Raw genomic sequence first — 70632 nt, 5'->3', positions numbered from 1 at the left:
GAATCCCGTATAGAGTTGTTGGAATCCACATTCCCATGCTATTGGAATGCTTTTTTTTTTTTTTTAATTTCAAATTGATGAAAATATATTTGGTAATTTCTTTTATTACATCTATTATATTTATGTAAAAAAATTAGAATTGTTTTACCTATATTTTTATTGTCACTATTTAACTACCCCATATATTTCAAATAAATGTCGGTTTATGCTAATGTGTTTTTTTAATTTGTTGGTTGCTGTTAACGGTGTACAAGAAAAGTTGTTTCTTTACGTTGAATTTTGTTATGATTATTTTTTTATGCTATGTATAAAAGTGAGTAATTATATATTCCATAGAGAATATAAACGAGCATGTTTTATTTGGTACTAAATACTAAACAAATAATATATTTCTTTTTTTTCAACAAAAAATGAGATGTGAGAGCGACCAGCATAATAATCCTCTTTAGACGCGATCATAGCAGCCACTCCCGCTGTAGAATGTCCAGTTTGAGCTACTGTCCAAAGGGCGAGCCCGTCACTACAACATCCTCAAAGTATCCACCTGATCTAAACTTCATCACATGGCCCAAAGGTCAAGTTTTACTACTATAAGTGATTTCGACTTATGTTCTTACTCAAATTCTTGACCTCAAAATCATAAAATACCAGCTCGTACCAATTGAGCCACTACCTTGGTGGTAACAAATAATATATTTCGAACAAGATATACAATTTCATATTTTAAGAATAAAAAGAAAAGTCATAGTTTTTATAGTTTTATTCTCTATAAATTTTGTTTACTTTTCAGATATCTTGCATGAAAAAGTCTTGTACAATTGAAGTTAAACAAATAGGGATATTTTGGGAAATATAAATAATTTCTATAGGATGTATAGGATAAATCAAACATGAGAGTATCATATTCAATGGAATGACATTAGATTTTTTTTTTTTTTTTTGTTAATGACATGTTTCCCACAAAGGTCAACGATCTCAATGAACTTGCAACACAAAGATGTGTATGCTCGGTGGGTGGTGAAGCACCTCTGATGCCTAAGCTAGTTATTTAGGCGTTTAGAGTGAACTTTTATGTAAAAGTATGTGAGAGCGTGTTTCTAACTTGAGATTAGGCTTTTATACTTCGGGGCCAATTTCCTGTACTCAGGTGTGTTCGTTCACTATACAAGGTACCATGCCATCACATTTAATGTGGCGTGGCTTTCCCAGATTATGTCCCCTATGGTAGTTGGGTGAGTGCGGCCATTATCTGGACACTCTCTCAGGAATAAAGCCTCCCACTAAGATCTCCTACCTGTGTTCTGTATCTATCCAGTTAATACGACATAACTTCCCTGCAGATCATCTAGACAAGGTAGTAAGATTGAACATTGTTCTATCTTCAAGTATTATAAATATTTATAAAAGTTACAAGCTTATATAAAAGTTTGGTAATGTTGTACTCTTTATATACTCCAGTAATATGATTAGCTATATTAATTTTATATAGGTACATTAAATACTTTTATATAGTTATAAAGTGACCTTGTCCACCAAATAAATAACTATTAACTAAATTTTGACTCACCAACTCAACCAAATAAATTTTTTTTTACTAGGATATAAATATTTATTTGGTGGACAAGGTCTTGTCAGAAGAATCCACAATATTTATAACTATTAACTAAATTTCTCAAAGAACTTTAAATACTTCCTTGTAGGAGAATGAGATGAAATAAAAAATTTATAAATAATAATAAGATATTTTATAAATATTAGTGAGATAGTTTGAGTTAAGTATTTTCTAAATTTTAAAAAATTAGAAAGAAAAATATTTGAATAAAAAATATTATAAAATTAAAATATTATTAGAATATAGTTTTAAAATATTATTTTTATTTAAAGACTTGAAAAAGTTGATTTTTTTTTTATTTGTTTGAAAGTTTGGAAAATTTATAATAATTAGTTTGAAAATTTAATATTTGAATTATATTTAAGAATGTGATTAGGACTGTTCAAACGGGCCGGGTAAACCGAAATCCGGTTCCGGTTTTCGGACCGGATCAAATCCGGGCCGAAATCCGGATTTAGAAAACCATATCAATCCGGATCGGGTATCGGATTTTAAATCCGGATCCGGGTTTAAAACCCGCCGCCCCCCCCCCCAATTCGTCTTCCCCCCCAGACTTCACTCCTCCCTCTCTCTCTCTCTCTCTCTGTGCTTTGCGTCTCTCATCTTCTCTAGCCCTAGTTTCCTTTCTCTCATCTGCTCTCTCTCTCTCTCTCTCTCTCTCTCTCTCTCTCTCTCTCTCTCTCTCTCTCTCTCTCTCTCTCTCTCTCTCTCTCTCTGTGCTTTGCGTCTGTGTCTACGATGCCCTAGCCCCCGAAATCACTCTCATCTGCTCTATATCTCAGTATGCTATCTGTGATGCCGAATGGTGGAAGTGCTTTAGGATCCAAGAGATTAGAATGTATTTCCGTTTGGGTAAGTTTTCTTTCTCCCTCTATTGTGTTCTCTCTTTGTTGGGTTTTTTTTTTTTTTTTTTTGTTGAGAATGTTTGAATGTTTGAGGATTATTTTTATGCGTTAGATCCGTTTGAATGTTTGAGGAGTATTCTGTTTAGATCTGTATAGCTGCAAAATGGTAGAGCCGTGGGTTATTATTATTTGGAAGAATGGGTTTAGATCTGAAGAATGGGTTTCTCTGTCTGTCTTTTCGTTGGTCTCTCTGCTTCATGTTCATGGCTTCCCGACTCCCAGGATTCATTCCAGTTCCCGGTTCGCCATTCCCAGTTGAGGTATTCTTGAGACCCCCTCAACGAATTCCTTATCTTAATCTTCCACCGTCAAGTTCTTACTCCATAGTTGCTTCTTCTGAGAACATTTCGAGCTCTGGAAGAGGATCACCGGCACTTAATGCTGTCAAGGAGGAACTCGCCTATGTACTTATCTACCCATTTATATGTTTGTGTGCGTGGTTTGTGTTATACGAAATTTGTGGCCAACTTTTGGTCTGAAGGTGTTTTGTTTTTCAGTTTCCTTATTGTTTTTATTTTGCTTTGAGGAGGTTTCCAAGTTTAGTGCTTTTCTATACTTCCAGGGCAGTTGGTAGTGGCATCATTGCTCAGCCGGAATATCAAATCTCGGCTATTACTACGAGAACCTGAGAAAGCAATCACCTTGTTCATATGATTTTATACCTTACAAAGTAAGCACTAATAAGGAAAGTATTTGAATATAAATTTTATACCTTACAAATATATATTTGCCGAATGCTCATATTCACATGATTTCCAATGTCAAAGTTTTTTTAGGAATTCACATATTCTGTACACTTTCTTTGGTGGTTCTTTGAGGATTTCTATTACAAATAAGAGCAGTACATATATAACATACACCATATGTTTGGTGTAATGTGTTGGTGAAATTACTTTTTCTTGCTTGACATAACCTGCTTCTTATTTTTATGGGTAAACAATAAATCATGGATTCACAATTCTTGAGTTGGTTTCACTCTAGGCCAGAGAATTATCTTCTTCTAGGCAGTTTGAACCAATTTTTAAATCTAATCCTGTTTTAGCATGTTTGGTCCTGTTTTTTGTGCCAATATAATCTATTATCACTTCATTACCCATTTGTAATATGGGCATGATGGATTGAGGATCATGCTCATATTACAACAACCTCATCAGCTTCAAGGAGTGGTAATCTTATTAGTAGTAAATTAGCTAATTAATACTATGCAATTAGAGCCTCTAAAGACTACTGACTTTCTTTGCATACAAATTGTGCAGGATCTCTCTCAATCAGATCCCTCGGAAGTTGCTACTTGTTGGATTTATTTTGTAATTCATACCTTGTAGTTTTGTATTTTGTATTATAATGTAATGTGTAAATAATAAAATAATGTAATATGTAGTGGATTGGATGCATTTTATTTTTTCATTTTTATATATTTTTATTATTTTGGAAAATGTTAGTATTATGCTTTTTAATGAGTTAGAAAACTTTTTATATAATATGGCTTTGATAAAAATTATGATTTTCAACACTTTTTTTAATATTTTAAAATATAGGATAATCATGCTTCTCAATATTTTCATATAAATATAGGCTTTTAAAAAAAGAGTATGATTTTCAATTTTTTTTTTAATTTCTATAATAAATATAGGTTTTTACATAAAAGAGAAACATTCTTTTTAACATTGATTTTTCTTAAAAAATCCTTAATATAATATAGGTTTTTATTTAAAAAATAATTATGCTTTTAAAGCCTAAAAAAAAAAACCGGGTTCAATCCGGAACCCGGAATCCGGTTTTTGAGAGACCCGGATTCATCCGGGTTCCGGCCCGTTCCTGACCCGGGTTAACCCGGTCTGGGTTCCGGCCCGGATTTGAAATCCGGGTTCCGGTTTGGGTATATCCGGATTTCCGGGTTGGAACCCGGATGAACAGCCCTAAATGTGATAAAATGAGATAAGATAAGATGAGATAAATTTTAAGATGAGATCTATTTCCAAACAAGCCATTATGCTATGAAACCTGTGATGACCCGCTTTTGCGTGTATTTTCACTGAAGGGTTGTTTTTAATTTAATTAATATATTAGTTTATTTATTTTAAATTAATGTGTTTTAAATTAGTTTTTAATTTATTTGATGTGGTGTTTATTTTATTTAGTCGTTTTACGGTTTTTAAAATCGTTTTCGGCGGATCAGTTTTGGTTTCCGGAGTGAGGACTGGACCTCAATTCTTTTCTTTTCCCTTTTTCCTTTTTCTTTTCCTTCTTTTCTTCTTTTTCTTTCTCTTTTCCTTTCCGGTTTCCCTCTCCCCGTGCGTCCTCCCTCTTTTTCTCATTCCCGTTGCCTCCACTTTGACCGGCCGGTTCTCCGCCGTCCGACCACCGTTTGGTGCGCCGTCACCACTATTCTCTTCCCCTTCCATCATAGATCATCCCCACCAATTTTCAGAGCGATCGGACCAGCCGTTAGCTTTCGAGAGCCGCCGGAAGTTGCTGCACCTGCTCTGTTTTCACCCCTGTCGCCGGAATCTTCTTCAGCCCAGACCGCAGCCGTCCGGCCACCGTTTGGCTCGCCGCCAGTCTTGTTCGAACCCCCTCCCTCCGGCGCACCTTCCCACCAAATATCTCCCCCATCCGGCCGGCCGTTTGGCCGGAAAAGCCATTTGAAGCCCCACGGTTTTTGGCTCGATCCGCCGCCGTCGCTCCACCTCCGGCCACCATTTCTTCACCACTTCATCACCGACTCCTTGCCGTCCTAACCCACCCATTTCCGGCCTCCAACGACCACCGGAACAGCTCCTACGAGCTTGCTTTCCGATTTGAGTTTTCCGGCCTATTTCCGGCGTTTTCGCCGCCACCCACGGCCAACCACCACTTCCAATAGCTTCACAATCATCCCTAGACCATTCCCTATCAATCCTAAGCTCTAGTTTGTCCCCGTTCAAAAGTGGGTAATTTATTACCCACGGACACAGTGTAAAATACACTGTTACGTTGCTTTTCTTCCGCCGTTTGCAACGCCGCAAGCTTTCTAAAAATACCATATAGCGCTGTAAGTATTTTCCAAACCCTATTTTCAGATTTTAATATATATTGCTCATTCAATTATTTACTGTTGTTGGTTGTTGATTCCGGACTGAGTCCGAGGAGTTTCGGGGGTCGGATGGATGGAGGACGGAGTTGCCTGTTTATTTGATTTATGATTGTTGGTTTATTTTATTATGCATTGTTGTGGCATTACATGGTGCATGCACGTGTGTTGTGGAGTTATGTGAAAAGCCTGTGTATTGGCGTGAGTGGTTTTACGGGTGCGTGTGTATCACGAGCCCAAGCCGGGATGGGTTATTATCTCGGTGGAGCTCCTATGGTCACTCGGGAGCGGAATAAACTGAGTGATGTCCCCTGAGTTGTCGAGAGAGACGACGGGAGCGGGGCTTGGGATGCTTGGCTACGAACGCGCCGGGCGCGGAACCGGGCATCGCCCTACTCACCGACTCCGTGGCCCTTCGCTGGCGAGGGTTAGAGGATGCTTGGCTACGCACGCGCGGGGCGCGGAACTGGGCATCGCTCGTTAGGTGTCACATGCGTGGTGGTACTCTACGGTGTGACACTGGAGCCAGGGTGTGCGGATGACCCCTAGGGGAGGTCATGGTGCATACGGTTAAAATTGGATGATGGTTTGTGAGGCCAAATGGGACTTTTGGCGTGGGCCAGATGGACTTCTGGCGAGATATTGGGCCAAATGTGACTTTTGGCGTGTTTTTCGGAAAGGATATGTTTTTGGGCCAAATGGGATTTTTGGCGTGTGTGGAAAAAATTATGTTTTATGGGCTTTGTGCATTGGGCATGTTTCATGCATATTGTTTGAGTCCTATGTGTTTTTATCTGGTAGCATTTGGGTTTACTTACCTGCGGAACCATTTGTGGTTCCGTAGCTTTTGGTGCAGGTGATGAGGATGAGGAGGAGGAGGCTGAGCCCGAGGATGCGGCTCCGCCGGGTTGCTGATGATATGTTTTATATTTGTTTAAAACTGTATTTGTGGTTTTTGTAATATTTTATTTATGTATGTTTTAAACAGCATGTATTATATTAAGAAAAAAATTCTGGTACTTAGTTATATGACTTTCGTTATCCGCTGCATTTTTCTTGTGCACACTTGTTGCCTTTGCACACACTTGACACCCGTCGATGGGATGGTGACCCGGGTTGTCACCATCCAGACGTCTCGATTTTCCCGTGTTCGGGTGTGGGGAATTGGGGGCGTCACAGGTGGTATCAGAGCGGTTTGGCTCTGGGTAAAACCACATGTCCCGTAGGCAGTACCAGAATGCTTTTTAAAGTTTGTGTTTTAAAATTATGTTAAGTAAAGTTGTTATTTGATTTGTTTTATTTGTTTATCTGTTTGAGCTTGTTTGCTTGTTTTTATTTATTTGGTTATGTTTTTGCATGCTGGTTTCTTTTGTTTCTTGCTGTGTGATGTTGGTTTTGGTTTTTGGTTTTATGTTGGTTTTATTTGTTTTTCTTTAACTTGATTTGATTTTATTTGAATTGCAAGTATGTTGTTTATTTGTTTTGTTTATTTTGTTTTAAGTTGTTTTGTTTTGTTTTGTCCGGAGTTAAAGTGGGATTGAGGATTGTGTTATGGCAGGAGGACGGTACTATTGAGAATGTCGTTGAAAAAAAAAAAAAAAAAAAAATTCTTAGTGAAGTAGGGTTGAATTTTATAAAAGTGGGTTACTTTCATAATATTGTGGCTAGAAGGGAACGACATGGATTAGGCAATTTCTTGGGAGTAGGAATGTAAGTTGCAACTAAGGAGGGGAGTTAGCTTTAAGTCGCTTAAGATGGTTGAGGTCTTAGGTTTTGTAGAATTTATGTAATGAAGCTATAGAATAGGAGAGTGTAGGTTCAACGAACTTTGAGGATTGGTTTAAGATAATTTTATCTAAGGTTTGAGGCCTTATAGATTTTAGGAAATAAGATTTTGGTAATTAAGGTTTTAGGTTCGACAAGCTTTGGGGGAAATAATTAAATTTCAAGTTTAAAATTTCGCTGATTCGGATGAACATTTTGGTGGCAATTGGGGTTTTAAAATTTACAAGTTTTAAGGTGAATGTTTTGGATTAAAGCTATCAATCTCGAGGATTTTAGAAAATGATTTATTATCCGTTAATGTATTAGATTTTAAAAGTTTTGGGAGCCGATTGTCCTATTATGGGGTGTAAGCTCATTGATCTTAGAAATTTTAGAAATTATTCTTATTTGATTTAAGGTTTTAGAATTACAGAGTTGAAGGACCAATTTATAATAAGAGTTGACTTCTTAATTTTACAGACTTGGGGTGTTAGCTTGATCCACTCTGGAGAGTGATTAGTTTGCAACCATTAAAATGGGGTTGATCAGAGTTTAGTTAATAATATGAAATTTTTCTGGGGTACATTTCTTTGAGAATGGAAGGTAATGATATAGCTCATATACTTCTTTGAGGATTGTAGATATTGACTTAGTTCAGAAAATGACTATTGTTAACTCGAGGTTGTGGTAACCGATTTTAGGAAATGATTTTTGTCGGTTCGGAAGATATGGACCCATTGAGGTTTTGGACGCAATAGCTTAATTGTTGGTATTGAATTCGATTGAAGTTGAGACCTTATGTTCTAGAGACTTTTGGGAACGGATTATTAGCAGGTTTAAGGTCATTTTCTGTACAAAGTTTTAAGCGTTAACTATTTGCTTATATTAAGGGTATAAGTTAAGCAGATATAGGAATGATTCATGTTGATTTGCGGATATAAGTCCAGATGATAGAAATAGTAGTAATGGATTACTTGTACGTTGGAATGACTATTGGTTTCGGCTAAGGACATATGAGATTGACACATGATAGTGGTAAATCGATTGGAGCGTTCAGTCGAAGCGTGTTACTCAATGGAATGTGGGTTGGCAATAATTGTTATAGCTCGAGGTTATAGTGACAAGTTTTAGGATTGATTCATACCGAGTTGAGGATAATAGATGATGCAGGTTTTGGGAAATGAAATTTTGTTTATTTTGAGGATAAGGTACGGATGTTGGAAATGGAAGTGATGGATCACTTATACGTTAGAATGATTATTGATCTTAGCTAAGGGTACATGAGATCCATTTATAGTGGTGGTGAGAGTGTATGGATTTCGGAGAGTACAAATCCTAGTCTCTTTTTGGCTTGAGAGAAGTGGCTTTGGTGAGTACTGAAATGGATTAGATGTGATAGTATTAAATTCAATAGATTTTAACTTCGAGTTCTTAGTGAGTTGATCGGAGTGTACAGTTGAAGTGGGTTACCAATTGGAGTGATAGTTGGCATTTATTGTGGAGACTATCTTAGAGAATTAATTGTGACTTGAGGTCACACAGGAATTTAAATTTTGAGGCTATACTTTCTTTTGGAGTTTGAGTGTCCAATTGGGAGAATTATATACATTTTATTTAACTAGAAGAGAGATTGTTGAGTCGCCATGTGTAGTGGTTAATAAAATCTTGAAAGTGGAAGTTTGGGAATCAACGGTGATTAGCCTAAACAGGTACGTAAGGTAATAAGCAGTAGAAGTTAGGAGAGTAGTGCCATAGTTTTGATGGATTGGAGGTTTGAATAGCATGGCCTATCTTGAGATTTAATTTTGTATGCAATTGAAGGAAATAGTCGTGCTAATATTAGGCTTATGAGAATAGGAGTAGGTAAGTGAGTTTATAAGAAGGGTTTATTAAGGTTATCGTGAATTTAATCGTGGTTCGTAGTGAATTTAGTTATCTCTAAATTAGACGATATTCAGAATTTAGATGATGATCTTGAAAGTGTAAGTTGTTAGGTAGGAGTTATAGGTGCTTTATTAGTTGGTCGGGACGGATCCGAGCCTTTTGTTCTCAATCTTAGATGAGATTGGCGTATTGGTGATAATGTTGCTTGTTTTTAATTTGGAAGTTGCAATTGATTGATATTGTCTTTTTGTTGATGATCATGGGTGTCATTGCGGAATTTTGATTTGATTAGGGTAGCTAGAGATAATTGAAGGATAGGAGTGAAAATTCATGATTTTGGGAGACTATATTTTCTATCAAAATGTGATAAAGGATTTTCTTGCTTTCAGGTGTTAAGAGTTAGCTTGTATTCAAGGGTGTTAATTTATGAGGATATAGTCTTTTTGCATTTTGGCGGGTTATCAGAGTGCGCACGGAAACGTGATTTTTGGAGATAGTTAGGTATTTAAATTTTGCGCTGAATTTGGGTAATTAGTGACGATTCGAAATTTCGAGCAGGTACTTGTAATTGGAGAGTAATTTTTTAGTTGTGCAAATGATGATTATTGATGGTTTATTTTGGAAGTGACTATTAGATTACCAAGATATGGTGATTTCGGTTTACGTGGCCGCTTTAAGAGTTCTAGACGTGATGCATTTCTTGGAGATTAGTGCGAATATGATGGAGTTGCTTATAGGAGTATTTTTGGGAAGTGCATTCTTCATACTTGTGTGGAAATGGTTGATGGTATGATTTTCTCAAGTATAATCGGAGTTGTTTATGGTATCTTTTTGGTGCTGGTAGTTGATCTTGCAAAATTTCGAGGACGAAATTTGTTTTTAAGGAGGGGAGGATGTGATGACCCGCTTTTGCGTGTATTTTCACTGAAGGGTTGTTTTTAATTTAATTAATATATTAGTTTATTTATTTTAAATTAATGTGTTTTAAATTAGTTTTTAATTTATTTGATGTGGTGTTTATTTTATTTAGTCGTTTTACGGTTTTTAAAATCGTTTTCGGCGGATCAGTTTTGGTTTCCGGAGTGAGGACTGGACCTCATTTCTTTTCTTTTCTCTTTTTCTTTTCCCTTTTTCCTTTTTCTTTTCCTTCTTTTCTTCTTTTTCTTTCTCTTTTCCTTTCCGGTTTCCCTCTCCCCGTGCGTCCTCCCTCTTTTTCTCATTCCCGTTGCCTCCACTTTGACCGGCCGGTTCTCCGCCGTCCGGCCACCGTTTGGTGCGCCGTCACCACCATTCTCTTCCCCTTCCACCATAGATCATCCCCACCAATTTTCAGAGCCATCGGACCAACCGTTAGCTTTCGAGAGCCGTCGGAAGTTGCTGCACCTGCTCTGTTTTCACCCCTGTCGCCGGAATCTTCTTCAGCCCAGACCGCCGCCGTCCGGCCACCGTTTGGCTCGCCGCCGGTCTTGTTCGAACCCCCTCCCTCCGGCGCACCTTCCCACCAAATATCTCCCCCATCCGGCCGGCCGTTTGGCCGGAAAAGCCATTTGAAGCCCCACGGTTTTTGGCTCGATCCGCCGCCGTCGCTCCACCTCCGGCCACCATTTCTTCACCACTTCATCACCGACTCCTTTCCGTCCTAACCCACCCATTTCCGGCCTCCAACGACCACCGGAACAGCTCCTACGAGCTTGCTTTCCGATTTGAGTTTTCCGGCCTATTTCCGGCATTTTCGCCGCCACCCACGGCCAACCACCACTTCCAATAGCTTCACAATCATCCCTAGACCATTCCCTATCAATCCTAAGCTCTAGTTTGTCCCCGTTCAAAAGTGGGTAATTTATTACCCACGGACACAGTGTAAAATACACTGTTACGTTGCTTTTCTTCCGCCGTTTGCAACGCCGCAAGCTTTCTAAAAATACCATATAGCGCTGTAAGTATTTTCCAAACCCTATTTTCAGATTTTAATATATATTGCTCATTCAATTATTTACTGTTGTTGGTTGTTAATTCCGGACTGAGTCCGAGGAGTTTCGGGGGTCGGATGGATGGAGGACGGAGTTGCCTGTTTATTTGATTTATGATTGTTGGTTTATTTTATTATGCATTGTTGTGGCATTACATGGTGCATGCACGTGTGTTGTGGAGTTATGTGAAAAGCCTGTGTATTGGCGTGAGTGGTTTTACGGGTGCGTGTGTATCACGAGCCCAAGCCGGGATGGGTTATTATCTCGGTGGAGCTCCTCTGGTCACTCGGGAGCGGAATAAACTGAGTGATGTCCCCTGAGTTGTCGAGAGAGACGACGGGAGCGGGGCTAGGGGATGCTTGGCTACGAACGCGCCGGGCGCGGAACTGGGCATCGCCCTACTCACCGACTCCGTGGCCCTTCGCTGGCGAGGGCTAGAGGATGCTTGGCTACGCACGCGCGGGGCGCGGAACTGGGCATCGCTCGTTAGGTGTCACATGCGTGGTGGTACTCTACGGTGTGACACTGGAGCCAGGGTGTGCGGATGACCCCTAGGGGAGGTCATGGTGCATACGGTTAAAATTGGATGATGGTTTGTGAGGCCAAATGGGACTTTTGGCGTGGGCCAGATGAACTTCTGGCGAGATATTGGGTCAAATGTGACTTTTGGCGTGTTTTTCGAAAAGGATATGTTTTTGGGCCAAATGGGATTTTTGGCGTGTGTGGAAAAAATTATGTTTTATGGGCTTTGTGCATTGGGCATGTTTCATGCATATTGTTTGAGTCCTATGTGTTTTTATCTGGTAGCGTTTGGGTTTACTTACCTGCGGAACCATTTGTGGTTCCGTAGCTTTTGGTGCAGGTGATGAGGATGAGGAGGAGGAGGCTGAGCCCGAGGATGCGGCTCCGCCGGGTTGCTGATGATATGTTTTATATTTGTTTAAAACTGTATTTGTGGTTTTTGTAATATTTTATTTATGTATGTTTTAAACAGCATGTATTATATTAAGAAAAAAATTCTGGTACTTAGTTATATGACTTTCGTTATCCGCTGCATTTTTCTTGTGCACACTTATTACCTTTGCACACACTTGACACCCGTCGATGGGATGGTGACCCGGGTTGTCACCATCCAGACGTCTCGATTTTCCCGTGTTCGGGCGTGGGGAATTGGGGGCGTCACAAAACCTACTTGATCTATATATGTATCTCTCTCCCTGCTCTAGGTCGGATATAACTCCAAAAGAGATCAATTCAATATTTCTAATATAAAGTTCAATACTTTATGGCATGTCTGATATAGACTAGATATAAGTTCTCCAACAGCGATTTGAATCCAAATATTATATAAAAGTATAATTAGTTTAAATCATTTATTAAAAAAATGAGAAAGTCAGCTTTCACCCTTTTATTTATAAAATAAACTGCAAAGAGAAACTGCAGGAAATGCTCGACCAATAAGATAAAGGTTTGAAATTTTGAAGTATGGATACTTGATTTATGGTCGTCATGGAAACGTTCGATTATGGGAATAGAATAAATCTTCCCAACCCCCAACCCCCCAACACCCCACCTCTTTTTTATTTTTTAATTTTTTTTAATATTTTTTTTAAATTTATTTTTTTAAAATTAATTTAATTATTTTATTTATTATTTATATATTAAATAATAAATAAAAATTAAAATAATAAAAATTAAAAAATAAGTAGAGTGTTGGGGGGTTGGGGGTTGTGTAGCATAACTCATGGGAATAAATAAAGCTTTGGATCCTTGAAGGTCGCGTTACTTGTGGATAAATATTAGGCTCAATATAAAGGAGGGCCCATCATGGCTCATGACTAGTCTAGTATGGTTGTAGTATATGATATTAATTATCAATAACAACAACAACACTGTTTCAAGTATTTTATTATCATATTTAATCATTAAAAAATAAAAAAATAGAATTTTACTAATACTCACTTTATTAATTATTAAATAAAATAAAAAGTTAAAAAAATTAAATATAAAAAGAATAATATCATTTATGTAAAATAAAAATAAAAAATTATACTTACACCAAAGCCCAATAGAACGAAATAATTTACCGAGTACATGTCATTTAAGTTTGTAGTTTAGAGTTATTTTATTTATAAGTCAATGTGAAATATATTGTCAAAATTTTATTTGTAAGAGAATTAATTTTTAAACTTCTCATTATTTATAATGTCATGTCAAGTCAATTTCGTAGAGAGTGCATCTTCTATACAGATTTATAAATAAAATCTTTCTATATATTATACTTTAAAAGGATTAAACAAAATTATAAATGATTTTTTTAATTCTTAAAGGCAAAAAATTGCTCTCTCAAGTGATTTTTTAATTAGTACAGATGGGTGTATGTTAAGTGCCAAACTACCGCTGAGGTTGTACACCAAATAAATAGTCAAAAGTTTTTATAAGGATTTCCTCGTCTCGTCACAAGAAATTTTCTACAAAATCTTTATTGAAATATACATTTTTTTTACTATAAATATTAGATTTTTTGCTTCAAAGTTCAACATGCATCTGGCCCGGTCGGACCTAGCACGAAGGGGGAAAAAAGAGTCCAAAAACTCCTATCTTGAAATGTTGAAGTCCACACCATGTCTTACCAATCGATACGTAGTTCTCCCCGTAATCACAATACCAATCCTTGAAAGTCTACCATTCTTTTTTGTTTTCTTAAATGACTATAAATCAAGAGTTAATATAGAAAGTTTGCCGTTCAAGATATGATTGCACCCTCTTTTGTAAGACTTTGACTACATTTATTACAGTGACAACAAAAGTAGAAAAATTATACTCGGTAGGTATTACGTTTCGGAGAATTTTGAATTTTTAGATGAGTTATATTTTAATATTATTATTATTTTAAAATTTAAAAAATTTAAGAAAATAATTAAATTATTTATTATATTTTATATAGAGATTTAAAAAAGTTGTAATGAAGAGACTGAGAATTTTAAATTTAAAATAAAAAATTTTATGTGCTAAACCTAACCTTAAATTTTCTATTATAAAGAATATTAATGTTGTTCCTTAAAATAAAAATCCAAAAAATTTTGAAAGTTTCAAGTTGCCATTCACACGGTACTAATCGATGTTTGGAAATAATCACTCGATCGACATTGTGTTCACATTCAAAAGTCCACACACGTTCGAGCATTAAGTGGACAACTTCTTACATCTATCGAGAAGCAAATAAGGCAGCCTACCAACTAGCAAAAGCTGCCTTTGAGAAAGTTGAAGACGTCTATGACGTCGAAATATGTCTTCCTTGTATTAATACCTTTTCAGATTTGATGTAATACCAGAGTTGGAAGTTTGTTAATGGTACCTGATTAATGAGATCAGCTTTTCATTAAAAAAAAAAAAAAGTCCCCGCACGAATCTAAGAGCCACCAGAATACTCTGAATCTCCTCTACCTCGCACCAGCAACCAATATTTCACAAAGTTTCTGCTTCTCCAAAGTAATGGAGCTTCATAACATCAAGTTACGCGTATTATGCTCCACGTACTTTCTCGTGATTCTTCCCTTTTCTTTAAGCCTATTATGCTTACAATCAGACACGGCCAGTAGCGTTGTCTTTCAGACAACAAATGAGACCGATCTTTTGGCTTTGCTGAAATTCAAAGAATCTATCACCAATGATCCACGTAACATCTTGAGCTCCTGGAATGCTTCTTCTGCACTCCACTTCTGCAAATGGCAGGGAGTTTCATGCGGCCGTAAGCATCAAAGAGTCACTGCCTTGCAACTCCAAGGCTATTCTTTGCGCGGATCCATATCACCTTATGTTGGCAATCTAAGCTTTCTTTCGTCTGTCAACCTCCAACAAAACTTCTTAGGCGGAGAAATTCCGGCAGAAGTTGCTCGTTTGTTCCGACTGAAAGATCTCTACCTCAGTAACAACTCATTCACGGGGGAAATTCCACGCAACTTGACCAACTGTCCTGAACTCAGAGTCATTGATCTGGAAAGGAATGAACTTACGGGGAGAATTCCTGACGAACTTGGCTCTTTGAAGAGGCTCGAGATGCTTATGTTTAGCTCAAACAACTTGACAGGAGACATCCCCCTTCTTTGCGAAACGTTTCTTCACTCCAAGGACTGTACTTAGGGGATAATAAGTTATGGGGAAATATTCCAGAGGATATAGGGCGTTTGCAGAGGTTGTATTTCTTCAGTGTCTCGAGCAATAATCTGTCTGGTACAATCCCTTCTGCCCTTTACAATATATCAACTATGAGCATCCTCTTAACTGACGATAACCGACTTGTTGGAACTCTTCCCCCCAACATAGGCCTCACTCTCCCTAATCTGCAGTTTTTGGCAATGTCTAGGAATAAGTTCTCTGGCCCAATCCCCGTTTCTCTATCCAATTCTTCTCAGCTTGAGAAACTTCTTCTCTACCGAAACAATTTTGTAGGACAAGTTCCAAATCTGGGAAACCTACTTCATCTCCGGTGGCTAGCTTTTCATGCGAATAATCTAGGAAATAATTCATCTAAGGATTTGGATTTCCTAGATTCTTTGGGAAACTGCCCCAAACTGGAAATACTTTATTTTTCCGAGAACCATTTTGGAGGTAGTTTACCCAACTCTATAGGAAATTTGTCCATGCAGCTCACACAACTAGATGTTGCAGGTAATCAAATATCAGGAATTCTTCCTGCCGCATTAGAGAACCTCACCAACTTAACTTTCTTAAGCATGACACAAAACCTATTGACAGGCAGCATTCCTACTTATTTTGGGGAGTTTCAAAATCTGGAAGGATTGAGTTTGGATGGAAATAGATTCTTAGGGCTGATACCTTCCTCTATAGGCAACCTCACCCGATTGGTCACACTTAACTTATCACAAAACAAATTGGAAGGAAGCATTCCATCAAGTTTTGGCAACTTCAAAAGTTTGCAAGAGTTGGATATTTCAGAAAATTCCCTTATTGGAGCCATACCCATTAACATTCTTTCTTCCCAATTACTGGTACTCAACTTATCACAGAACTCACTAACTGGCACCCTACCTGTGGAAGTGGGAAATTCAAGAAATATTTATCGATTGGATGTCTCTAAAAACAACTTTTCAGGTGAGATTCCGAGAACTCTTGCAAATTGCTTGAGCTTGGAGTACCTTTACCTACAGGGTAATTCATTTCAAGGAAACTTACCTCCATCTTTGGCCTCTTTGAAAGGCCTTCAGTATTTAGATCTTTCACAAAACAATTTGTCAGGAATGATTCCTAATGATCTACAGGAACTATCTGTTTTATTATATTTGAATCTTTCCTTCAATAATTTGGCGGGTGAGGTACCGACGGAAGGGATATTCCGCGATGCAAGCAGAGTATCAGTGGCAGGAAATAAAGAGCTTTGTGGGGGTGTACCAGACCTGCAACTACAACCATGCGATATCAAAGTTGAGAAGAAACGAGGAAAATCCCATGCTTTCAAGATAGCAATCATAATTAGTAGTGGGATTTTCTCTTTGACAATAATATCGTGCTGTCTTGTTCTTTATAGGAGGAGAAAATCGGAAAAGAAATTGACTTCAACACATTCAAAATCTGACCCTCTTTCCAAGGTTTCGTACAGGGAGCTTTATCAGTTGACTGGCGGATTCTCTCAGAATAATTTAATTGGAAGTGGTGGCTTTGGCTCTGTGTATAGAGGAATTCTCCCTCACGAAGAGAGGATGGTTGCCGTCAAGATCTTGAAGCTTCAACAAAAGGGAGCTTCGAAGAGTTTCATGGCTGAATGCAATGTTTTAAGAAATATACGACATCGGAATCTTGTCAAAATCTTAACATGTTGCTCTAGCGTGGACTACAGTGGTAATGAATTCAAAGCAATTATTTACGAATACATGCCAAATGGAAGCTTAGAGAAGTGGCTGCATCCAGATATAGACAATGGAAATCTGTCAAGAAATCTCAACCTTCTTCAGAGACTGAATGCTGCTATTGATGTCGCATCCGCACTGCATTATCTTCACGACCACTGCGAAACACCCATCGTTCATTGTGATCTAAAGCCAAGCAATGTTCTTCTTGATGATGACATGATTGCTCATGTAAGTGATTTTGGTTTGGCAAGGCTCCTCTCTCCAACCAATCATCTTTCTCACCATCAAACCAGCACAACCGGGATAAAGGGTTCTGTTGGCTACGCCGCTCCAGGTAAATAATCGTGACCTTTTTTTAAAATAAATAAAGTTAGCAAGCATTGCTACCTGTGATTTTTATCAAATTAATGAAAGACGAACATTGATCCCTTTTAACCATCGATTTCTCAAAAACGTTCTCTAAGTTTTGATTTTAGACTGTAAATCACATCTTATAACCATCATCATCATTTCATCTTCTTCTGAGATGGTATTTTATATTATTTCCATTATATTTTGTCATGTCAGTAGATGAAAAGAATAGGAAGATTAAAAGGGTTACAGATACCTAATTAAACATGTAACAACCTTGGATGTTAAATCCCATACCTTTTAAATCACATTTATTAAGCAGCTAGCTACAAGAAATCATCCTCACTTTCACTACGCATGTGAAATGTATGAAGTGCAGAGTACGGAATGGGTGGTGAGGCATCAACACAGGGAGATGTATATAGCTATGGGATATTTGTGCTGGAGATGTTCACAGGAAAGAAACCCACTGATGAAAATTTTGAAGACAGTTTCAACCTCCATAATTTTGTCAAAATAGCATTGCCAGAGAAACTTGTACAGATTGTGAGCCCAAAGCTTCTCACAAGAAGAGAAGTTGATGAAATAGCAGCATCAACAAAAGAAGATAACTACAAGTACAATGATCATGACAATGATATTGAGGAGGAAGAAGAAGAAGAAAAAGAAGAAGAAAAGAGCTATGTTGGGGAAGAAAGCCAGATGAACCCAAATGTTCAGAAGTGCTTACTGTCAGTTCTGCAGATCGGCCTTGCTTGTTCATTGGAACCTCCAAAAGAGAGAATGAATATGGAAGATGTGACTAGGCAACTGCATCGAATCAAAAATGCTTTTCTAGGTTTTGGGTTTTCTCGATAAGATTCCATGTAAACTATGTCAATGTTATATGCTAGTGCTAGCCTTAATTCTGAAACCTTTCAGTTTCCAAATAATTATTGATGATCAGAAATATAATAAGACTTTCTCAGATGAAGTAGCTGCCAGTAGTTATAATTTTAGAAGTTAATTAACATTATTTTCAAAGCATTAAAATTTTATTTGCCAGTGCTGTTATTACCATTAGGAACAAGACATTAAAATAAATTTTCCTTCTTATATAGCATCAGATTTTAAACTAAGGATTTCCACCATATTTTTTTAAGTCCCCTCAACTTTTATTTTGTTCCCTGATAATTAGAGCATTGGCATTGGTTTCATCAAAACATAGCTGCATTGGATTACATTTTTTTTTTCCTCTACAGATTGAAACATATTTTACACAGCTGCCAAATTTTTTTTTACAGATTGACACATTTTTTTTACACAACTACAGACTGAAATCACTAAAACAGTTTTTTTCACACAGCTGCGAAATTATTTTATTCCATCTTTTTTCTCTAGTTGAGTCTTGAAAGGGCCTAGTGAGAAGGAAAAACTTGGTTACAGGAACCGAAGGTTAGGCCGACTACTTACTTCAGTAATTTGCATTTGTTTTGTTTTCCATCTACTTGTGCAGTCTGTGTTGGGTGCAGTCTCTATAATTTTGAGTTTGAATGAAATAAAAAAATCTGCTAATCTTTGCATTTGCTTGTTTGCCCGCCAGTTGTTTGTGAATATTACCCAAACATATGTCATATGTTACGGCTAATTTCCAAAAGGTAAATATCTAGCTACACGTAGAATATATCCTTTGAAAGACTGCTATGAAGCATGCAGGGTTGCAACACCGCCAAAACTAATTAATACTTGGGGATTGAATATAGATTTTAATTGACTGCAAGTTAATTTGTTGCTAAATTGGTCCTCTTTCAATAATGACATGATATTTTCCACGCTTCTTCGATCCAGTCTTAGATTCAATAATCTGATTTCAAAGCCAATAAACCCATCTTAAATTTGGAGTGCTTATAATTCTCTACTAGCTCATCTGCAATTTATCCTTAGTGTTTAAGCTGTGGTAGCTTATATAAACTTGTTATTGTTGGTTTGATTGCATTTGGATGCTGTGTTGTTTACATTTTATTAGTGCTCTAGTTCTGCTTTTCATTTTGTCAAGCAAGAATAGATGCTCATGCATGATCTGATCTTGCTTGATTTGATCTGACAAGTAGGAATATAGAGTTGTGTAGTGAGGTTTTCTAAGCTAGTAGCAGTGTAGCTATGGCCACTTGGGTTGATCACTTCGTAATGGGTAGCGATAATCGTAGTGGTAGTTTACACTTTGACGATGGCATAATCATTTTCCTCATGAATTTGCCCTTGTGTTGTACAGGAGATATGTACGAAGTCTAAAGTGGAGTGAAGTGTCCATTCATGGTTGAACACTGTTGAAAGAGAGAGTTCTGGAGAATTGTATATTTCTGTATATCTCAAACTATACAAATGTGGCCTATATATAGTTGAATATGGCTAAAGTAAATAAGGAAATACAATTAATAGAAAAGATTCTAACCTAGCATAATTACAGTAAATTAAGGATATGACATAATATTCTAGAAATATTCTAAGATACATATACACTAATAAACACGAGCATCGTTATGGGGGCAGGGGGGAGTGTGCAGCGAGGAAGGGAATTTGAGGACTTTGTTCCGTTGAAATAACGGATTTGCCTGGGACAAGTCATTCTTCAGCCCGGTCATGCCAACATTGTCAAACATTGCAGATTCAGGCTTTTCAAGTGATAAACTTCCTAATCTTCACCCAGGTGTGGATGGACTTGAGGATTTTGTGAGGTCAACGGCACTCATAAATTCATTGTGACCTAGTTGGTTAGGATGATGCCTCTTGATAAAGAATACATCACACGATATTTGGTTTCAGATGTTCCCGAGTATCTGGGAATGTGTCTTTGTTAAAAATAGTTCATTGAAGTTTCAGAATGAAGTAAAGGAGTTCCAAAAACATTTTTGGCTAGTTGTTTCTAATACCATAGGCTAACATCTATACGAATATTATTCAATTTCGTGCATACAGTATCCCATAATAGTGTAGAAAGGGGCGCTTTTATCCAGTATCCCAAAAACAATGACCTCTTGTAACAATAATTTAAGTATTAAATTAAATTATTAATTAATATATGATTAGTATAATTGTAAAATAACTAATCTAACGTGGGATTATAGTTAAAAAAATTCTGAATTTATAAAAATATGTAATTTTTATCAAATTGTAAAAATGACTTTGATGAAGCCAATGTCAATACTCTTAAAGCAGAAGTTGTTTTTACCGCTAATCAAGCATCACATATGCATTCAGGACCAAAATCACTTGATTACCACCATCAAATCAAATATAGAGTAGAACTCAAATATGCTTTGTAAGAAGCAAAGAAAACCTATAGTTTACTTATTATTATTATTATTATTGAAAAGAATACCCAAATCGATTTCTTCAACAAATAGAAATTCTCGTCTCCATAACATATGTATTTTGAACTCCTAAATTATAATATGCGATTATTGCGTAAACTCTCTTAAAAATTAAAAGATTATAATTACTTTATGGGTTTAAATATTATAATATTTTATTTTATCAGATATTATTAAAATTATTTATATAATGTTATTTTTCAATGCTATAATATGGTGCTCGAGGGCAGTTACTAATAGTCATCCTTTTTAGATTTTTGATTCGAGCCTTATCCTAGAGAGAGAGCAAGAGGAGGAGCACGGCACGCTGGGCGCTCTGAATTCTTCTGATACTGAATAATTATTGAACAAAGCAAACAATGGTGTCGACGCTACTTTCAGTTTCCTCGCTGCTAGCTCAGTCTTCTTTCTGCTGCAGTTTTCCGGGCTCGCCGAAACCTAAAATCTTTGCCGAGCAAAGCCGTGCCCTCGCTCTCAATTTGTTCTCATCGCAACGCCAATTTAACCGGTCCATTTCCGGTAGAGCACTGCGCTCCGTTTGCTTTTTCAATGCTGGAGATAAGTCTAAAGGCGATCTTCAAGAAAAGGTACGCTTCTCCAGCTCCAAACGACCACAATCAGTCTCGGTAAAGAAAAGATAAAGAAAACGTACCGTAAAATCAGGATATATACTCCAAATTCAATTTTTAACCTTTTTAGTCTTAAAAGGATGCTTAAACAAAAATGAATACCCTATGGTAATTTTGTTCAGGAAACTGGGTTGGACTGGCCCATTTTGAAGCGATGGGATGTGCCCTGGGAATGGCAAACCGTTTCCTTGACTTCGCTTGCTTGCGGATTAAGGTTTCACTTTTTTCCCCTTTGTGTGCGTGCTGAAAGATTGTGAAACAAACTATCTATGCTTATTGTCTGAGGCGTTTCTTTGGTTTTTGACACGGGATGAAATTAATTTTGTTTCCCAGGCAGTTTTGTTTTGACAGGATTAGTAGAGGCAGCGGCTATACCATATCTAGGACTTCGCATTGAGGAGCTAAGTTTAGACGAGAAGGCAGAGATACTGTTTTTAGATCAGGGGTATTGTTCATCTTTTGTCATTGTTTGGTTCTGTTTCAGAAGCTCTTTATGCTTGGGACCTGATCTTTATTTTTGGGTCCGTGCACTTACACTTGACCATGTTTTGGAAAGCGGGATTTCCCCAACACACCTAAATTGAATTGAAAATTGTATGTTTTTTTGCTACAAAATGTAAGACACTCTACATAGGATTCATGAAATTTTAAATTATGTAAACTGTTCTCCCCCCCCCCCCCCCCCCCCCCCAAAAAAAAAAAAAAAAAAAAATCATTGCAGTGTTGCCTATCAGTGAAGCAGATGATCACCTTTGTTTGTAAAGTTCCTGATTATCCTCTTGGGATATATAATGTGGGATTTAGAAGCCTGAAATTGGTCTGACTTTTTTACTTGTTGCTTTCGCAGAATTACTACTGCAGTTGTGCTTGGAATTATGTATAGCGTTGCCAACACTTTTCAACCACTCCCTGAAGACGTTTTTCGATATGGTATTAGTCTGATCAGATTTACTGTTTCTCTAACCCAATGCAATTTTGTACTTTCTCTTTGTTGCTTACCAATCTCCTCTCCCGCGGGGTATGTTCATTGTTCTACGCTGCAAATCCATTAACTGAAGAAAAATAGCAAATGAAGTGGTTTCTATACCAAATTCAATTGAATCTCACAATGATATACTGAATTTAGATGGTAATATTCATCATTGGAAGCTATGCGATTTGTTATCAGCTAATCGGTTTATACTCATGTATCCCTGTATATTATCGCAAAGATCTACCAATTCACTCAACAAATTGGTTAGTCATCAACCATGAATTATTTAATAACCAAACAAGAACATAACGAAAATAAATTGCATAACTCTAAGATTGGTAACGAAGAGAAACTCTTTAAAGAACCATTTAAAGGTAAACTCTACGGTGCTGTTAAACCCAGAAAAGTCAATTTTATTATTTGAAAAGCAATTATAAGTACGTTTCAATTACAAAACTTTTGTCAATTGACACTCTTATTTTGACTAGACATTTGTCTCTACCATAATAGCAGCCAGAATCTCTGACGATATTCAAACATTGGCTTTTCTCCAGGAATTTCAGTGGTTAAATCACAATCACGCTATCTCAATTTTGGATCAACAATCACACTCTTTGAGCGAAACAATATGAAAATACTTCAAAATTCTCGAAGGAATAACCAAAACATGTACTAGAAAGTGCTCCAAAAATATCCAGAACTATATCTCTGCAGTTCCTAGCTAGTATGATAGTTTAAATAGATTTCTGGATGCAGTTTTGAAGTTACAGTGAAACTTTGCTGACGGCTTGCTGGCGCGGGATACTTATCTTTTTAGCATTGGCAGTTTCACATTCAAACTCGTCTCTGGATAAGATCCATCTCTTGGAACTCGACTTTTACACTTTTGACTTATCTAAAACACTTCCTAACAACCTCTAGATAAGATCAAAACAACTTTAGATAAATTCAAATTAATTTACATTCATCCAAAATATAAATCCCAACATAAGATGAAGTATATCATCTTAGTCACCTATTCATATTCAAACTTATCATCTTAGTCATGTAGTCCTTGCCAAACTCTTGTATCTACAGGACCATATGCGCAATCTATTGAAACTAATGTTAATCAATTGTTTCAGATTGGAGGGATCCTTTTAGTCTACAGAAAGGGTGGCTCTTGTGGGCAGGGTTTGGTCTTGTTGGTGCTCTAACAGCCATTGCATTGACAGGAGCTGCCATGTCCTTTTTCAGTGGTGAGAGCCCACAAAGAGAGGTTAGGCATTGATATGGAACTTAATTGTTTTTTTCTATTATTTCATTTTTGGGCACAGAGAAAATTATCCTTTGATTTTTCTTTGTTTATGTAGTGAGCTACTTATTCCAAATTTGTAGAACCAAATACTGAGGAGTAACATCTCCTCTAATCTTGTATCATTACTATCAATATGTTTGACTCATTGGGTGCAACCTAGTGGTCAAAGTGCAGGGTTGGGATGAGCTGAACTTTTATGCCCTAGGTTTAATTCTGCAGTAGGAATTCCCCTAGATTATTTGATCACGGTTTTGACAGGTGGGGTTGTATATCCAGTGGTTTACATCCTAGGGTTGGGTATGAAAGGCTGTGCCTTGGTGAAGTTTCATGCTGCTAAGAAAACAAGTTACCAACATGGGCTTTTCCTATGAGTCATTCTTTGGAAAAGATCCATTATGGAATATTGCTCTACTTTTCCAATTAAGTGTTGTCTGAATGAGCTTCCTCTTGTCATGTTCTTGAAGAGAATTATTTAAAAAAAAAAAATTCAATTCAACTACCATGTTTATTAAAAAAATTGCTTGGATGTTTCTTGGATTATTTCTGTTGGACTTAATTTTTGTAACTTGGTTTCAGACTGATGCTCTAGTTCGCTTGCTCCCACTAATCGGATCTTCAAGCATCAGGTATCTCAAGAAAAACTTCATGGTTGTGCATGTTCTGGCTGCATCCATACCAAGCTCATAAAAGACTTGCCATCATTGGGAGTCGAGAATTGACCACTTCAATTGATCATATTATTTGTAGCACTGCTTGCTTGGTGGGCATCACTGGTGTCTTTGCTCCAGTTCTTGAGGAGACTGTGTTTCGGGGGTTTTTTATGATGTCCATGACTAAGTGGTATGGTTCTTTTTTGTTTCCAGTTTATCAAATTTTCTTATAATCTTGCATGATATAAGAAAGAATATTATGTTGTTTGAGAATGTGGTGTTCATTATATGCACTATTGGTTATTTCTTTGCACATTGCTTCCAAACTCACACACAATACTTAACAACTAACTCCCAGGTCAAAGAATTTAGAAAATTTTCTTGCCTCTATATGCCAGTCATTTTTTATAACCTATGATTTGCTGGCTTAAATTGAGTTGGTGAAGTTACTCATAAAAAAAATTTTGAGTTGGTGAAGACCTATTCTATGTTGTCTGCTATAATTTAATAAATTATTCTTACAATACAAGTTACAGATCTATGATAAGTTCGTCAATAAGCTCTTGCTTAAATAGCAACTGCTCCTCCATAAGAATTGGCAAGGTTGTGGTCGGGTTCAAAACTTGAACTGGCTACATGCTTAAACATAATATCATTTAAATAGGGGGGGAAAAAAAATACCTGAGACATTAATTAAGCTGAATCTGATAAAAGATGGATGGAGAAATTGGGGAGAGTGCTTTGAAATTATGTGTTCAGGAAATGCATGAATAAAAAGGAAACATCTTTTTAAACTAATATAGGGGCATGATGTCATTTTTTATGGACAATTTCACTGTTAAGTTAGATTCTGAAAATATTGGAATTTTGATGAGATGGATAGCGGCAATACAAGACATGTAGGACTAGATATGATTGCATTTTAAAGAAACTGTATACATTGATAACAAGGCAAAAGAAGGTTGGAATGGTTGTGCTCTGTATAATGAAGACTGATTGGTGAATTAGTTTGCCATGATGGGACACCGGCTGGAGGTACTACAAGAGCATGGGAAAAGTAGTACTGATTTGGAACTAGACTGGGAAAGGTCTTGCTGCAGAAAACTACAGGAATAACTCCCATAAAGAATGATGAAATAAAATGTTCATGAGATAAAGACCACATTGTTGGGATAAGCATTAGTGGAATAGATATAGTTCTGTTATCATGCATTGTCGTCAAATCTTCCATCCCCCCTTCTCCATATAAAAACTTCATCTTTTCTGCATCCATAATTTTTCCTTTGATACCTGATCATTGTCAAATCCTCAGATCCATATGCCTTAGTAGGGGATGGGTTGAACTTCATTTCTTTTGATTAGGATCATTACTTGTGATTATTAACCAGCCACTTTTAAATGCTTTTTTTTTCTAATTTTTTTTTTTTTTTTTCATCTTCTATTATTATTTTTGGCAGGGTACCTACACCAGTAGCTGTCATAATTAGTGCAGCTGTATTTGCACTAGCACATCTCACACCAGGACAGTTCCCCCAGTTGTTTGTGCTAGGTAACATGTTTACTCTCTTAGCAGATTCGAAAGATGTGTATAGTTGCGTTCAACATCACCATGTTTTAAGATTACTCGTTTATATTGTAAAGCACAAAAGTTTGCCCAGAGCATCAAACTTATTGCTTGGGAGAGATATCAATGCGTCCATATGTTATGAAGAAACCAACACTTTTTCCTGCAGGGACTGCTTTGGGATTTTCATATGCCCAAACACATAATCTTCTAACACCCATCACAATACATGCTTTTTGGAACTCTGGAGTCATATTGCTTCTCACATTTCTCCAGGTAAGTTTATAATTTCTTTCATCGTAAAAGTTTGCTTGTTTACACGATCATGGACAACCATGCAGAGATGTATTTAATTGCAGACGAACTTTACATGTTTTATTTTTATTTTTTATTTTTGTGTCGAGTGCTAAATCTACTTCTGGTTTTTTTTGGTACAGCTTCAAGGTTACGATATCAAGGAATTGCTGCAAGCAACCTGATAGGGATTTTCGTTGATACTGGAGCTTGTGCAGACAACCCTCTAAGGTTTATTTACCATGGAACCGTACAGATTTTTGTCCCCCCTTCCCGTCTTTGTTTTATATATACACCCACACTTATCTTCTTTCTTCATTCTTTGTTGTACAAGTGATCAAGACTAGGAGAACAACTGATGGAAGCTAGTGAATACATTCTAAAAGTTGGTTCGTCAATTCCTAGATATGAGCATTGATTTGTTAGCAGGACTTTCTTATTACTAACTTCCTTAATCATGTATCACCCCATGATGAGTTTTTATATGTTTATATCCCTTAAGCCGCTGACATTATACAGAAACATATAGCTTTCGGTTTTCTGAACACAGTTTCTGGATTTAGAGTTCATGTAATTAGTGCAGCTTCCTTCCAATGGAAGCTATCTGATTCGGTGCCTCAAGTTATCTGTAGATCTATGTTATTAATTGACGTGTTTTCAGCCTGTTACCCAACCAGCCGGAATCAGAAAGCATGGAGGGAGGCTCTGTCCTGAAAGTAAATGCCAGTGGCTCAGATGGTGCGTTGGAAAACTTGATAAGGTAGAATGCATGAAGATTTCTATTCTTGATCAATTGCAGAACTTGTCAACTTGAAAGTGGTGATTTTAGTTTGCGTTTAGGTAGGATAGGTAATGTCAGATATTATGTGAATGGTAATAAAAAATTAATAAAAAAGTAACGATGAAATATTAAATAATAATAAATAATAATAAAAAGTAATGATAAAATAATAAAAAGTATTGAAATCTTCTAGATCACTACTATCCAAATGGAGTTTAGGTTCGGTTTGGCATATAAGAATTTTTATCTCAATCACAAAATTTTTATGTTATTGATACAAATTTTTTAAATTTTTATACAAAATATAATAAATAATTTAATTTTTTTAAATTTTAAAAAAATAATAATATTAAATTATAATATTTTAATATTTTATTTTAAAATTCAAAACTTTCATTTTAAAATTCTCTACTACCAAACCGAACCCACAACCGATTCAGATGTTTTTTGAATTTGCCGTGACTTGAGAAGTTGCTCTATCTGGTGCAAACTTTAAGCTCTCTTTCGGGCTATGCCAAACGCCCAAAACCCCTTCTTCCCCAAACCCCCCACCCCCCCCCCCCCCCCCCCCCCCCCCCCCTTCCCTTGACTTGAGATTTGAAGGTTTGGGGTTAGGGATTTATGGGAAGGATCATATGGTAGGTAGTGTTGGTAATAACATATTCCCACGCAATCAAAACAAGGGCGAGGATCCATGGCGTTTGAGATTTTCAAATAAAGATAATGATAAACTTACAATTTCTTTATCATTACTTTACTGTTTATTTATTTATTTATTTTCTTTTTTGCTCTTAGAATTTGAATTAAAAATATCAGAACATAACATTTTTGTATAATCTATAAGAAAATAAATTAAATCAACTTGTAAATTAATTAGTTTCTTCTAGATTAAAATTATTATTTTTTAGATTATACAAGAATGTCATGTTTTAAGATTTTTAATTTAAACTTTAAAAGCAAAAAGAAAATAAATAAATAAATAATAAAATAGTGATAAAAGGGATGTAAGGGTATAATTACTTTACTTTCTTGTGTCAACTTAAATGCTGTGCAAGATATTTTCTCCACTGCAGTAACTCTCATACGAGCCTACATAGGGAATCTCTGACACGCATGGACAAAGAAAAACTCATACTATTGAGCAATCATTGGCAGGCTTCACTCCAATTAATACATATCATATGATCTAATCCCACTCAATTGCTATAATCTTCCTGTTAACACATGCAAGATACACTCCGTTTGCTCCAAACCTTTTGCAAATGATCATTTGATGATGTGTTTGAGCCATCCTGAGTTCCTTTATAATTAATGAGTAGAAAAACTATCCTGTACTGAGCCACCCGCCCCCATCGGCCATCAGCTCGCTCAAAAATAAGCTACAACGCATCTTTTGTTTTTATTAAACGTACGTCGGTGGCATCCTGTGTACAATATCGGGGTATTGTGGAACAGACAACTATTTCCTTCTTTTAATTAACATCATGGTTGTGTATCAAGGCACATGGTACTGTTGGGGTAGAGTACGTTGAGATAAAATAAGTAGGACGGTGCTACAGGCACTAGCGGGAGTCACCGCTAAGCAAAAAAAAATTTTTTTTTTAAATCATTTTTAAATACTTCTTTTAAATATTTAAAAAAATATAAAAAATTTATAATAATATTAAAAAAAATTCTTAATCATTAGGGGGGGAAAAAAAAGAAAGCCCAGCGGTGGCCCCCCGCGGAGCCACCAGCGGTGGGCAAAGCATTTTCCTAAGTAGAATATTATAAACTATGGGCCAGGATACTTGATCGGGCTGAATGGCCGCTACCATCTGATTAGCCCATATATCAATAGCATCGTGTAAAGTCTGCTAGCTCAGATCAGATTCAAAACTAGCACACTTTTTCTTCACATAACTTTCTACAGAATTAAGATTTTCTAGAATTCTTGTACGTATGTATTATATATAGTACTCTTTGATTAACTCACAACCGTTATTCCCAAGTTAAAAAAGTTGAGATTTTATCACATCAACATATATTGGTTAATTTCTTATATTATTATTATTATTATTTACTATTCACATTTTAGAATTAAAGTAATGATAAGGTACGTACTGACAGGAATATTCCAACCTTCTAATCTGAAATCAAAGGCCGCGAGATTTAAAGATTTTCATATGTTAAAATTTTTAGCAGATTTTGAGTCATCTTTCTTGATCTTCTTCTTCACGTGATTGAAGCAATAACATGATGATCATGAGACTGTGACCTAGTACCCTTACCATGATAATGTGTGCAAGCCACGTCACTAGTTTAATATATATGATTTAAATCGGGTTGGTCTAATTTGTCGGCCATACAGATCAGTGCATGAGTTGCCACCTAATTTTATAATATTTTAGAGGTTAATGTTCACGTGCACGTGGAAAGGGTATAGAAGCTTGAGCTTGAAAAGTTTGACTCATTTTTTTAGAAATTTGGTTAGGAAGCAAACCCTAGGTCAAGGAAGAGACAGAAAGGGTTCCAACCGAGGGCTAGATTTTGGGAGTTTCACTGATTTTTGAGTCCCAAGCCTGGCATTTGACTCGGTGAATTACTTGCCTCATTAACTATATATATACATAGTACTTCGCTTAATTGCTTGCTATCCAACCACTCGACATATTTAGCAAAATTTAGTATGAAAAAGTGGACCTAATTAATAATGCGAGTTTTAGAGGAAGTTCAAATTGTAATAATTTGGTTTACTAAAAGCAAGAAAGTGAGGAATTCCATACTTAGTTTTCCGAAGCCCACCCAACAAGCGAGTAGTACTACTACTTGTGCCTTGTAGTAATATTTATAATATTAATAATAATAACTCAATGCAGTCTCCCTTTCAACATCTCTTTAATTTCATCAAAATAACCAGTCTTTAATTAAGCCATGCATGTCGTCCTTATATATATATATATATACATATAGAGTCGTACACCTTAAATATTAATATACCTAATCGTGTTAATTTAAAGGGGCCATCATTTATTATACTCTTGAAAAAAGATGCAGAAATAATGTTTAAATTTTAATAAACGTAAAGTTTCAAGGGTACTACCATTGAAAATTTATATAAAATGATCTAGGGTTCGTACTTAATTAATTGGTTTCTATAACCAAGGGCCGCGCATGGCTAGCTTCTTCCGCCAGAAATGATCATATCATTTGGCACATGGACATGATGCAATGACTACAAGACCAATCGACATGACTAGACCACAATAATACAGTACGACCATTAATATGTCTTCGTGTTCATATCTTTTTACTTAATTTAACCGAATCGAAGTTAGCTGATGAACTCTTTCTGGAACAGATCATAATTAATTGCCTATTTGCCTTTTAACGTAATTACCTATAAACGCGTGTACGTACGTTGATCAATCACAGTAATTGAGTTATTGAAACAGAGAAGAAAATAGGAAAAAAGAAAATGGATCAAGGGATTAATTTCATGGATCAATGTGTGCATATTAGATATATATATATATATATATGATCTCCAACCAAGGCAAATATTTGATCAAGGTACTGAAACAGAGCTTTAATTAGTTAGCTCAGTCTGAATTTCAATTCAGAGATTCAAACGATATTCCCAAATGTTTCCTTACCGAAACAGGGAAGTATATGATGATCTCCTAGTGGGGACTTGGGCTGCTAATTGCTGTTTATCTTTTGGATTAAGTTTTTTATGGTTCTGAGAGTATTGCATTTTTGCGTTAATGGGTCTGTTTACCTTAACCCATGCATGAAGCAGCTGATTTGAAAAATTTATATCATACAAACCTAATTAGCAAAATAATTGAATTTCCATTTCTAAAAACAGATAATATTGATACAGGCGGGCGCCACACGATCGACGGCGAAGAATAGCGGCCAGAAAGTCAATAATTTAATTGAGTTGCTGGAGATTTTTGATCGGATGAGCAAGAATCCAAGATATATAGGTTGCCTGGGATTGTCCTTCCAATAAGTTTCACTATATATGTAATAATAAGATCATCGAGTACTGATGACTGGTCCCTCAATTCTACGTACCCTTAAGACTTCATCACACGTTTGTTTGGAGGTATCTCACTCTCTCTCTCTATGGAAAAATCTAGTTGCAAGCATAATTATATACTAATCCGCGCATTAATTTAATGTGATTGGTCAAAAAATAAATTTTATTAAAAAGGGTATTAATTTAAATTTTAAGTATGAAGGAATTAATATTGGTACACATATTAGTACACGATTTTGTTTGTATATAATAAAATTCTATATAGAAAAATCTATCGATTTCAGTCAACCTGACAAAGTCAGTGGAATAGAAGCTGTGGGGAATGGAATAGAAACGGGATTTTCGGATTCTGAGAAACTTAAGACAGTAAAATAATCTCTAAGCGGTGACATGGGAATTTATGAATGAATATAAATTTTAGCTATCTGTTGGAAGTTGGCCCGGGTCTACGTTTCCAAATACAAGTTCAAAGATAGAGAATATAAAATTACTTTGCTGGAGGTTTGCTTTGTCTTGATTTGTAGCAGTACTTTCATGAGACTAATATGATATTTGGGATATTAAACATGGATTCACAATCCCCATAACTGCAGATTTGGTGGTTTCTTGAGATTCTTCGATTTGGATTAAACAAACTTTAAATGGCGTGCATTAAGTGAGAAATTAGAGTCCTTCATAAAATCCATTTTTCTTGACTTGGGGCTTCTTGGTAGTTGGTCTTTCTAGCTAAGATCCTTTGTCATTAGCTTCTCTGTGACCCAACGCTATCCTCGCAAAACACACACTCCTTTAAAGTCACCAGAAAAGGCGGCTGATCCTTCGGAGGCAGACCCCTTCTCAGGAAGCATATAATGGCTTCAAACTAAGTGAACTTCGTCAAGTTGCTGCGTGCCTTTGAGTTCATATATATATATATATATTAGGTTTACAGCACAGAAAGAAAGTAGCCAGCTAGCTTTTCTAAGTTTCGGGTTTGACCTAGTTTCCCAGAAACTTTAATTGCCAAGAACATGTTTGGTTTTTAAGATCTGCAGAGTCAAAAATTAGCGAGAGAGGTATGGACGAGAGAGGTGATCATGCTGATAAACTGGACGAAATCTTGCTTCCAGGGTTTAGATTCCATCCAACTGACGAGGAGCTTGTTGGATTTTATCTGAAGAGAAAGATTCAGCAGCGGCCTCTCTCTATCGAGCTCATCAAGCAGCTGGATATCTATAAATATGATCCATGGGATCTTCCAAGTAAGATCGATCAACTAAACTCTTCAAAGCTCGTGATGCTACTGCTATGCATGACTTTGTTTACGTAGTTTTCATACCCGAGCTAGCATGCAAAGATATCGAAGAAGTTATTGATTAATATTCTATCTTCTGAGTTTTTCTAATCCATCTTTGAGCCAGTTTCTGTACGTACGTTCCGGTGGGGCTAATCATTTTTGCTGCTATTTCTTTTTTTTTTTTTTGTGGGGGGTGTAGAATTGGCCACTACTGGGGAAAAAGAGTGGTATTTCTACTGCCCTAGGGACAGGAAATACAGAAACAGTGCGCGTCCTAACCGGGTAACTGGAGCAGGGTTTTGGAAAGCCACGGGAACTGACCGGCCTATTTACTCATCTGAAGGTTCCAAGTGCATTGGCTTGAAGAAATCCCTTGTTTTCTACAAAGGTAGAGCCGCAAAAGGGGTCAAAACTGACTGGATGATGCATGAGTTTCGGTTACCTTCACTCACCGACACAGCACCACCAAAGAGATTCGTGGACAAAAGCATTCCTGCCAATGTAAGTACTCATGTCTCTGAACTACGTACGTACTGCGTATTTGTTTTGAATGATCTTTGCCTATATAATATTTGAGTTACATATCTATATATGTATTTTTACTTGCAGGACTCGTGGGCAATATGCAGGATATTCAAGAAAACCAACTCCACAAACCAGAGAGCTTTCTCACACTCTTGGGTCTCTCCAGAAGTACTACCAGAAAGTAATACTACTCATCATGATATGCTACCCAAATGTCCACAGTACACTCAGTTTGGCTCGGAGAACACGTCATTAGCATCAAAAACCAACTGTACTCCCGCCATTCAGTTCTCTTTTAACAATGATATCACTGCATTCTCTCCCTTAGACTTCGCATCCTACAGATCCTTTAATCAAATGGCCGTAGACAAAGTACCTCCTCAACTACCCAATATTTCAACCGAAGAACACCACTCTAGCTTCTTCTTCTCACCTCTAGAAACTTCAGTACCCGCAAAATGCACCACCGTTGACATCTCTTCCATGCTGCTAAACATGCCGTCGTCAATGCTCGGAGATTTTGGTACCAAGTCCTTCCAGAGTACTGTAGACTATGGTTCTGGCCCAAAAGAACCTTGCAATGGCTTGATCTCTATCAATTTACTCCAAGACATGCAAAGGAACGTTAATGGTGAGCAGGCTCACGCCCTAATGAAAAACCACCCTCTTACCGATGACCAGTTGGAGAGCGTCCATTCCATCGGATTTCCATTCAGTCTGCCTTTGAATAACGATGCTTGGAAGCCGGATTTGGGGTGGGATTCTTCACCATGTCCTAGTGAAATGTCAACAAGTTTCTCTACAACCAAGAGCTATGCTTGAATCAAGAACTAGATAGATTAACAGTACTGCTCAAAGTCCTACATAAAGTCTTTGTTTTCCAGCTTTTAGACGTTAAATTAACCCAGTTGGTACTGTTCATTTTGTATAATATTTTAGTTGGTAATGTTCATTTTGTATAATATTTTTGTACGCCTTTTGGAATGTTCAACGATTGAAATAGAATGTGAACGTACGCACAATTAAGGAAGTGAAAGCTCGATCATAGCCATGGCCCATGTTGATCACGAAGGACAAAAGCGTATACGCACATGATGACAAGCATGCAAACACACCGATATGGGTTTTGGACTCAATATCATGACTTTCAATTTAAGCCGGCAAATTAACCGGGTAACACGAATATAAATTAATTAGGAAACCAGGCCGGTCTGCTTCAGCTTTAATTTTAATTATAATATTCCATATATGTAAGCTGTTTAAGACATGAGACACCTGTTTGCTAAGTAAGGTAGTGTACGTTAAGGCAGCAGAATCATCCAAATCAAAAGAATCTTCTGGAATATCTTTGTGCGACAGAAATGATGAATTGGCTGGCTAGGTGCCACAAGTTGATTGGTTTACTTTAGAATTCTGTTATAAAATGCTTTCTATATATTCATCATTGTACTCGGCTTTACTTTATGGAAAAATACCGAATGTTAATTCAGAGTAGCATTGAGGAATTGATTCAAACTGTGAACGGGTATTTGAGTTTTTTGTGCTTCTTTATTGTATCAAGAGCCTAATGGACCCACGTCCATCACTTCTTCTTCCATTCCTTCAATGACTTCTCTAGACAAATCCAACACACAATCATAAATCCCTCTTTTCTTAACTTAGCCACACATTTCATTGCTATAAAACTTACCATCAAAAATTTTCTCTAATCATGCCGTTTCAGGACATCAGGTTTTTGGGTACGTTGATTGTACGCTTCTTCCACCGCTGGCCACACTTGATGATCGGCCAAATTCTTCTCATACACAATGGCTTTTGCAAGACCAATTGATAGTTTCTACTATCAATTAACTCTTCTCTCTCAGATTCGGTCCTGGCTCAAGTTCTTGACTGTGCCACCTCCTGCGAGGTATGGACCACCCTTACCAATCTCTTTGCAGCCAAATCTTCTACTCACTTAATTCATACCAAATATCAACTTGCTACCTTGAAGAAAGGCCCTGAGTCTATCACAGACTATTACAACAAGGTTAAATCGCTTGTAGCAACCTTAGGGGCTGCTGGGCATCCTTTGTCTGACTCTGAAATGGCCATTTATCTTTTAGCTAGGCTTGGAACCGAGTATGAGTCTCTGATGACTTCGTTAACTACTCGACCTAATTCCCTCTCCCCTCCATCAGATCTTCAGTTTTCTTCTCAACTATGAATTCCTACTTGCCCATCAAATACAATCTCTACTGTTTGGAACCACCTTAGTTGCACATAATACATCTAAAACCATGACTTTGGGCAACTCAAATTGAGGCTGTGCCAACTACTTTCGCAGCAGGGGTCGAGGCAGAATGAATGGCAGAAATCTTCTTCCTAGGCCACGCCCTTCTACCTTCTCCTTTAATCCTTCTGCTCCTCGCATGGACAACAGACCTGTATGCCAAGAATGTCATAAGCCAGGTCACACAGTTCTTAACTATTACCACCGATTCAATAAGACTTACCAATCCCCATCCCCAGCTTCTCTCACTGCAAATTTCACCACACTTGCTTCCTCTCCCTATCCTACCACTACTTGGTTTCTCGATACTGCCGCATCTCACCATTTTATAGCCGATCTACAAAACCTTAACTGGGGTTCTTCTACTTATCAGGGTCATGAACAAGTAAGCATCAATGATGGTTCTAGTCTTCCTATTCATCATGTTGGATCGGCTCAACTAGACTCAAACACTGGCAAATTTCTCTTAAATCAACTTTTACATGTTCCTTCTATTTCTCATAACCTTCTTTCCGTTCGTCAATTCTATTGTGATAATAGTGTTTTCTTTGAATTTCACTTTTCTCTTTTCTTTGTGAAGGATTCATGCACCCAGGAAATACTTCTTCAGGGCCACATTGAGGATGGACTCTATGTGCTTCGGTTCGATGAAGAGCCCCTATATGTTTCTCCTCAAGCTTTTTTGGGGACTCACACAACTACTCAACTCTGGCATTCAAGCTTGGGTCATCCTTCCCCTCGCATGACCTCCCTCTCGCATGACCTCCCTCATACTTCGTCAGTTTCGTCTTCCACTAAGTACCTCTACAGCATTGCAACATTGTTTTGCTTGTTCGTCGATCAAAGCACATGCCCTTCCTCACCCTTCCTCCCCACCCGATCCTCTTTTCCTTTTCAATTTTTGTTCTTAGATGTTTGGGATTTTGCTTCTATCTTGTCTACTATGGGATCTTGTTATTTTCTTTCAATAGTTGATGACTACTCAAAGTTTATTTGGTTTTTTTGCATGCAATCAAAATCAAATGTCACTACTCTTGTTATTGCTTTTCTGAAGTTTGTTCATAATATATTTTCATTTAAAATTGTTTCGGTTCAAACAAATGGAGGGGATAAATTTCAACCCTTTTATTCTGTGTTTCAATCATTTGGCATATCCCATCGACTTACGTTTCCATACTCCCATCAATAAAATGGAAGTGTGGAACATCGTCATTGTCACATTGTGGAAATGGGCATTTCCTTACTTTCTCATGCATCGGTCCCCCACACATATTGGGTTGAGGCCTTTCAAACTGCCACTTATCTAATAAATCATATTCCTACACCCATACTTCAAAAACAATCTCCTTTTGAGATTATAATGGGCCAAATCCTTGATTACTCCTTTTTTGGTGTATTTGGGTCTACTTGCTGGACCAATTTATAGCCATTTAATAATCATAAATTGGATTATTGATCTAAGGAGTATGCCTTTATGGGCTACAGTTTTGATCACAAAGGTTATGTGTGTTTATAGATTCCATCGGGCCGAATCTTTATTTCAAATGATGTAATATTCAATGAGTCCAGATTTCCTTTTGCTCAGCCCATATCCTTGCCCTCTTTTTTACCCAAGCCCGGATCTAATGTGTTGTCTACTCTTCATATTCCTACACAACCCACTTTGTCACAGCCCATTAGCCTCAGCCCAAGTGATGGATCTATATCCCGATCCATGACATCTTTATCTTCCCATTCCTTCAACCCAACCACGCAACATGTCTCTTCTCCAATCCAGTGTCTGTGTCCAATCTATATCCCCAACATCTTCTCTTTCCTCTCTTCATCCCTTAGGTCCCGAAAACCCTAATTCTGCTACACCCCTTACATATTCCTCTACTTCTCTTATAGTTCCTCCTTCCAAGCATCCTATGATCATAAGGTCCCAGACAAATACTCTATGCCCCCTTCATCGCACTGATGGGACTATACCGTGGCCTTCTTCCAAACCCACGGTCGCTCTCACTCTATCTTCCTCTCATGCGTCTTCCCAAAATTATGTCCCTAAATAACCATATCCTTCACCGAAGCCTCCAAACATCATGAATGGCGTATTGCCATTGCCGCTGAGATTGATGCGCTTCTCCTCAATCAAACCTAGGATCTGGTTCCAACTTCCCTCTCATATAATCTTCTTGGTTCTAAATGGATCTTAAAGACTAAAAGACAAGCTGTTGGTACACTTGAGCAACGCAAGGCCAAACTTGTTGCTTAAGGGTATCATTAGCAACCAGGTCTAGATTATAATGAAACTTTTAGTCCCATTATCAAGCTCACCACCATACGCCTTCTTCTCTCTTTTGTAGTGTCTTCAAACTGGGCTCTTCACCAACTAGACATACAAAATGCCTTCCTACACTGGGAGCTTGAGGAAGACGTTTACATGAAACAGCATCTTGAGTTTGTGAACCCCGATTTTCCCTAACATGTCTATAAGTTAAAAAGGTCTATTTATGGTTTGGAACAGGCTTCTAGAGCTTGGTTTGCTAGACTAAGTAATAGACAGGTTTCTCTTGGTTTTACATGTTCTCATGCTGATTCATCCTTACTCATTATGAAAATTGTGACTAATTGCATCTATATCTTGATATATGTTGATGATATCATTGTTACTGGGTCTAACTCTGTTTTTATCTCTAAGTTTATAAATTCTTTGCTTGCATATTTTCCTATTAAAGATCTGAGACTATTACATTATTTTCTTGGTATTGAAGTTCATAGAACATCTTTGGATCTATTTTTATCTTAGTCAAAATATATTACTGATTTATTAAAATGGACCAATCTGCACAACTCAAAACCTGTCGATACACCAATGTCTTACTCAGAAAAACTCACTGCTTTGGATGGCTCTACTTTTGAGGATCCTTATTGGTATCGTAGTGTTATCAGTAGTTTACGATATTTATTATTCACATGTCTTGATATATCATTTGATGTGAATCGAGTCTGTCCATACATGCACTGTCCTCGCATTCCTCATTGGATTGATGTTAAGGACATCTTGCGCTATCTTAATAATACTCTTCATCTTGGACTGTTCTTTTCTTCTATTTCTTCAAATAAATTGATTACCTTTTCTGATACCAACTGGGTTGGGTGTCCTGATAATAGAAGATCCACAAGTGATTTTTGTCTATATTTTGGAAATCATTTAATTTCATGGTGGTCCAAGAAACAACCCTATGGCTAGATCCTCTATGGAGGCTGAGTATAAGTCAGTAGCTAACACCACTTGTGAGATCCTTTGGTTGCAGTCTCTATTGGGTGAACTTGAAAAATCTCTCTCAGATCCACCAACACTTTGTGTGACAATATTAGTGCCACATATCTTTCTAATGAATCTAGTTATACATTCCATAACAAAACATGTCCAATTGGATTATCATTTTGTTCAGAAAAGAGTTGCAGCAAAATCTCTATGTGTAGCATTTGTTTCTAGCAAAGACCAGCTAGTTAATATACTCACTAAACCACTTTCCATGGCTCAGTTTACACAGCTTCTATCAAGCCTCACTCTCACTTTAGTGCCACTTGAATCGTGGGGGGATGTTAAGGCAACAGAACCATCCAAATCAAAAGAATCATATCTTCGTGTAACATAAAGGATGAATTGGCTAGCTAGGTGTCACAAGTTGATTCGTTTACTTTAGAATTGTGTTATGAAATGCTTTATGTATATTCATCATTGTACTCGGCTTTTACTGTATGGAAAAATACTTAATGTTAATTCAAAGTATCGCTGAGGAATTGATTCAAATAGTGGATGGGTATTTGAGTTTTCTGTGCTTCTTTAAGGATTAGCTCAAAAGATCAGTACATGAGGAGAAACTGTTTAAAGATTATTATATATGTGTACATATCTTTCTTTTTCTTTATATATATATATGGACATATATGACTGCATGTGATTTACACGTGTTAAATAGATGAGAAGTGTTACAGTCATAAAGAGATTTTATAAAATAAACTCATAAACTAAACTAATATAGTTTCATATAATACGTTAATCTATTTTACAATAAAAGTAGTTTTGTAATCTAACATACTATATCAAACTACTACTTATAGATTTATTTTTGTGAGATATTTTTATGTCTAAAACATTTATTTAAATAGATCATTGTCATGAAATGAATGCATAGGAACAAATAATACATGCTTTAGATCCTTTAAATTCCTGCTTATGTCTGGAATTTTTTTGAAGTTGCTCTAGGCCCGAAACTTGGGCCAAATAGGACATGGGCGTGGGGTAAAATACAACAATGGTTATTTAAGGCTCAAGTAGTTTCTCAAATCAGTGTTGTGATTGGAATTCTTCCCTCTATAATCAAATGGTTTCTATGGCTCGCATGGAGGTGGTTACTGAAAATAGGGAGCAAGCGTATGTGCAATAAGATCAAGAGAATTCTATCTCAAATTATACAACCAAAAACAAATAAACCATTCAACAGGTGTTCAGATGGTGCAGTTTTACAACAACTAGGCCTTCTAGCAATGCTTGTCAAGAATAAAAAAATTCAGATTTTAAAATGGATGTGCTCGAAATAAGATTTTGCTAAATTAAATGTTGACGGGAATAGCTTTGGCAATCCACGAAGGAGTGGAGGTGGAGGAATCCTGAGAGATGCGGTATAAGTTCAAAAAATATTGCTAAGATCCGAGTCCTCTTAGATGGTCTTACTTTATATGCACAGATGAATATAACCCACATCGAAATTGAAACTGATTCTAAGCTTGTAGTTAATTGGTGGGAAAAGGTTGGGTTAGTCCCTTGGAGGAGTCAGATGTACTGGAATGAGGCAAAAATACATGCTCGCTCGATGGTGGTAAGGATCTACTATTCTTTTAGGAAAATGAATCACGTCGCAAACAGATTAGCCGAGATGGGCTCTAGTTGTCCAAAGGCGATCTTTGAGAATAATAATAGCCTTTCGAAAGAAATTCTGGGAGCTATTTGACTGAATCAAGCTAATTTACATGGAATTCAACATAGATAAAATATTTTATGCAGGTTATTTTAGATTTAGTTGAATTTTTCAGGTATATATTATGTTTTGTTTTTTATTTATATGCTTATTTTAGTATATTGTATAGTGTTTGACTAATTTTATATTTTATTTTGATGCATGTGCTTGAATTTTATGATTATATGTAACCCCTAGATGTCCGGTTGTAACTATAGTATTCCTCCATTATAAGTGAGGACTATCAATAAAATTAGGGTACCACCATCTTCTTCCTAAAAAAAAGAAAAAAAAAACATTGATCAAACTCATATCTCTGTATAATTAAGCTACATATATAGACATCTCTAACTTACCATGGCCATTACTATTACATTTCACAACATGGAGAACTGATATAGCTATAAAAAGATTTTATAAAAATAAACTCACAAATTGACGTGATTTTATATGATACATTAGATTTACTTTATAATAAAAATAACTTTATAATCTAACACTTAAAATCAAATTATATTAATTTATAAATTTATTTTTATAAAATTTCTTTAATACTAGACTAATTTTATGCAATGTGACGTCTGGCTTATTAAGAGCTAATAAGTTCACAAATAGCAGTCACAAAGTAATTCACAGAATGATGCAATACTTCTAACACCTAGATGACAGGAATGTATATTATTACCAAAAGTATCGGGACAAATGTAATTTTCTTTTGTTTTCTTTTCTCTACGTATAACCGCCCAACCTAACCAACCTCCAGGATATTCCACCCATCATTGGGCAGAGGGGGTTCAGAGCTTTGGCTCTGACCACCTCCTCCCCTAGCCAGCCCCAGTGGCTCTTTTGTGTTTATACTTTCCCATTTGTTTCTTTTCCGTTGGTTTTACTTTTTTTTTTTTTTTTTTCTCTCCATAGCGTCAACTCTAGCCGATCTACTACTTCCTTGCATCCTCCTTGCACGCGGCGCCAGTACCGCCTCTACAGTTGCTGATCTTCATGCTTGCAGAAGAAAATTGCAATTCCGCTAGGTGCATTTGATGCACACACAATCCCTGTCATGTGCACTTTCTACACGCAGCAATGTCTTGGAGCGGATTTTGAGGCCACACGTAGCCTTTTTTATTTCACCTGCCCTTGATCCTTCAAAATCAGCTCGTCCATTCTCCTCCTAAAGTGGCACGTGTATTGCACGCGCTACCATTGACGGTCTTGTCCCCTCGTAGGCGACTCGGCCTAGATTCTGGCTGCTTCCTTATGTTTCCGCTTTTCCTAAATTGTGATCTTACAAGAGGGATCGTAGACCTCTCCAAGAATCATCTTAAGATAACAAGTGACAGTGCACCCATCATCTCCACCACCTAAGGCGGTGGTTCTTTTATGTCTTTCTATAAGACGACATCTTCTTATAAGATATGGATAGGGATCAAGAAATTGATTCTAAATAAACTCGTTTTGTTTTCTTTTTTCATCATTATACACTATTATTTATTGTTTTAAGGTGTTTGTTAGAAAACTCTACTTTCTCTTTATATATCATCTTTTTAATATAATGAAATCAAACTTGCTTTAAAAAATAAATAAAAAAGACAGGAATGTAACACAAAGTTTTTAAAAGAATGTTGCCTTTATTTGCACATCAATCTTTTCAATCTCCTGTTAGAAAACTGTAATATCCCACTATAGAAGTGTTGACTGAAACTGAAAGCGTGTTAAATGAGATGTCATAATGTTCAGGAGGGAGTATTTTTTTCTTTTTTTAGCCTTTTTTTTTTCAATTTTACGGAGTGACATTAACAACATAATGATTCTCAAATATTTTTAAATTATTCTCAAATACTTTTATCATCCATAATTGTAATATTGACTTTTCATGTTAAAATATAAGTGGATATGTATGAGATTTTTTAGATAGTTACAGGTGAAAGTAGAGACAATCTCAGCCCAAAGTAAAGAGGGCAACGGGCTACTTATGCTAAATCTGACTGCCAGTAAATGCTGGATTCTACCTTTAAGAAAATGCTACTTAATTCTCGCAAAATTACTGTTAATAATTATTCTTTAAATATTTTATTTTACTTAATAATTAAAAATAATAATTATTAATAAAATTTTATATTTTTTTAATGTTTAAAAATTTTTTAAAAAATATTTATAAAAAATAATAAAATAATAGAATACACATTTGTAATAACTATATGACCGACGGTAAATGCTGGACAGCTTGCTAGCACCACGCTCGACCTTTATGGGCAAGCATATTCTTTTAACTCTACAAAGAGGCAAGTGGGCTGGGTTGGGTAACCTTTCATCAGGCATATACCCGTTCTTCTGTATATAGACAAGGGTGAGGCTACCATGCTGTCCAACGTTTACCGTTGGGCGCCACCCTTTGCAAAAGTTTTTTTTTTTTTTTTTTAATTTCTTTTCATATTTTTTATATATTTAAATATTTTTAAAAAATAAAAAAATATACTAATATATTTAAAATTACTTCTTTAATCACTAAGTTAAAATAAATAAAAAATTAAAAAAATTTGTCGAGTAGTACCGCTCAGGTGGTATAGTAGCATTATGCTATATACAATTATATGTTTTAAAATAAATCTAGTCTCCAGTAAATTTTATTTTAAAATAATCGGATTTAGCCTTAAATTTGTTAGGGTTTGAGTCTTTCTTCTTTCACTTTTCGAAACTCAGATTCATCTCTCTAGTGGTATCGATCTCTTTGTCTGCAAACATCTCTAACAAGTCAGTACAAAATGTAGAAAAGTAGAGCAGAGGCAAGCTTAGGGCGAGAGAGAGAGAGAGAGAGGATGCAATCATTCAATTATAGAGGTGGTTCTAGGTCCCTAGGATTTGCTAATGGACATTGCCGACGCGAAGGATAGGGCCCTACAGTCTCGATAGAATATTGAAAAGAAGAAAAATAATATTTATAATCTTAAATTCGAGATTTACAGATCTTAAAATTATATGTAGAAGTACGAGAAAAAAAGTCTGTCTTAATCAAAGTGAGCCCCATATGCAGCGTTTTTGTGATGACAAAATGACAATGGTATCTCTCCTTCATTGCCCGGTCACATTGCTTCTTTTTCACCTGGTCACATTGCTTGCTTCCAGTCCTTTTTAGAGTCAGTATGTAGTTGGTATTTCTTCAAATTTGAAACTTCAGTTACAATGTATAGTCACTCCATGTGCTCGTAAAGCCTAAAATATCAAAAAGTTGCCCCTCAACCCCTCAACATTCACAACATATTTTTTCGGGGTAGGTACAGTTCACAAACACTCCCAAATTGTCATATTGTTTTCAATTTACATCCTAAACATCAAAATTGTCAACTTCTACTCCAAACTATTGACTTTTTAAACAATTGAAATTATCAATTTTGATCTAACCATTAAGCCACATTTCATATCTTTGACCAATTTTGATGATCTTTCAATCATGCAACATTGTGCCACCAAAACTTCCCTGAAATTTACCCTTCGCCACCAACCCAGCAGAAAATTAACAATCTATTTATAAATTGCACATTTTAAATGATTATCCCTGCACCTTCAGCGCTTTAATAATGGAAACATTTCCACCTAATAGGCTATTACGAACAAACTGGTTGCTAGGAATAAGTGCCAGGTTTACGCCTATCATATTGATATAACAGATGCCACCGGAATCGCACCACAGAAGATAAATACGATGGTAGATAAACCGCCATAAATAGCATTCAGATAATTAAAACCATAAACAGTAAATAACAAGTAATTTCTTAACGAAGCATCTGTGTCGATCTTTAAGAAAATGACGGAATAAGAAACTAATACGGCAACACACAGCAAAAATTAAAATCTATAGCACAATGGATTTGTCGACAAAATGAGAATATGCATTAAACCAGCCAAAGAAAAATGCAAATGAAGATCCAAATTAGAAAACTCATTACTTTTCCATAATTCGCCACTCTGCCATAGCCAAAATTACATTAAGCTGCTTCAAAGTCGCTAGGCTTCAAAACTTAACTCCTTGATGCCTGCTTTTCCTTTGCCTTCTGAATCTTCAAAACCTTTTTCACAATCTTTTGCTCTTCCACCAAAAAGGCTCGAATGATCCTACAAATCAATTGGAACAAATTCAGAATGCTCATTCAAAACATCCCAACCAAATGCACCAAAAAGAATAAAAAAAGAAAAAGAAAAACTGTTGATATTAGGCTCTAACAAACACAAACCTTTCTCTGACAGCACCTCCAGACAGCACTCCACCATAAGCCCGGTTAACAGTCCTTCGGTTTCGAGATAACCTAGACCTCTTATATTCAGCAGGCCTCAAATGAGGAATCTGTGAACACAGCCAACATTGTATCAAAGCAGAAACTATACTTGTAACTCACGTGGTGAAAAAATGGAATATCACAAACTATATCCATAATTGTGCTATAACAAAAACAAATCCTAATATTGTGAGCAAACAAAACCCAATTGCTAGTATCAATACATTCCAAAGAACTTCAAAGAAATGGAATGAATCCATTTAGCTACACAAAAGAAGAGAAATATAACATAAACTAGACAATCATATTGGCTAAATTGTCATAAAAAATATATGTACTTTTTTACTAGTAATACAAAAGAATTTATTAATGATGAAAAAGCGTACTAGCCCAGTACACAGCAGGTGTACAGGAGCTCCACTGAAAAGTCAAAAGGAAAAATTGCTAGAACTTCTTGAGAAGTAGAAATAGAAAGAGCTGCACCATCTTGGGCCATTAGCCAATGATAAATGGTCATCAAACAAAAATTGCAACCACACTAGTTCGTCAATTGAGTTTTCAAGTTCTGACATGTACAAAGCTTCAATGCAGCCTAACACTAGGCACATTCTATTGTGCATCTTCAAGATTGGGTGACATGTGAAAAGAAATGACTAAAAGGAAAAAGCCCCACTGTCCGTCTGTGATTGACAAGGAGGAAGGTACCCTGAATCTCGCAGTCCCAAGCCTAAAGATACAGCTGGAACAGGCAAAGTTGAAACAGTCCAATCCAATCCATGCAATTAGAATGTTGTGTTGGTACCATGGTTTTCAAAGAACAAGGATTGGCAAGGAGTGGAAAGTATGCATGCCATCCTTTCTGTATACAAAAGAAACATTAGAATAGCACTTTCCCTACTATTCAATATGAGGATCTATAGAGGTAATACGTTGGCAGTTTGACCTTATCCTTCCCAGATGTTTATATGAGGTTGACATCATATTGGTGCCTAGATATCCATCGTAAGCCTTTCCTTGTTTGAATCATCACATCATTAAAGATGAATGGTTCAGATATCAGCTGTTTAATGTCCTGGCATTGCAACAAAAACAACCCAACCACACCGCCACTATTCAATAGACATTTTCACTCCAGAAGTAGTTTTCCTTGTTAAAAGAAAAAAAAAAAATCATGTCGACTCATCCACAGCACAGAAAAAACTACAATACTTAAAAATTTTATAGGTAGTAAGAGAACCATTATTAAAAAGCACAAAAGGCACAATCCAAGTACACAGGAAGTATATTTTTTTTATAAGTACACAAGACATATATAAAACTAGTATGTAACATTTCACCTTGAACGTGTAAAAAAATTGAATTTCCCGAATCCTTTAAAAAAACTTATTCTGCAAACCACTTTCTTCAGGAAAATGCTTGAGAAACATTAAATGCTCCTATTTCAAAATTTGACACACCTTTCTAATTTTAACTTTTTACACAGCTATTAAGGAAAAGACATCACAATTGTTCAAGGAGAATTATACTGCCTTCTTTTAGCTTTTCCTAGCTCTTAGTTCCTTGCTTGTATTTAAATTTTTCTGCTTGTATACTCCATGTATACTTGGGCTATGCCTATTTACTTGCCTTAATAAACCTTCTTATTGCTTACAAAAAAATGAAAACTACCGGTTAAAGAGTAATTAATGATTTTTAACAAGATCCTATTAGGTTTCAGTTTATTTGGTACCCTTGACCTCAGTTCAGTTATATTTTTATCCGTATTTAATTATAAACTGGATCTATGGCACAGAGAGTTCAAAAGGCCAAAGCAACTTACAGCAGTGTCAACACCTTACATGCAAAAAACCCTGCCCTACACTAACACTAATAATAATTACTGCTATTTACTGTTGGATCTGTCTAGTGACCATATTCATCTTGGCAAAAAAATGTGGGATCCCATATACAGCCTACCCTTATCTTTATCATATAGGGATATCACAATCTCTCCCTCTTAAATTCCCGACGTCCTCGTTGGGCCAGTCCATCGTAGATAGCACGGCTCAAGTCCCACATTTCTGGTTGGGATAGGCTCTAATACCATTTGTAACGTCCCAATGGAAGGCCCAAACCACATGGTCTATACTCCAAAAGGACTAGTCAATGATACAATTGGAACTCCATTGGAACTTTATAAAAGGAAAGAACTTCTACTTCCCAAACAATGTGGGGTCTCATACACCACTTACTCTTATCTTTAATATGGGGTATCACAAATACTTTTCAATCTCCTCACTCTAATAGAGCTCCGTTATAACAAATTCCCACTTAATCATGCTAAAACATAGTATCTACCCTCCAATACCAACGCCAATTAAAGACCTATTGTATTCGTATCATTTCCATGTTTATCAGTAAGACCAATCGGATTTCGTTAAATCCTTTCACTCAAATAGCAGCTTTTTGCAGATTTTACCCAAGAAAGGCTTCTGTTAAAGGCTTCGCATTTAAAACATATAAATTCAAATTCAATCAGAATCAACTTCAAAAAAACAACAGGATATAAATATATGTTCAGATCTCTATATTTATATATAAATATTGGAGAAATGAAAAAAATGGAAATACCCCTTGGATCCTCTTGCCAGTGACGGGACACTTAGGCCCACTGGCTCTCTTCTTAGTATTCTGGTACACGAGTTTCCCTCCTTGTACACCCAAACAATCAGACACAAAACCATACAAATTATCAAAAAACCAAATCAAATCTCGCATATACCCTACAAATAAGTTGATTGTTTTCGTAGCCCACTATTGCATACGATATATATAAAAACAAAAAAAAAAATCAATAAATTGAGTGAAGATTAAAAAGTGTATTAAAGGTTTACCGGGAGTCTTGACGATACGATGTTGGTTGGATTTGGTGGCGTAGCTGTGACGCGTGCGATAAGTGAGGCGCTGAACCATTTTTCGAAAAGCTCTGAACTAGCTCTATACTAGGGTTTTGGGCGAAAGCAGAGGAGGGTTAGAACAGCGTGAACAAGAAAGGTTAAAATATATTGGAGGTTTCGACTGTTTAATGCCCTAGATCCAACGGCCGTGAGTACATCTTAGATAAAATTTGGAAATTAAAAGAAACCGTCGTCGTTTTGTCTTCCTATAAATGGGAATTCAGGACTGTTTATTGCTTTTTCTATTGCCTCTTTTTATTTTCTTTGAACAATATATATTTCAATATATGAATAAGAGAAATGTAAGGCCATATTTGGATGTCAAGTTCACTTTATTTCATCATTAATGAGATATATTTTTTTTAATTTTTTATAAAAAATAAAATTTATCTCAATTTATTTTATACATTCAAACATATATCTCAACATATTTTAAATAGTAAGATGATCTCAGATACTTTATGAATAGTGATAAAAAATTAATAATAAAATATCAAATAATAATAAATAGCAATACAAAATAATAAAAAATGTCAAAAATAATAATAAAATAATATATAATAGTTAAGTATTCTTAAAATACTTCACCATTCAAATCAGTATTTATAAATACATCTTTATAAAATCTATAAAATGTTATTATTCATAAATCAATTCAAACCATCTATAATCGTCTCAACATTTAAATACAGTCAAATAGCAGGGGTTCAATTGGTATCTTCCAAATGTTAAAAGAGAGACGAGACAAACCCTGCTAGAAAATTAAAGATAGAAGATAAAAGAAGGGCAGCGTTATATTTTATAACTGGATAGTTCTAAGATGTCGACTAAATGTGCCCACCGAATATGTACACTAATATATAAATGAGTTTTTTTTTTTTTTTCTTTAAACAGTTTTTAACATTCTTAACCATTAAAAAAAATTAAAAAATTATATAAATTCACTAATAGTCACTTTTTTAATTATTAAAAATAAATAAAAATACAAATATATAAATAGGCACATTTAATCCGTATATTTGATAGTTATACTATCATTTTCCTTTATTATTAACCAATATAATCGTAATAATTTATTAAAAATAAAATCTCATGCAAAAAGCTTTGTGAATTAATTACTTATGCGTATTGCGTTACGAGAGGGGTTTCCTTAAAACTAACGAATAAAATTTATCAAGAAAAAATTGATAAGGAGCTTCGAGTGTTATGCTGTTACGAGAGGGATTTTCCTTGAAACAATTGTTATTTCAACGGTGGGACGTTATTGGTATGTTATAAAAACATTATATTCCAGTAATTTGTCAAAACGTTGTGCTATAATTACAAAATGATTTTACAAAATTAAATTCACAAATTATCGTAATTGCATGTGATTCATTATATCTAACTCATAATAAAAATAACTTTATAATTTGACGTAAGGTCACGTCAGTTTGTTAGTTTTTTTTTATGAAATTTCTTTATGACTAAAGCCTATCTGTATTTTTTTTTTTGTTAATTTAAAATGGCTAGTTCGACTAATATTGTTCATAATCTATGAAGAATAATGCCAAATTATAATGAAATTGGGAGCAAAAGGAAAATAAGACCAAATTTTCTGGGTTATTCGCAAAGATTCCCCGGTGAATCAACGTTACTTTTTAATGTGTATACAACAATTTATAACCTCCTTAACAAGCACGTCTAACCAAATGCTATACATTCTTTATCTCTGTTGTATAAATCTAGAGTGACCAGCATCTATACAGCTCAAAAGAAGCATCGTGGCACTGGCTGCCGTATCAACATGGGAACAGAAAAAACGAGGGCTCCACCTGAATCCTTCTGCTAACAATGCTAATCTGGTCTAGTTTTTCATGACACCACACTAATTGGTCCCTTGTTAATCTTGACATGTTTAGCACTCTTGAAACCAGTTTCAGTTCAACCTGGGCAAAGAATAGTATTGAATAACCCAAATTCTCGCTCCGATGCTTTTGGAACTTCTTTACAATGCAATTTGCACTTCTCAGTATGTCCTTGAGCTTTTTCTCCTTCTGCAAGGTATTGAATTAGAAGGTTTAAATTGAGTTCTTGAGTTATAAACACTAATCCTAATAATGTTAGTATCTAGAAATTTAGAAAGCAAACCTTCTGAAGATCAGCTCGAATGTCCATCAGGAGCGTCAGGTCTGCATCATTTTGGAGATTGACATGATTTTTCTGACGAGGAATCGTCTTCCCTTCATCTTTATCAGCACGAAGAAATTCCCAAAACACTCGCATTGATTCCTCAATGATTCTTGCTATCATGCCACTTGAAATTGCATGTTCTTCCTCCGCCTGATCCGACGTTCCTACCCTTTTATCCTTGATGCAATCATCTGGCATGGATGCACATAGACTAAATTATATGAAATGCAAGGTGCTTAAATGACATTACACAATATGCTTTTTTGTCCAACTTCAATTATTTACCTCTAATGGGTGGCACTTGGAGAAGGTTTCGAAGAACACATCGATTGTTGACATAGTTTTGCAGTCTGGGGCCTTGAAATGGTTCGTTCTCTAAAAACCTATGCAGAAGTACTTGAAACAATTGAAATTCGCCTGCAACTTGATTATAGAGATGAAAACCCTGAGAGTCGTATTCCTGCAGTTCTTGAGCTTTCCCATGCTGCCAATGGAGTATTTCCCATGAAAGGCAAACCTGCCCAACATAAACCAATTCCAAGTTGCATTGCAATTCTTCGTTGAGTTTGTGCATAGGGTCAGCCGTGACTCTTCGAGCTTTTCGTGGCCATATGTTACGTGGAAGAGATTTAGCAGCTGAAGCTGAAGATTTTTGCATTGAAATCGATTTAACTGGCTCTTTCAGCTGGAGAAACCCTGCACGGTATTTTTTTTTTTTTTTTAATCACAAAGCAGATCAGTAAAGTCGTTCGTTTTATCATCAAATAATTGATATGAAACTTGTTTCAGTCATAAATCATTCGGAAAGCTTTGTTCAGTTTCCTGGATGCTTTACGAACCACAAAGATATGGGAGGTGGGGTATAGTGCCATTAAAGTCCGATCGAAAGGCCCATCAAAGGGAAGGGAGGTTGGATGGAACAAAGACTTCGGACATGTACCTGTTACTGGTAATTGTGGCATGCATTTGAATCTGACAAGTGGCACATGAACAGCATGATGATAAACATGAAGATGATAAAACACCAGCAAAGAATTCCCTTTCCGGTAATGTCAGAAAATCTATCACGATGCCAACGTTACCCTATTTTATGATTTATCAGTTTCATAATTCATTAATTTTTTTAGTTTTTTATTAATTGATAGTGAAACAGAAATAGCGTGGGTTTTAGGATTTTCTTTTCGTTAAAAGAATATATCAGGAAACAATTATGTTACTTAATATATTAGTTTTTATTTATTTTGAGATTTTTATGAATAAAAAGTAGTTATAAAAATTAACTTCAAACAGAGATATTCCTTCACACTGCAAATTGAAAGGCTCGGACGACGAGCCCTTGAGAAATAGGCATTACTGCTTTAACATGCCTGGGAACGAAATCATATACCAAAGAAATAGGATATTCCGAATTAAACTCACCAATTGCATGCATGGTCTGGCTATTCAAGATATCCAGCTTTCGCATTTTTTCTGAGTAGCTCTTGTACACCTTTTGGATCTCTTCCATTCTATCTTTGAACTCGAGCTTTTCTTCAATCTTCAGTGGCTTTAGATCTTCCACCATTGCTGGAGACTGTGGTTCTTCTTCTTCTTCTTCCTCCTCTTCTAATATAGTAGGAAGTCCCCCAGTTCTCAAATTTCTCAATTCCATTTTCAGCAGTTCTAGTACATCTCCATGCTCCCATAGGAAGTCCAAGTCGTTTTGGTAATCAGAGTTTGATTCCGATGGTTCGGTTCCTTTAGATTCTTCCAAAATATATTTGGATTCTGACTTTTCTTGGCCTAAATCTTCGTGTTCATGTTTGTTCTCAAACTTTCCCGACTCTCCGGCAAACGAAGCTGTGTCTTCCACGCTGTTTAAATTCTGCAAATGGGGTTCTAGTTCTATGTATTCTTCATCGGAATCATGTGACTGATCAACAGCAAGAATTTCTCGAGGCCCCCAGAGACTTGTTTCAAAGCTTGAAACTTCTTGAATATTGTCTTTTACTTTTCCTCCATCATTGGCCAAAAGCGCTTCACGTTCCCATCCTTCAACGACATTTTTGCTGGCCAAAACCTCATAGGTAATTGAATCAATCATGTGATTGTTCATCGACAACTCACCGCTTGAACTAATCGACTCTGTTTCTGATCCAAATCGTAGAGAGCAATCTTCGGAAACCGATTCAACTTCGTCCACAATATCATCGTTACATAGAACACTCCTTTCTGCGACATCTATCTGATCTTCCTCCCCCGAAATCAATTTTTTTTCGTTGGATGTTTCTTGTTCTGCTTTCTCCATAACCTCACCAAAACCAAAGTTTTCGACAGAGTCCTCTGCTTTTTCTTGATCAGTGGCCTCTTCTTCTAAATTGAGCTCCCCGAAATCTTTGTCGGTAAAAATCGTAGGACCAAGACTTTGATCTTTCCAAACAGTATAATCATCCGAACGAACATACAATTCCGAGACACTGAAGCTCGTGGCTTCGGGTCCTTCCAAGAATCCACGAACACCTTTCCCGGACACAAACTCATACCTGCTAGCGCCGGAAGCCGTGGCATACTCAGAACTTTCTCTTTCTGCATTGCTTTTATTGCCAGTTTTACTGTCCGATTCGCTAAAAGCAGCCTCTTCTTCTCTGAAACCATCAGTATGCGAATCACTTGAACCAGTTTGATCGTCTTGTCGAGAATGAATGCCACCGCTACCATTGGCGTTTTTCGAATCATTTGCTTGAGATCTGAAAGTAGCAGAAAAAAACTCCCCGTTTTAAATGATCAAAAGCTTGAAAAAAGAACTATTCAAAACACAAAAATGAAAGCGTACCCGAATACGAATCTGATAATTAATCCAAGAACAGAGACGACGAAGTTCCAGACAAAAACCCATACAGAATCCATAACCCAAACCTTGTTCCGGAACACATACTCATTTACAAGAAGTTTAGTAACCAAATCGAATTGGCTTTTGGCGTAAGCGAGTTTTTGGTACCCATCATTTCAATCAACCTCGAAGTTTTTCCCTCAAATTCAGCAAAGTCGGAGAGTGACACGGGCACAGAATTTCTCAATCAAGGTTTACTGGAGATAGTGGACACCGCACTTGCAGACAGCGAACTTTGTTGGTGAAAGAAAAATCAGAGGTATTATTCGAGGCCAAACGGGCGAGATTAGAGGAGGGGTTGAGAAAACTCTGCAGAGAAAGAACGCAACTTGCGAAGAATATATGTTTTTTTGTAGGAACCATTAAAATGTTCAAATATATAAATAAATAACCCATCTTTTTGGGGTCGGTCTGATATCCCGGGGCAACAGTTTGCGAGTTTCTATTGCGGTTTTGGGAATATTTACTTAAGAGGGATGACGCGTCTGGAAAACGGAGTCAAATATGCTGAGGTGGAGACTCTGGTCGGTTTGTGTGATTCATGCATGCTATCCACCTTTCAGTTGGTGGTGCGTTTTCTCCGTGCTGGTTAAGGCACTGAGTTTTTTTTTTTTTTTTTTGGATTATCTGAATATATTGTTTTCAATGTTGAGACGTGTTAGATGTATAGATAGATTTTTACAAAATAAAATTTACTAATTGATGCCATAACGTGAGACATTACATGTGTTTCATACACGTTGGCGCAGGAATTGCGCACACCTGCCACCGCATCATTTTTCATGTATCCTTTCATATATAATTTATGTACCAAATACTTGTAATAATTTTTTTTATATAATAAAAATAATTTTACATTCTGATACATTATTTCTAGTCATGTCTATTAATAACATAAATTACCCCACAAGTCGAACAGGAGAAATAGTCATATATGGCTTGTAGGTCTCAACTCAAGTCTTGATTGGTGTCGTTGGTGGCCCATAGGGATGTAACCGATCCGGTTCGATCTTGAAAGGGTCACAGACCAAAATTTTGGTCCATCATTTTTATCGGACCAGACTGTTAGCGATCAGTCTATTCGGTCTATGAATATTTTTTTCCTCTTTTTTCTTTTTTTGACAAAAACATTAATACAAAAAATTAATTAAGCTATTAAAAAAATTAAATGGTCTCTTTAACATTTTATATATAGTTGAAAATATTAAATAATTTCATTGTATAAATGGTCAATGGTGATTCTTTGGATGAAAATTACATAATTAACTTATACAACTACTATAAAAAATAATATATTATATATATAATATTTATTTATATTCCATCAATCTCAGTCCTATCCAGTCGGTTTTTTCGATCTGGACCGATAGTCTTACAGCTTTAGTGGCCTACAATGACAGTTTGAAACGGCAGTACGATATACGTCCATACACCCATAATAGTGAATTTAAAATAAATGTAAATAAAGAGGGAATACACACAAATTTAAGTGGTTCAGAATAAGGCCTACGTCTATAGGTTGTTTAGGGTACAAATCTATTATAATGAGAATATTCTACAGTCACTCATGATCATTCGTATCTCCCAGTATAAATAGCGTCTAAACCTCTTTAAATTAGAGAAGTTAAATATGGGGTTTTTCGTGTGAAGTATACTAGGGTCTAAACCTCTTTAAATTAGAGAAGTTAAATATGGGGTTTTTCGTGTGAAGGTTGAACAAGAAACTCTCGTGAGGTCGCTTAGTCCTCCTCCTCTCTCAATCGATTTGATCTCTTTTATGGAGCCTCTATCAGTGGTACATGAAAAATCGGCTTTATATTACTTCAAGTCACTTATCCCCCTTTCGGGTACTTTCGTGACCTGCCTTTTTCGTTCTAACACTTTACTTCTCCCTTCCTCAACTTGTCTCTTCCTTGTCTCTCATGGAGGTCTGGTTTGTTATAATGGGATTGAGATATTTATTTTTTTTAAATGTTAATTTATTAATTTACTTTTATAATATTCATTGGGAAACTAAACACCCGCTCCTTCGTGCGATGTGGTTGTGCAAATTTCATATAATTAGATGATTCGACGATAGATATTTTAAATATATGAACAGGACACATGCAAAATATCACAAGGATATGTCAATCGTCAATGAATGTTTGATCACAGCATTGCTGTTTAATTTAATGTATTGTAAAATTTTAATTTTATATAATTATCCTTTATTTGAAATGAAGTGGTAAAATAATTATAAATTTATAATTTTTTTTAAATTACCTAATCTTATTATGCATGAAAACAAATAGAGTGGAAGCATCGGATTTTATTTTTATTTTTTTATAATCAGAATTCCATTCCATAACAGAAACCATTACATAGCAACTTGATCAAACCAAAAGGAATGATCAACAAAGTTTGGGACATTTCCCCACCACGTTTGAACATCACTAACATTCCAAGCATATCTAACTAAAGTGTATGATACTCCATTGCCCATTCGGTTAACATGATCAATGCAAACCTCCTGGAAGTAACTCATTAAAGCCTTGGTCCCCTTAAGTAAATTGCCATTAGATGAAAAGGTTTCATACTCAGTTTGCAAAGCTTGTACCAAAAGCAAATAATCAGATTCAATGGCAAGTTTAGGAATCCTGAGAGGAAAGCACAGTTGCAACCCTCTTAACACAACAACTAATTCGATGGTAGCAGGTTCATATACTTCCCTTTCAAAAACAGTTGTTGCCATCACCACAGCACCTCTACTATCTCTTAACACCAGTCCAATACCAGCCTTTTTTAATTCTGAAAACATAGTCCCATCAACATTAAACTTCAAGAACCCATCTTGTGGAGGTTGCCATTTACAAACCTTCCTCACATCAGTTGCAATTGAAGAGCTAGGATCAGTAAAAGAGTTATACAAAGACAAAGCACTATTAACAGCTGTCTAGGGACTTAACAGTTCATTTGCCATTGTCATTTTGTTTCGCCTATGCCACAGACGCCAACTAATCACAAACAATAGAGTAAAATCAACTTCATTACCTTTCTGCAACACAGCTTCACATTTTCCAGAAAACCCCTATCAGATTGAAAGAGCATTGACATCGAATCAAACTATTGCCAAACCATTTGAATAAAAGGACAAAATAAGAGAGAATGATCAATGTCTTCAATAGTCTTATTACAAAAATAGTAACCCCATTCCACAGCAACTTTCCTCAATCTCATATTTTTACAAGTTGGTAATATATCCTTACAAGCTCTCCATGCAAAAATTTTGATTTTTCTTGACACTTTCATTTTCCACAACTGTTTCTAGATCTTCTTATCTTGTATCCAATCAGAACTTTCCCCTATATTGTTGGAACTTAAAGCTTGTATCATTTTGTAAGCACTTTTCAAACTAAAATTCTCATTAGACTCATCTGACTAGATCCATTTATCCCTAAAGGGGGTAAAAGACAACCTAATCTTGAGAATTTCCTCAACCACCATTGGGTTGAAGAGAGCTCTCACAGATTCAACCTTCCACGTTCTAGTTTCCTAGCATATTCCTGAGAAACAGATAACATATTTTCCCTCTCATTCAAAAGGATTTTATGATTTGGGACCCAATAATCCTTCCAAATCTAATCCTTCCAAATCTTAATGGACTCACCAGTTCCTACCCTCCAATGACATTGTTCTAATAGCCATTTTTTCTCTCCATGCATAAGAGAGATTTTTGGATTGGGAGGTGATCTTACCTCATCTTAGCTCATCTCATCTCATAATTACAACTTTTTCAAATTCTTACACAAAATATAATAAACAATTCAACTTTTTCAAATCCCAATTCAATTTTTTTAAATTCTAAAACAATAATAATAATATTTTATTTAACTTTTATTTTTCATCTAAAATCATCTCATATCATCTCATCTCTGAATTCAAACGAGAAGGTAGCTTGAAAGAAAGAGCCATTAGGAAAATACTTGGCCTTATAAATTCTTTGAAGCAAAGAACATTCATTCTGTAAAAGTCGCCAACCCTGCTTAGCCAACAAAGCCATATTGAAAGAATGCATGTTTCTAAAACCCATCCCACCTCTAAACTTTGAAAAACACAGCTTTTGCCAACTCCACCAATGCATTTTCTGTTCATAACATGATGATATAATATTTACATCTATTCTCATCATGGCCTTCAATTCAACCATCTCATGATTCTATATCATGTTTGAATAGATGAACGGGATTGAGAATTTTTTATCACCTATTCTATTTATAAGTTAGCATCCACATTACTTACGCAATAAGATTTAATTTTTAAGATATTTAAATATTTAAATTTATTTTACAAATCAAAGCATGTTATGGGACGAACATAGAGCACAAATCTCTAGAAGCGACCTTTTCCAAACCCTACTAGAGAGGGAGGATTGCTTGCTTGACCCTTGTTAAAAGTTGTAATTCAGTGTATTCCTTTACATGTCTGTATATTCTTTATACGTGTACATTTTGTCCTTATACACAACAGTAGGTTGTTAGAATTTGTATTCTATTTTCTAGTGCTCTGACAGTGCAGAGCAGAGGCCACCTTCTGTATATATAATGGCAATTACAGCCACCCTTTGTAATTGATCATTAATTTCAGTAAATGACATTTTTTACATACCACTTTCTATTTATTGTCATGGTATCAGAGAGCTCTTAAGAAAAGAGCTTTTTTCATTCTTTCTTCTTCCTTCTCTTCTCAATTGCCAAATAGACTCCTCATGTCTACCTCTAGTGATCCTCCACCTCAACCTGCACCTCCACCTACTGTGAGCCCTGATCATCCTTCCAATCCTTATTACCTCCATCACTCGGAGAGCCCAGGCGCCTTGTTTGTTTCCCAACCCCTTTCGGTTTCAGAGGACAACTACCAATCATGGTGCTAGTCCCTGCTTATTGCCTTAGAAGGCAAAAACAAACATGCTTTTCTCGATGGAACTATCAATCAACCTAATGTTGATAACCCTCTTTTTGGTCCTTGGTGTAGATGCAACAAAATGATATTTTCTTGTCTTCTAAATGTTGTTTGCAAAGAAATTACTAACAGTGTTTTATATATTGCCAATGCTCAAGAAGTCTGGAATGACTTGAGAGACCGTTTCTCTCAAGCTAATGACCACGTATTTTTCAACTTCAAAGGCAAATATCTGGTCTCTCTCAAGGGACTCTCTTTGTTTCTGCCTATTTTACTATCCTCAAAGGTCTATGGGATGAACCAAGTAACTACAAACCCCTTCATGTCTATTCTTGTGGTGCCCTCAACGAAGTTGTTGGTGCTCAATACTCTAAATATGTCATTCAATTTCTAGTTGGCCTTAATGAGTCTTTCTCGACTGTTAGAGCTCAAATCCTTCTTATGGTACCCCTCCCACCCATTAACCAAGTTTTTTCCCTAGTCCATGAAGAAGAAAGACAACGTGTGATTCTTCCCACCCCTACGATGGAACCTATGGCCCTTTTATCTTGACAAGACTACACTAGAACCAATAGACAAACCCCTTCTTGTACTAAAGAGAGACCTTTTTGTAGTCACTATGGTATTTTAGGCCACACTGTTGATCAATACTATAAACTACATGGCTTCCCACCTGGCTTTAAATTCAAAAATAAGCCCTCTACAGCTTCTGTCAATACTGCTTCAAGTTCCAATCCTGCTTCTTATGATGTTTTATTTCATCTTAATGTTTCTTCACCTATGACAGCAAGTTCTGCTACCATGTCCTTCACCAATGAGCAGTACCACCAAATCATCTCTATGGTGAATTCACATTCTGTGAAACCAACAGGTTCTGATACTCAGTCTGCCAATCTAGTATTTTCTCACAATGTCTCAAGTATAACATCCTTCTCTCTCTCTCATTATGTATCTTATTCTTCTGCCACCTGGATCATTGATACAGGTGCCTCAGATCATTGGATCAATGATCCTTCTCTCTTTGTATCTTATGTCCCTTACTCTTCAATTGTTAACTTCCAAATAACACTTCCATATCTATCTCTCATATAGGCACAGTTCAACTTTCCTTTGACCTTACTTTGTTTAATGTGCTTTGTGTCCCTACTTTTCACTTCAACTTAATTTCAGGTAGCAAATTAAGTATTAACTCTAACTATTCTCTTACTTTCATGCCTCATTCTTGCTTGATTCAGGACCTTACCAGCAAGAAGATGATTGGAGTGGGTGAAGAGAGAGATGGCCTATACTTCTACAAACAAGGAGCCTTGAATACCTCTATTTCTAGTAATTTTGTTAAACTATGCTGTTTTGATTTATGACACTTCAGACTTGGGCACATTTCTACCTTTAGAACCAGTTTGTTATAGAAACTTGACTCTGAGATTACATACTCAGACTCTTTTCATTCCTTTTAATATTAGTAGCTCAATGTCTTCTCATTGTTTTGATATTATACACCATGATATTTGGGGGCCATTTTCTTTGCCCACTCATTCTAGTTTCAAATATTTCCTTATTATTGTGGATGATTGCACTAGATGTGCTTGGACCTACTTAATGAAACATAAATATGATACTAGGTCCATTCTCAAAGCCTTTTTTGAACTTATCAGCACTCAATTTCACTCTAGAATTAAAAGTATTCGAACTGATAATGGTCTAGAGTTCCTCATGACTGATTTCTATAATTCTAAAGGCTGCATACATCATAAATCTTGCATTGAAACACCACAACAAAATACAAGGATTGAAAGAAAACATCAAACCCTTTTAAACATTTCAAGATCCCTTAGATTTCAATCTGGTCTTCCCTTTTCCTTTTGGGGTGACTATATATTGACTGCCACTTACCTCCTCAACCGAATCCCCTCTTCAGTTATAGACAACATTTCACCTTATGCTGCCCTTTGTCAAAAAAAAAAATCATTCTCTTAATCATTTAAGAGTTTTTGGATGTTTATGCTATGCTACAACACATTTCTGCCATAGACACAAGTTTTCTCCTCGAGCTAAACAATATGTTTTCATTGGCTATTCATATGCTACAAAAGGATATAAACTCTATGATCTTACAACTAAAATAGTCTTCATATCCAGGGATGTAGTGTTTCATGAGTCCATTTTCCCCCTTCTCACTTCTGTTTTACCACTTCCCCTTCAACTGATGCTTCCCCTCTTGTACTCCCAATACCCTTTTCATATCCTCTCAATGACTTTCCACCCAATGTTTCTGATTCCAACACAGAACCTCAAGACCTAGAAGCCTCTTCTTCAACTCATAATGAAGAACCCTCTTCATCTCAAGAACCAGAACACGCTTCTTCCCCTTTTGACTCTCCTTTAGCTCCTCCCACTTTACCTACTCATGTTTCTACTAGAATTAGAAGAGTTCCTAGCCACTTATTAGATTTCCATCTCAAGCTCCTCCTCTCTCAGACTCCACTTCAGTCTTCCTCTTCTGATGGTCCTCCACAAGTAGGTAATCCTCATTCTTTAGCCTCTACAATTTCTTATCATCATCTCTCACCTTCTCATAAAACTTTTACTCTCAATTTATCCACAATTTCTGAGCCAAAATCCTTTAATGAGGCTATTTGTCATCCTCAATGGAGACAAGCTATAGCAGCTGAGATAGCAGCCCTTGAAGCTAATCAAACCTGGGAATTAACTACCCTACCTAATGGTAAATCTCCCATAGGGTGCAGATGGGTTTACAAAGTCAAACTTAGGTCAAATGGGACAATTGAGAGGTACAAGGCCAGATTAGTAGCCAAGGGTTATATCCAACTAGAAGGATTTGACTATTATGATACTTTTTTCCCAGTTGCTAAAATGATAACTGTTAGAACCATTTTGGCTCTTGCTTCCATTCAATTGGCATCTCGCACAATTAGATGTCAACAATGCTTTCTTGCATGGTGAATTTCATGAAGAAGTCTATATGAGTTTACCACCAGGATTTGCTAAACAGGGGGAGAATAAACAAGTTTGTAAATTGCTTAAGTTTCTTTATGGCTTGAAGCAAGCCTTGAGACAATGGTTAAGCAAATTTTTAGGAACTTTGGTTTCACATGGTTTTATCCAATCTGTTGCAAACCACTCCCTTTTTACTAAGGTCACGGGTTCATCCTTCATAGCCCTACTTGTGTATGTGGATGACATATTAATAGCATCCAATGACATGAATGTTGTTGAAGAACTCAAGTTATTTCTAAACAGCAAGTTCAAATTAAAGGATCTAGGACCTTTAAAATACTTTTTAGGCATCGAGATAGCTAGATCAGCTCATGGAAATTCACTTAGCCAAAGAAAATATGCACCGGAGATTCTTGAGGATAGTGGGATGTTAGGGAGTAAAATGCAAAAGTTTCCGATAGAGCAGAACTTAAAACTATGCAAAACATAAGGGACTTTGCTTGATGATCCAACAACATATAGAAGGCTAGTTGGTAGATTAATATATTTGACCATCACAATGCCTGATATCTCCTACTCAGTACAAGTTCTTTCTCAATTCATGGATAAGCCTAGACATATACATCTTGCAGCAGCAAATAGGGTGTTGTAGTACATCAAGGGGACTCCTGGACAAGGCATTTTTCTATCCTCTAAATCAAAGCTGCACTTGAAGGCCTTTGCAGATGCAAACTGGGCAGGCTATGTTGACACCAAAAGAAGTGTCATTGGTTTTTGTATCTTTCTTGGAGATTTACTGATTTCATGAAGCTCTAAGAAGCAAACGACTGTCTCTAGAAGCTCTGCAGAGGCAGATCTATGGCATCAACAGTATGTAAATTAACATGGTTGATTCAATTAATCAAGGATTTACATGTCCCTCACTCACATCCAGCCTTGTTATTTTGTGATAACCAAGCAGCATTACACATAGCTACCAACCCAATCTTCCATGAGAGAACAATATACATAGACATCGATTGTCATGTAGTAAGGGAGAAGCTTCAAGCTGGTTCAATCAAAACTTTACATGTCAAGAACAACATGCAACTAGCATATCTCTTCACCAAGGCATTAGGACAACAACAATTTGAGTCTTTAGTTTCCAAGATGAGACTTTTGAACATATATAGTCCATCTTGAAGGAGAGTGTTAAAAGTTGTAATTCAGTGTATTCCTTTACATGTTATTCGTTTACATGTCTGTATATTCTTTATACGTGTACATTTTGTCCTTATACAAAGCAGTAGGTTGTTAGAATTTGTTTTCTATTTTCTAGTGCTCTAACAGTGCAGAGCAGAGGCCACATTCTATATATATAATGGTCACTACAGCCACCTTTGTAATTGATCATTAATTTCAATAAAGGACATTATTTACAGACCACTTTTTATTTCTTGTCAACCCTTGAAAACTCTATAAGGTTGTGTGGATGGCTTGTCTTAGCTTGTAAATATAATTTTTTTTATTAAAAGATCAAATTACAAATAATATATACATATATATATATATATATATATATATTAAAATATAAGACTAAATTAATATATTGAAAATAAAACTAGTAGTTATGAAGAAAACAAAAGAAACAAAATAGTTGTTTGTTAATATTTGTCAATTTTTAACTCAATCACCTATCAAAATTGTAACAACCCGCTAGAAATTTAACGGTAAAATTTCTATTGATTTTAGAAATCTCGTGAAAACCCTATAAGTTTTCATGAATCTATTAATCGTATAGTTAATATTATTACTTACTGTGGTATCAGGAGTGTGTTTTTGACTATTGGAGATAGTTAAAAAGTTTTATTTGAATACGTGGAAAGATTTTAGTCACCTTACTCTTCCAAGTCTACTCTCCACTTTTGGAAAATAGCCTAAGCTGATTTTGTGGATATTATTGGATAAAAAAAGAAATATCTTGAGCTAATTTTCGTGAATATTATTGGGTAAAAATATCTTAAGCTGATTTTTATAGATATTATTAGATAAAAATATTTTAAACTGATTTTTATAGATATTAATGGATAGATATATCTTGAGATGATCTTTTATAGATATTTTGGATAGGAAAAACCTACACTCAACTCTCAACTTCAGCCTTATCCTCTTCGATATCTCGTTCATACGTATCTCCAGCCACCACCCACGAACTTATCTTCATTTACACTTTCCATTAAAAGAATATCAAACACTCTCTCTCGAACAGCTTTTAGGAGTTCTTTTGGATATCTTATTTCGAAGCTTTTGTAAGTGTTTTATCATAAAGTCTCATTCATATAAGTTGTTCCTCTTTTAGTCTAGTTTACATGGATATCTTATTTGTCCCATTTGAAGATTATTTGATCAGTCAAATATTGTGTAAACTATAAAAAGGTCATTCTGGGAGATAAACTGGAAAATATGTTATAGTTTGGAGTTTTTAACCAAGCTAATGGATAGATATTGGTCTGAAATTTTTATGGAGTATTGTTAACATGTATATATGATTATTGGTTGAGTATTTTTGCATGATTAAAGGTTTTGATGAAAGATTTTCTTAGATTTAGAAACTTAGAAACTGGAAGAGGAAAAACAGTTTCTGTTTTGAGAAAGTTTAACTCTTTGGTGGTCTAAACCTATTCCAATGACTTTGATAATTTTATTGGAGGATCCTAAGCATCTTATATACATGTTATATTATTATTTTGAAGATATTTGATATTAGTTTCAAAGATATGAAATTTTATGCAAAAAGATATTCAGATAAGCCAAAGTGTGGATGTTCTTTGCTAAATTTATGTTTTGGTTAATTTTTAACCATGTGATCTTGAATTAGAAGCTTATGTTTTAGGACATATTTTTAAATCATGTGATAGTTTGATTTGAAGATCACATCTTTATAAGTTATAGATCAAAAGGTTAATCAAAACAAGTTAGAAACAAAAATTAATGGAAATAACATATGAGAATTTCGGCCCTATGGAGTTTTAATAGTTGTGATTAGTTTTAAATGTTTCTAAATTGATATTTGAGTTGAGGATAAAATTTACATGAAGCATATAAATTTTGGTGACTTTTGGAATTAGTATACAAAATCCTTAAGTTATGAGTTAAACAGTCATTTTCCTACATATAAAGAATAAAATAGAAATTTTACTCTTTAAGTTAGTATTTTCCATATTTCAATTTATTAGTGATTTAGTGCTAACTTTTAGAATCACTAATTACAGTTCCTCGTGATCGCGCTTAATGTTTTATAAGAAACGCGGAGATTGAGGTAAGTTAATTTTTAACTTACTAACAGTCTATTATGTATGTGTGCTAAGTAAAGGAACTACAGTGTATATATATGTGTGTTATCATATATTTCATGCCATGCCAAGTTATCACATAATTGTCTGTTACATAGAATTTATTTTGTCATCAGTTTTTATCTATTACATAATATATTCTGTCATATATATGAAAACTGTTACATAATATATTCTGTCATGTATTGCTATACATTACAAGTACGCCATGTTAAATAAGCCATCTATTACATGTATGTCAAGTCATGTAATATTCACTGTTACAAGTATGTCATATTAAATATATTGTCTATTATATGTCATGTTACGAAATATTTCTATCTCAAGTTGGTCATGTCTTTCAAGTTATGTTTAAGTCACGTTATGTTACGTCAAGGTTTCAGTCCTTTCGTATTCCAGTCATGTTTCATCTTGAGTTACATTCAGTTTCGTGGGGTCCACAACAACTGTGGTACACGAAGTATGGGGTCACAGCAATTGTGACGCATACACTACGTGAGACACAGCAATTGTGACGCGTAAAATACATGGGGCCACAACAACTGTGGAGTATGTATTTAACTGTATTGTGACACGTACAATACATGGGGCCACAACAACTGTGGAGTATGTATTTTTCATGTTAAGTCCAGTTTCAGATCAAGTTCAGTTCACGTTTCAATTTAAGTTATGTCAATTATGCTATATTGTACTTCAAGTTATGTTTCAATTACTTATGAACTTGATTATGCATTCATGCTTTTACTGTCATCCATGCATCATTAGCCTGTGTGAAAGTTTATTTTGTTAACTTACTGAGATTTGTAATCAAATCTCACTGTGGTAGTCCCAACTACCATTCTCCCGAATGGTAGATCTTGTTACAGGATTTGAAGGAGGATCAGGAGCTGACCAACTAGACATAGTCGACTAAACGACGCTGCGTCGTTAATGTTAATATAATAGTTAAATTACTACTTGTACGATGGAGTTGCATCTCAGTACTTTTTAGATCATAACTATTTTGGATTAGTATTGTGATCTTAGTTATTTAATGGATCTTTATATATGAAGTATGTTTTAAGTATTTGGGATATTTTCATTTTGGTGCATAGTATTGCTAAAGAAAAAATTTATCCACTGCGAATAATGCATAATGTTAGATGCATGTTAGGAATATTGCATCTTATATGTCATGAACGGGGACAGGTAATCTTGTGTTGCATGTCTCGACGCTTCAAATGTCCGTCTGATCCCAAATGGAATTTGGGGGCGTCACAGGGTGGTATCAAAGCAATACGTCTTTGGGCAGTAAATCTACATGTCCTTAAGAATGCACCAAATATTAGGCTTGAAATTTTAGTCGACATTAGGCTTGGATTTCTTAAAGGTATGAAAGGTAGTATGTGATTGTAATACATATATTCGTGTGTTTCAGGAAGGGACAAATGACTTGTGGTAGAATACCTGAAAACCCTGAGGAAGACTTCAGTCGGGATAATCATAATTCTTCGATGGATGGAGGATTAGCTGAAGTTGTGCGTATGCTGACTGACGTTCTTAGACATCAGCAACAGCAACAAGTGCACGAACATAGACCCGAAGTTAGGGGTTGTCCATATGATAAGTTTTTGATGTATCGTTACCCAAATTTTTTTGGTAATGAAGGGCCACTGAGAGCTGAGAAATGGATTATAGATCTCGAGAGAACATACGAGATTTGTGGATGTCTTGAGGACCAAAAGGTTCTATATGCTGGATACCTATTCCAAAGAGAAGCTGGAATATGGTGGGATACACATAGGCAGCTTCTATTTGGGAACTAGGAAGTATGGCTGCATTGTCATGGGAGAGGTTCAAGGAAGAGTTTGACAATAGATTCTTTCCAGACTCTGTCAAACAACTGAAGGCCCAGGAGTTCGCGTCCTTAACACAAGGAAGTTTGACTGTGGAGCAGTATGCCGCTAACTTCATGGTATTAGGAAGGTTTGCAGCCCACTTGATTTCAACTCAAAAGATGCAAGCACAAAAGTTTCAAGTAGGACTTTTGCCAAGAATCAGAAGTCAAGTAGTTTGCCTCAAAATAGAGAATTACCAAGAGTTGGTAAATGTAGCGGCGATAGCAAAGGCTGAGCAGAAGGAATTGGTGATCCAGAATCTTACCAATCGAAAGAGGGTCATGCCATTTGCTGCCAGTAGTAGTGCTGAGAAAAGGAGGTCTTTTTCTAGTCTGGAGAAAAGTAAGGGAATAATGACAGGAGGATAGAAGCCGTCCTTTTATTCACTATGCTCTAAGTGTGGTAAGCGTCATCCTGGAAAATGTCATAGGGGATATGGAGTCTGTTATTGATGCGGGAAACCTGGACATATGATTAGAAATTATCCCAACACCATGCAAGGCAGTGGAGCTGGTGATCACAAACCAAGGCCCCACATCCCTGCACTCGTGTATGCAGTAACACCAGATGATTTTGAAGTTGACGCACCTGAAACTGATGAAGCTGGCGTCATGACTAGTATTTTTCTTCCTTTCCTTTTAGTATTTATGATGTTGCAGGTATTATGAATGTGTTAGAATTAGTATTAATATTGGTGTATATTTTTTTAGGAAGGGTTAATTTGTTTAGGTTCTCAGCTTGTGCACTATTCGATTCAAGTGCATCACAATCCTTTGTGTCTGCAGTGTTTGCACGAATTTGTAGTTTACAGACTGAGCTTTTACCACGACGAGTTGTAGTATTAATTCCCGACTGGAATACAGTATCTTGTACCCGTTTAGTTAAGGATTGTTCGTTAGAACTAGAAGGTAAGACATTGAAGGCTAATTTGTTAGTATTCGATCAGATGGAATTCGACCTAATTTTGAGGATGGACTGGCTTTTCAAGCACTATGCTAAGATAGACTGTCGGAAACGAGAGGTTATGTTTGAACCTCCAACTGAAGACAGGATGAGTTACACAAGAACATCAGTTAAGGCCACCCCACCTTCGATCTCGGCGTTGCAAGCTAGGAAATGTATCGATGATGGAGCCTCAGCGTTTCTATTGATAACTATAGAGGAGACAACCAAAACTATAGGAATCCAAGGGATACCTGTGGTTGAAGACTTTTCTGAAGTTTTCGTTGATGAGTTACCTGGTTTACCACCGGATAGAGAAGTAGAATTCCAAATAGAGTTGGAGCCGGCAACAACTCCGACTCACAAGGCGCCATATCGTATGGCCCCTACCGAATTGAATGAGCTCAAGCTACAATTGGAGGAACTTTTGGAGAAGGGTTTTATCCGGCCCAGTTCTTCGCCGTGGGAGCACCTGTGTTATTTGTGAAGAAAAAAGATGGATCTATGAGGATATGTATAGACTATAGAGAGTTGAATAAGGTAACGATTAAGAATAGATACCCATTACCTAGAATCGATGATTTGTTGGATCAATTACAAGGAGCAGCAGTATTTTCAAAGATTGACCTGAGATCCAGATATCATCAGTTAAAAGTCAAGGATCAGGATGTGCTGAAAACTGCCTTTAGGACAAGGTATGGCCACTTCGAGTTTTTGCTGATGCCTTTTCGGTTAACCAATGCTCCAGCTGCATTCATGGATATGATGAACAAAATATTCAGACCTTATTTAGATAATTTTGTTGTCGTATTTATCGATGATATCTTAATCTACTCTAAGAGCAAGGAAGAACACAGAAATCATCTAAGTATGGCTTTATCTATACTTAAGGATCAGAAACTTTATGCCAAACTTAGTAAGTGCGAGTTCTGGCTGGAAGAAGTAAAATTTCTAGGTCATGTGATCTCTAGTAAAGGAGTAACAGTAGACCCGAGCAAGATTGAAGCCGTAACGAACTGGCAGAGACCGACCAGTGTGCATGAGATCCGAAGTTTCTTAGGACTGGCTGGTTACTATAAGAGATTTGTGGAAGGATTCTCCCGGTTGTCTAGACCACTCACCGCCCTGACTAAGAAAAATGTGAAATTTACTTGGAATGACAAGTGCGAAACAAGTTTTCTTGAGTTGAAGAAAAGACTCACAACCGCACCGGTAATTACACTGCCGGAACCTCTTAAACCTTTTGTAGTATTTAGCGATGCATCTACAGCAGGACTCGGATGTGTGCTATTGCAAGAAGGGAAAGTGGTTGCTTATGCTTCACGACAACTGAAGGATCACGAGCAGAATTATCCTACTCATGATTTGGAATTAGCTGCAGTAGTTTTTGCTCTTAAGATTTGGAGACATTATTTGTATGGCGAGAAGTGTTAAGTCTTTACGGATCACAAAAGCCTAAAGTACCTGTTTGAGTAGAAGAATCTTAATATGAGGCAAAGAAGATGGCTGGAATTAATCAGCGACTATCAGTGCGACATCAAGTATCATCCTGGAAAGGCCAACGTGGTAGCTCATGCTTTAAGCCGTAAGAGCAAACAAGAAGCTTCATCAATTCCTTCATCAGAAGTAAATTCCCTCTTATGTAGTATGAGAAAACTGTTAATTAGAAACCGTAGTCAGGAAACCATGTTGACTACAGTCCAAGAATTCATTCCATTGGACTGGGAATGACTGAAAGACCGTCAAAAGAAGGACAGTAAACTTGCAGAAGTTGTAAAAAAGATCGAAAAGTCAAAAGGACCAGTGGACTTTAGCCTCAGAGAGGATGAGACTCTGTATTACAAGGACCGAAGAGTCATTCTAGCAGACGAAGAGTTAAAGGAAAAAGTACTAAAAGAAGCTCATAACACACCTTACACTGCTCATCCTGGTAGTACAAAAATGAATCAGGATTTGAAAGTCTTTTTGGTGGGAAGGAATGAAGAAGGACATAGTAGAGTTTGTGAACAAGTGTTCTGTCTGTAGATTAGTAAAAGCAGAGCACCAAAAGCCAGCCGATAAATTGCAATCATTTCCAATCCCAGAATGGAAATGGGATGATATTTCAATGGATTTTATAGTAGGCTTTCCAAGGACCTCAGCCGGAAATAATACTATATGGGTAATAGTTGATCGTTTGACAAAAAGTGTTCACTTCATACCCATCAAGAATACAGATTCTCTAGAAAGATTGACGAGAATTTATATAGCAGAGATTGTCAGATTGCATGGAGTGCCTAAGACGATCGTATCAGATAGAGACCCTCGTTTTACGTCATGCTTCTGGAAAAATTTACAAGAATCGATGGGCTCTAGTTTGAGGTTTAGTAATGCATACCACCCACAAACAGATAGACAGACAGAAAGGACGATTCAAACTTTGGAAGATATGCTAAGAGCCTATGTTTTGGATTGCGAAATGAGTTGGGAGAAACAATTACCTTTGGTAGAATTTGCTTATAACAATAGTTTCCAGGCCACTATTCAAATGTCACCATATGAAGCCTTGTATGGTAGAAAGTGTAGATCACCTCTGTATTAGAATAAAGTAGGGGAAAGCAAAGTAGTTGGACCAGAAGTCTTACAAGAGATAAAGTATCAAGTACACTTGATTAAAGAAAGGATGAAAACAGCACAGAATTGATAAAAGAGCTATGCTGATAATCGAAGGAGGAACATAGATTTTAAAGTTGGAGATTGGGTCTATGTGAAGGTATCTCCTATGAGAGGAGTAAGTCGTTTCGGAGTGAAAAACAAGTTAAGTCTGAGATATGTGGGACCCTATGAGATAGTGGAGAAAGTGGGAATAGTTGCATATCGTTTGGAATTGCCAACTGAGTTCTATGGAATTCATAATGTTTTCCATGTGTCTTCTTTGAAGAAGAGTGTTGGGAATCAGACACCAATGATAGGGGATCCCGATAGCATACCTTTACAATCCAACTTGACCTATGAAGAGAAGCCGATGCAAATTCTTGACTGGAAAGATAAAGAGTTGCGGAACCGTAAGATCCCATTGGTCAAAGTACTTTGGCAAAATCATAATATTCAAGAGGCGACTTGGGAGAAGGAAGTTGATATGAGAGCCAAGTACCCCCAGTTATTTGACATCTAAATTCAATCTTGTAGAGTTGTTTTGGGTTTTTGCTTAATTGATATTTTGTGGTTCACTTGTACGGGACTAACAATATCAGATGTTGTACTTCTTTGTTCGGATATCAATAAAGTATATGTGTTTCCTTAACTCTTGAATTTTTACTTATGTCGATTTCGAGGACGAATTTTTTTTTTTTTTTTTGGAGGTTGTAACAGCCCGATAGAAATTTAACGGTAAAATTTCTATTGACTTTAGAAATCTCGTGAAAACCCTATAAGTTTTCATGAATCTATTAATCGTATAGTTAATGTTATTACTCACTGTGGTATCAGGAGTGTGTTTTTCATTATTGGAGATAGTTAGAAAGTTTTATTTGGACACATGGAAAGATTTTAGTCACCTTACTCTTCCAAGTCTACTCTCCACTTTTGGAAAATAGCCTAAGCTGATTTTGTGGATATTATTGGATAAAAAAAGAAATATCTTGACCTAATTTTCGTGAATATTATTGGGTAAAAATATCTTGAGCTGATTTTTATAGATATTATTAGATAAAAATATTTTAAACTGATTTTTATAGATATTAATGGATAGAAATATCTTGAGATGATCTTTTATAGATATTTTGGGTAGGAAAAACTTACACTCAACTCTCAACTCCAGGCTTATCCTCTTCCATATCTCTTCCATAAGTATCTCCAGCCACCACCCACGAACTTATCTTCATTTACACTTTCCATTAAAAGAATATCAAACACTCTCTCTCGAACACCTTTTAGGAGTTCTTTTCGACGCTCATTTCGAAACTTTTGCAAGTGTTTTATCATAAAGTCTCCTTCATATAAGTTGTTCTTGTTTTAGTCTAGTTTACGTGAATATCTTATTTGTCCCATTTGAAGATCATTTGGTCAGTAAAATATTGTGTAAACTATAAAAAGGTCATTCTGGGAGATAAACTGGACAATATGTTATAGTTTGGAGTTTTTAACCAAGCTAATGGATAGATATTGGTCCGAAATTTTTATGGAGTATTGTTAACATGTATATATGATTATTGGTTGAGTAGTTTTGCATGATTAAAGGTTTTGATGAAATATTTTCTTAGATTTAGAAACTTAGAAACTG

The 70632-nt window shown here is 36.1% G+C and overlaps 8 protein-coding genes and 1 long non-coding RNA gene across 10 annotated transcripts; 6 read left to right on the top strand and 3 right to left on the bottom strand.

Moving 5' to 3' along the window:
• The first annotated feature begins 2263 nt into the window (after positions 1-2263).
• On the top strand, positions 2264-3931 carry LOC122312012. The gene is made up of 3 exons (XR_006242933.1): positions 2264-2464; positions 3080-3187; positions 3774-3931. It is a non-coding gene; the product is annotated as an uncharacterized LOC122312012 (long non-coding RNA).
• Positions 3932-14703: 10772 nt separating this feature from the next.
• On the top strand, positions 14704-15351 carry LOC122312011 (putative receptor-like protein kinase At3g47110). The gene has a single exon (XM_043126824.1). It carries the CDS (start codon positions 14704-14706, stop codon positions 15349-15351), a length of 648 nt encoding a protein of 215 aa, XP_042982758.1.
• A 124-nt stretch (positions 15352-15475) lies between these two features.
• Positions 15476-18396, top strand: LOC122312010 (probable LRR receptor-like serine/threonine-protein kinase At3g47570). The gene is made up of 2 exons (XM_043126823.1): positions 15476-17412; positions 17809-18396. The coding sequence occupies exons 1-2, from the start codon at positions 15477-15479 to the stop codon at positions 18285-18287; spliced, it is 2415 nt and encodes an 804-aa protein (XP_042982757.1). The 5' UTR covers position 15476; the 3' UTR covers positions 18288-18396.
• A 2618-nt stretch (positions 18397-21014) lies between these two features.
• On the top strand, positions 21015-26832 carry LOC122311687. Of its 2 annotated transcripts, XM_043126324.1 has the most exons (11): positions 21015-21366; positions 21531-21622; positions 21746-21853; positions 22256-22338; positions 23506-23639; positions 24255-24304; positions 24426-24518; positions 25786-25877; positions 26062-26168; positions 26330-26417; positions 26521-26832. In XM_043126324.1, exons 1-10 carry the CDS (start codon positions 21139-21141, stop codon positions 26369-26371), a joined length of 1029 nt encoding a protein of 342 aa, XP_042982258.1. In that variant the 5' UTR covers positions 21015-21138; the 3' UTR covers positions 26372-26417; positions 26521-26832. The 2 variants fall into 2 exon arrangements, with proteins under 2 accessions (XP_042982258.1, XP_042982257.1); XM_043126323.1 differs by having other exon boundaries at positions 26330-26832.
• A 5060-nt stretch (positions 26833-31892) lies between these two features.
• On the top strand, positions 31893-33759 carry LOC122311552 (protein FEZ-like). Its single transcript, XM_043126143.1, has 3 exons — positions 31893-32235; positions 32470-32771; positions 32880-33759. Exons 1-3 carry the CDS (start codon positions 32052-32054, stop codon positions 33615-33617), a joined length of 1224 nt encoding a protein of 407 aa, XP_042982077.1. The 5' UTR covers positions 31893-32051; the 3' UTR covers positions 33618-33759.
• Positions 33760-43777: 10018 nt separating this feature from the next.
• On the bottom strand, positions 43778-47382 carry LOC122311346 (60S ribosomal protein L34-like). The gene is made up of 4 exons (XM_043125888.1): positions 47218-47382; positions 46955-47034; positions 44303-44412; positions 43778-44183 (listed from the first exon to the last, which is right to left on the bottom strand). Exons 1-4 carry the CDS (start codon positions 47294-47296, stop codon positions 44090-44092), a joined length of 363 nt encoding a protein of 120 aa, XP_042981822.1. The 5' UTR covers positions 47297-47382; the 3' UTR covers positions 43778-44089.
• A 1481-nt stretch (positions 47383-48863) lies between these two features.
• Positions 48864-52728, bottom strand: LOC122311147. The gene is made up of 5 exons (XM_043125570.1): positions 52265-52728; positions 50872-52178; positions 49738-50148; positions 49411-49643; positions 48864-49316 (listed from the first exon to the last, which is right to left on the bottom strand). Exons 1-5 carry the CDS (start codon positions 52336-52338, stop codon positions 49062-49064), a joined length of 2280 nt encoding a protein of 759 aa, XP_042981504.1. The 5' UTR covers positions 52339-52728; the 3' UTR covers positions 48864-49061.
• A 1952-nt stretch (positions 52729-54680) lies between these two features.
• On the bottom strand, positions 54681-55993 carry LOC122310130. Its single transcript, XM_043124012.1, has 2 exons — positions 55971-55993; positions 54681-55206 (listed from the first exon to the last, which is right to left on the bottom strand). The coding sequence occupies exons 1-2, from the start codon at positions 55991-55993 to the stop codon at positions 54681-54683; spliced, it is 549 nt and encodes a 182-aa protein (XP_042979946.1).
• A 9369-nt stretch (positions 55994-65362) lies between these two features.
• LOC122310129 lies at positions 65363-66858 on the top strand. The gene is made up of 3 exons (XM_043124011.1): positions 65363-65748; positions 65908-66047; positions 66140-66858. The coding sequence occupies exons 1-3, from the start codon at positions 65363-65365 to the stop codon at positions 66856-66858; spliced, it is 1245 nt and encodes a 414-aa protein (XP_042979945.1).
• The last annotated feature ends 3774 nt before the right edge of the window (positions 66859-70632 follow it).

The sequence above is a fragment of the Carya illinoinensis genome, chromosome 5, assembly GCF_018687715.1.
Source record: "Carya illinoinensis cultivar Pawnee chromosome 5, C.illinoinensisPawnee_v1, whole genome shotgun sequence".
NCBI classification, from domain to species: domain Eukaryota; kingdom Viridiplantae; phylum Streptophyta; class Magnoliopsida; order Fagales; family Juglandaceae; genus Carya; species Carya illinoinensis.
Note: the sequence above shows the minus strand (reverse complement) of the source record. Positions and strands in the feature narration are given on the sequence as shown.

Coding starts and splice junctions, on each gene's coding strand:
- LOC122310129 (XM_043124011.1), top strand. CDS start 65,363: ATGGCTGCATTGTCATGGGAGAGGTTCAAGGAAGAGTTTGACAATAGA. Junction 65,749..65,907: donor AGTAGTGCTGAGAAAAGGAG/GTCTTTTTCTAG, acceptor ACATATGATTAG/AAATTATCCCAACACCATGC. Junction 66,048..66,139: donor TGAAGCTGGCGTCATGACTA/GTATTTTTCTTC, acceptor ATATTTTTTTAG/GAAGGGTTAATTTGTTTAGG.
- LOC122311687 (XM_043126324.1), top strand. CDS start 21,139: ATGGTGTCGACGCTACTTTCAGTTTCCTCGCTGCTAGCTCAGTCTTCT. Junction 21,623..21,745: donor TCGCTTGCTTGCGGATTAAG/GTTTCACTTTTT, acceptor TTTCCCAGGCAG/TTTTGTTTTGACAGGATTAG. Junction 23,640..24,254: donor GTGAGAGCCCACAAAGAGAG/GTTAGGCATTGA, acceptor ACTTGGTTTCAG/ACTGATGCTCTAGTTCGCTT.
- LOC122311346 (XM_043125888.1), bottom strand. CDS start 47,296: ATGGTTCAGCGCCTCACTTATCGCACGCGTCACAGCTACGCCACCAAA. Junction 47,035..47,217: donor TCGTATCGTCAAGACTCCCG/GTAAACCTTTAA, acceptor TGGGTGTACAAG/GAGGGAAACTCGTGTACCAG. Junction 44,184..44,302: donor GGAGGTGCTGTCAGAGAAAG/GTTTGTGTTTGT, acceptor ATTGATTTGTAG/GATCATTCGAGCCTTTTTGG.
- LOC122311552 (XM_043126143.1), top strand. CDS start 32,052: ATGGACGAGAGAGGTGATCATGCTGATAAACTGGACGAAATCTTGCTT. Junction 32,236..32,469: donor TGATCCATGGGATCTTCCAA/GTAAGATCGATC, acceptor TGGGGGGTGTAG/AATTGGCCACTACTGGGGAA. Junction 32,772..32,879: donor ACAAAAGCATTCCTGCCAAT/GTAAGTACTCAT, acceptor TTTTACTTGCAG/GACTCGTGGGCAATATGCAG.
- LOC122310130 (XM_043124012.1), bottom strand. CDS start 55,993: ATGTCATTGGAGGGTAGGAACTG. Junction 55,207..55,970: donor TCATTGGAGGGTAGGAACTG/GTGAGTCCATTA, acceptor TACTGATCCTAG/CTCTTCAATTGCAACTGATG.
- LOC122312011 (XM_043126824.1), top strand. CDS start 14,704: ATGGAGCTTCATAACATCAAGTTACGCGTATTATGCTCCACGTACTTT.
- LOC122311147 (XM_043125570.1), bottom strand. CDS start 52,338: ATGGATTCTGTATGGGTTTTTGTCTGGAACTTCGTCGTCTCTGTTCTT. Junction 49,644..49,737: donor CCAAGTGCCACCCATTAGAG/GTAAATAATTGA, acceptor CATCCATGCCAG/ATGATTGCATCAAGGATAAA. Junction 49,317..49,410: donor TTCGAGCTGATCTTCAGAAG/GTTTGCTTTCTA, acceptor AATACCTTGCAG/AAGGAGAAAAAGCTCAAGGA.
- LOC122312010 (XM_043126823.1), top strand. CDS start 15,477: ATGAGCATCCTCTTAACTGACGATAACCGACTTGTTGGAACTCTTCCC. Junction 17,413..17,808: donor TGTTGGCTACGCCGCTCCAG/GTAAATAATCGT, acceptor TATGAAGTGCAG/AGTACGGAATGGGTGGTGAG.